The sequence below is a fragment of the Puma concolor genome, chromosome E3 (genome assembly GCF_028749965.1).
Source record: "Puma concolor isolate L17-30 chromosome E3, mPumCon1.1.hap2, whole genome shotgun sequence".
NCBI classification, from domain to species: domain Eukaryota; kingdom Metazoa; phylum Chordata; class Mammalia; order Carnivora; family Felidae; genus Puma; species Puma concolor.
In genome coordinates this window covers 10,577,182-10,647,058 of record NC_141682.1, presented here as the reverse complement: position 1 = coordinate 10,647,058, position 69,877 = coordinate 10,577,182, and the positions used below count along the sequence as shown (strand labels likewise).

The 69,877-nt window shown below is 55.0% G+C and overlaps 3 protein-coding genes across 3 annotated transcripts; 1 reads left to right on the top strand and 2 right to left on the bottom strand.

Annotated features, from left to right (window-relative positions):
• Positions 1-23,545: 23,545 nt before the first annotated feature.
• Positions 23,546-25,555, bottom strand: TMEM270 (transmembrane protein 270). The gene is made up of 3 exons (XM_086691925.1): positions 25,317-25,555; positions 23,965-24,360; positions 23,546-23,862 (listed from the first exon to the last, which is right to left on the bottom strand). Exons 1-3 carry the CDS (start codon positions 25,386-25,388, stop codon positions 23,623-23,625), a joined length of 708 nt encoding a protein of 235 aa, XP_086548051.1. The 5' UTR covers positions 25,389-25,555; the 3' UTR covers positions 23,546-23,622.
• A 12,172-nt stretch (positions 25,556-37,727) lies between these two features.
• Positions 37,728-41,666, top strand: METTL27 (methyltransferase like 27). Its single transcript, XM_086692820.1, is given in 7 exon segments — positions 37,728-37,815; positions 38,071-38,197; positions 38,623-38,751; positions 38,965-39,100; positions 39,337-39,429; positions 41,271-41,391; positions 41,393-41,666. Coding segments are annotated over 6 exon segments (729 nt in total). The 5' UTR covers positions 37,728-37,815; positions 38,071-38,074; the 3' UTR covers positions 41,520-41,666.
• Positions 41,667-42,505: 839 nt separating this feature from the next.
• On the bottom strand, positions 42,506-44,187 carry CLDN4 (claudin 4). Its single transcript, XM_025923084.2, has one exon. The coding sequence runs from the start codon at positions 43,943-43,945 to the stop codon at positions 43,316-43,318; it is 630 nt and encodes a 209-aa protein (XP_025778869.2). The 5' UTR covers positions 43,946-44,187; the 3' UTR covers positions 42,506-43,315.
• Between the last annotated feature and the right edge of the window lie 25,690 nt (positions 44,188-69,877).

The window sequence follows — 69,877 nt, the reverse complement described above, 5'->3', positions numbered from 1 at the left end:
GGGGAACCGCGTATGGTCCCGCGGAGATGCTGGGGAGGAGGGCTGGAGGGGTGGGAGGGAGCACCTTGCTGCTCGGCCACTCTGAGAAACAAGGAGGCCACTGTCTTACCAGAACAGTGGGCAGCTGTTGGAGGAGGAGGAGGGGGAGGGGGAGGACAAGGAGAGGAAGTGAAGGTGAGCAGAACCCAGCCGGGGCGGGGGAGGGGTGACTGACCCAGGTGATCCCTAAGGGGAAGGGCCGGGATGGTTGGGGACACACGTGCAAAGCCTCTCACAGGGCCCAGGCCCAGCTAGAGCCACATCAGCCACCCATCCATACCCTCCCCACAGACCGGCCGGTGACTCCCCAGATCACCACAGCGCTCAAACATGACATGACTGTGGGGCACCAAACCCAGCTAGTGCCAAAGCATCTGGTGGTTCCGTTCCTCCCCAACTACTCCAACTACCCTCTCAGTGTTGAGCAAACATTTGCCAGTGGCCACTGTATCCCAGGCCTGTGCCAGGCTCTGCGGCACGGAGAAAAACCAAGCGTGGTCCTGGCCAAGGAAAGGAAACAGGTGGAGTGTCCTGGGTGCCATGGTTGTCATTTGGAAGGAGGGACCGTGCCACCTGGGAGGTGTGGATGGCATGGGAAAGATTAGCTCTGGAGGCAAATCTGGCAAAAGAAACAGGGGTTTGCCAGGTAGTTCCAATGAGGAGCTGTCATGGGCACAGAGATGGAGGGGGGCGGAGAGGGCAGGGGGACTCCTGGAGGGTGCCAGGCAGGCACCCAGGATCTGTCCCTGGAGGCCATGGGAGGTTATTAAAAATTTTAAGCTGGTGCATCTATGCTGTAGGAAATGGTTCTGGTGACCTGTGAGCAGGTCAGGATAAAGCCTGTTTAAAAGAGGGGACAGACACAAGAGGGGCTTAGTAGGTGACATTCATAGGACTTGGTAACAGGACGTAGGTGGTTGAGGGAGGGAGAAGGAGGTGTCCGGGAAGCAGGGAGGAAGGGGGTACTCCAGGTGGTGATGAGACAGTGGAGGGAGAGCTGATCTGGTGCCATCACTGAGCTTCCCTAGAATCTGATGGCTTTGCAGCATCTGGGACATCTCAGTGATGATGTCCACAAGGGCTGTCAGCACAGAACTGGCAATGGAAGTCTTTAGTGAGGATGAAGAGTCTTAAACAGAAGGCCAAAGAGCTTACAGTGTTCTCATGGATAAGATGGGGAGCCACAGGAGGCTATAAGCAGGGAAATGACACAATCAGATCTAAAAATATCATTTAAGCAGAAGGGAGGAGGCTGGGGCAGAGAGAGACTGGAGGCAGGGAGACCTAGGATGAGGATGAAATGTCCCCCTAGAGGCCATGCCTCCAGCAGTGAGAAAGGGTCATAGTTCAGACCCTGGAAAGCAACTGACCTAGGCTTGAGACACAGCGGATCTCACTTTTTCCATAGTAGGGTCCTGACTAGTTGGGTCATAAATGACGCTTACGCTGATGCTTTTTGTCAAACCCTATTTTAAATGACTCAACCCAAAAACAAAATTAAGGAAACAATTCCATTTGTACTATCATCAAAAAGAACAAAATACCTAGCAACAAATTTAACAAAAGAAACACAAGCCCTTGTACACCAAAAACTATACAACATGCTGGAAAAAAAATTAATGATCTAAGTAAATGGAAAGGCAGCCCATGTTCATGGATTGTCTAATCCATGAATGTTGTTTAATATTGTTCAGATGATGATACTACCAGAAACAGATGCAGTACAATCTCTATCAAAATCCCAAAGGTGTTTTTCTCTCTCTTTTTCTCTTTCTTTCTTTCTTTCTTTCTTTCTTTCTTTCTTTCTTTCTTTCTCTTTCTTTTTTCTTTCTTTCTTTCTTTCTTTCTTTCTTTCTTTCTTTCTTTCTTTTTCTCTTTCTTTCTCTCTTTTTCCCTTTCTTTCTTTCTTTCTTTCTCTTTATTTCTTTTTCTCTTTCTTTCTTTCTTTCTTTCTTTCATTGTTTCTTTCTTGGCAAAATGGAAAAGCTCATCCTAAATTCATATAAAATCACAAGGGGCCCCAAATAGCCAAAATAATCTTGAAAAGGAAGAAAAAAATTGGATGATTCACACTTCCTGATACTAAAACTTACTACAAAGCTACAGTAATCAAGGCAGTGTGACACTGGCTTAGAGATAGATATATAACTCAGTGGAATAAAATTGAGCAATAAACCATTACCTTTATGGTCCACTGATTTTGGACAAGGGTGCCAAGAACATTCAATAGGGAAAGATTAGTCTTTTCAACAAATGCTGCTGGCACAACCAGATATCCACGTGCCACAGAATGAAGTTGGACCCCCTACCTCACACCATATACAAAAATTTACTCAAAATAGATCAAAGACCTAAACCCAAGAGCCACAACCATAAAACTCTTAGAAGTAAATCTTCACAACCTTGAATTTGGCAGCGATTTCTCAGATGTGACACCAAAACCACAAGGGACAAAAGAAAAAATAGGTACATTGGAAATCATCAAAATAAAAAGCTTCTGTGCATCAAGAAAGTGAAAACACAACCCACAAGATACTTGCAAACATATTTCAAATGACCGGAGAGAACGTGTTGTACACAAGTCTCCCCTCGGAAACTTCTCCACGGTGGGGTTGGAAGGACAAGACTCCTCCCCAACGTACAGAGTGCAGGCTATCCCGTCCTGCCCTTCACAGAGTGAGTTTGCCCACAGGGGATCTGCCCGTATAGGAAGTTAGGGAAATAAAAATCGGAGGAGGGTGGGAAGAAGCAGGGACGCTTGCCCCCAGGGCAGCCGCGGTTCTCTGGGAACTCGTTCACAAATTCCCCGAATTCCCCCATATTAATTTTAGAACGAGTCCTCGAAACCCGAGGAGGCCGGGGACGTCCCGGCGCCAGCTCGGGGCAGCTCTCGGAAAGGGGACAGCGTGAGGGAGAGGCTGTCTGGCCTGGCCTCCTCCCCCAGCCAGACCTCGTCCATGGGAAGGTCACGAGAGGCACGAGCCGGGGCCAAGCCCCGTGCAGGGCGCGGGCTCAGGCAACAGGCCAGAAGATCCCGGGGCCTGAGGCCTCAGTTCCCACTGACATCAGTGCAAGGTGTCAGGGGGCCTGAATCATCGGGGCTGGGGCCAGCCCCCCTCCCGGTAGGGGGGGGGGGGAGAGCATAGCAGAGGTATGAGGCAGCCCCAGCCAGGCAGGCGGCCCCAGCTTGGGCTGGACACCGTGACTGTTTTACAGAATTAGCGAGTGGGACCCACCGCAGGGGGGCGGTGGGGATGTCATTGTCCTGGATTCCAACAGGCTGCTTCCCCCCACCCCTTTCTGATTCACAAAATTAATTCCGACGGCTAGAGAGAGGAGCCTGTCAGCAGGGCCAAAGGGTCATAAACACGGGGAATATTAATAGCTCCAGCCGGGCTGCCTGGGGGGCTGGGGGGCCTGCCAGAGCGACTGACTTATTTAGTCTCCTCATGAACGATGTGGAAAGAGGAGAGTTTACCCAAGCCTGGGGCAGGTGCTGACCTACATCAGGGCAGGGATTACCCAAGCTGAGGACAGACCACAGGGGTCTGTTCGGGGCTACGTTTCCCCCAGAGAGGATTCCTCTTTGCTCTATCAGCGTGCTCCTGGCCCCCCAACCCAGCCGGGCGTGAGCTAGATACACCAGGAGTATATCCTGGCTAGGTAAGGATGAATCTCTTTCCTCAGGCTAGGGAGTGACTCACTGGTGTTTGTGAGCACACACACACACACACGTACACACATGCACATGCACACATACACCTTTGCACATTTCTGAGAGCAGGTCTAACCCTACCTCCCTGCTCTCCAGGCAGGTGGGCCTGACCTGGGCATATGGGACCAAGTCAGGGTATGGCATCCAGCCACCCCAGAAGTGCATGCTGGCCAGGGGAGAATGGGCTCCTTCCTGAACTAGACCCCAAATTCTCCCCGCAATTCATCAAGTTTAGGGGTACTTACAACTGGGAGCCAAAGGAAACCCCATGCATGCACACACACATCTTTCTCGGTCTCTGACACCCACTCCCCCACACTTAGCAGGGCCCACTCTGTGCACCGTCTGTCCCACTGAGGGGAACAGAAATCAGGATGGTTGGCACGTTCTGCCCCCGCCCCAGTCCCTTAGGTCCTGAGAACATCATTCCAAGCAGACTTCGGGACCTCAGTATCAGGGGGTCACCGGCAAAGAAAGGAGTTTGTGAAGAGAAGCAGCTGGAAAAGTGCTTGCGGAGAGTGGGAGGCATGCTCAGGGCCCCGCCGCAGATGGGCTAGGAGAAGCCCGCCCCCCAGGAAGCCCCCCGGCTCCCAGCTGCACGGCTCCTGGCTGCCAGCGCTGGGACAGACACAGACGGACGGGGACTGGCAGCGGCTGGGGCTGGGAGCCTGCCGAGTCCCAGGCTGGAATGAACAAGAACCTGTCCAGAGATGAGATCAAGGGGATGGCACCAGTGTCTCCCCAGGGAGCCGAGCTCCGCGTCCCAGGACATTCCAAACTGCGAACAAAACATGGGTGGGAGACTAGCCAGGCTGGGCCAGTGCCAGGTGCCCCCCCCCGCCCCCCAGCCCCTCCAACAGCAGGGAGGCTGGCCCAGCAGTGGGACCGGCTGGGAACGTAGCATGAGCTGCTGGGAATGCTGCCCGTACAAGTCGCCTGGGGACGCGGCGTCCAGACACCTGCCACGTTCCCTCGGCAGGGCGCCATGTGCGGTCATCCGCCCGGTCTCCTCTGAGCTGAGCCCCGCGCGGGGCGCTGTGGGCCATCGAGCCCCCACATCCACCTGCACGGTGCTGTTCAACTTAGCAAACACCTCCAAAGCCACGATCGCATTTAATAACCCCCGAAGGAAGCCAGGCCTGGCAGCTTTCCCTGTTTTGTAGGAAACTGGGGCCCAGAGAGGGATGTGCTTGAGGCCACACAGTCGTGGAGAGGCCGGTATAGATTCTCGCCCAGGACCTGCTGCCTCCTACTCGTGATCTTTCAACGACACTTGGGGCACACAGCAAGAGGCCACCAAAACCCTGGCCTCGGCCTCCCAGAACAAACCCCAACTCCACCGCAGAGCCTCAGAATTCAAGTGCAACACATTTGTTCCATAAATAGGTCAAGTGGAGCTTAACAACAACAACAGCAACAACGACAACGACAAGGTCCCACCAAGGTCAGAGGGCACCAGTGGTAAAGGTGAGACTCTGGTGACGGTGTTCACAGGTACCGTGCCTGGCAGCTGATGTCAAGACAGCTGGACAGCACCCAGTGACAGCACCCAGCATCCATGGCTCAGAAGGCTGGCAGGGTAGAGGGGAAATCACGAAGGCTTCCAGGAGGAGGTGTTCTCCCCGACAGTCCAGTCCTCTGTGAAGCCCACTCAGGTGACCCTAGGTAGAGACAGCAATAGGTCAACAAAAGGAAAATTGCAAAGAAGAATCAGAGGCCTTTGGGGTGAGCTGTCTCTTCCTCTCTGCAGGCCTCAGTGTTCTCATCAGTACAATGGGGGCAAAGGATGCAGGCTCCTGCCCTATCACACGGTGACTCTCACGGTACAGGTCTCAGGGCTAGCCCAGGGCTGCCCAGATACCGACCCTCACTTAGGAGACCTCAAGTTCTAGCAAGGTGCCCGGGAGGGCAGGAGGCAGGTTGCTTAGCTTAGGCCCGGGGAGGGGCCGGATAAAGCCTCAGAGAGATGGCCAACTGCTGGCAGGGGATGATGGGCATGAGCATGGGTAGCCGGTGTCAGCAGCTTGGACCATATTCCGTAAATGACAGGAAGCTGAGGGCATTAAGTAAGGCAGGGTCATGGTCACATTCACCACAGCCCAGCAGCAGCCATGAGGCTACAGCAGATGGGGAGGGCTCAGGGCGAGAATCAGAGATGGGGTCTTTCTCTCCCCGTTCCTGGACTGTGAGAACAAGGGACTCTGGTCCCCAGGGCAGACATCGAGAAGCAGGACAGGCCTGATGACCATATGCTGACCCTCAGGGAGCCTGGCCATCACAGTCGTCTGCACAGAGGGCCACCCCTGGGCTGCACTAGGTCAGGCTGACCGAAGGCGCCACGGACATCTGGCTCCCCAGGCTCCTCCCAGTGGCCACTGCTTGTGATGCAGAATGGTTCCCAGAAACCGGTGGTCCAAATGTCCACGTCCAAGCAGGGCAGAGCATGAGTGGAGATGGAGATTCAAGGAGGAATTCATCCCTCCCGATGCAGCAAAGGCTCATGGAGCCCCTACTGTGTGCCAGGCGTGGGGCTGGTGCTAGGGTCACAGAGATTTAGAGACAGGGTGTAATTGGGAAGGGGGTGCCCTGAGACCCATGAGCCATGAAGCCCCGGGGGGACTGGGCAGTGAGCACCAGCATGGAGAAGGACCTGGAAGATGAGGGCAGAGATGGGAGGAAGGAGAAGGGGCCAGAGAGACAGTGGGGGGTGGGGGGAGCTGCCAGGGACAACGGAAAAGCACAGGATTCTGGGGTCTGCAAGTGAGTGGGAGGGAGGAGGGAAGGGAGGGGGCCCGATGAGGGGACCCCATCGAGGGGAGGGGGCTCAGCAGTCCAGTCCAGCTCCGGACTAGGACCAGGACACAGAGCTCACCTTCCCCCAAAACCACCCGTCTTGCCAGGTTTTGGTGGAGACACAGAAGCGGGGCTATGGGCCATTTTCACCTTTTAAAAACCACAGATATCCTACACTGGGCACCAGAGCCAAACTTCTGGGAGGGACAGAGGCCCTGTGGCCGCTTCGCCTGACGTCAATCGGGGCTTCTCTTTTGTGTCTGCGGCTTTGACAGGAGGAGGCCAGATTAGGGGGCTAAGCTGGGAGAGGGAGAGAAGAGCCAGAAGCGAAGCATGGCCCCTGGTTCTCCCGACCTGCCCTTCCTCCCCGCACCTGCCCAGGCCACAGCTCCTGCAGGGGCCTCCCACTGCCCTCCCCGTGCCCAGCTCTCGATACAGCTGCCCAAGCTGCCAGGTCCGGGCTTCTGCAGCACAAGCCATCTCCCCAACGTGGAGCTTCGCAGACAGGGAGACTGAGGCCTGGAGAGAACCAAGGGGCTAGCTGGTCCACCCTGCGCCCCCAGTTCCAACACAGGCGTCAGGACACATTTGCTGCAGTGCCCTCCCCACCCCCACAGCCCAGCCCTCATTCTGCCTCTGGGCCCCTTAGAGGCTCCAGGGATCAGGGAGCAGCTGGTTGTGAGGGTAAGGGATGGGGACAGGGATCATCTTTAACATATACCCGCCTTGGGGCACCTGGGTGGCTCAGTCGGTTAAGCATCTGACTCTTGATTTCAGCTCAGGTCATGATCTCACAGTTCATGAATTTGAGCCGGGCATTGGGCTCTGTGCTGACAGTGAAGCCTGCTTGAGATTCTCTCTCTCTCTCTCTCTCTCTCTCTCTCTCTCTCTCTCTCTCTCCCTCTCTCTCTCTCAAAATAAATAAATAAACTTAAAAAAAATTTTTTTTAATTTAACATATACCCACCTTAACCAGCTCCACACAATACAGAGTACCTAGTCTGAGACTTAACCCCCAAACCCAGAGTGACCCCAAAACCCACCCTAGGCTAAGCCCAACCACAACCCCAGAACAAGACTGAATCCAAACTGAACCCTAACTCCACCCCTAGACTGAACTCCAACCTGAAATAGAGGCTGACCCCAGAGCCCTCTCTGACCCTAATCCCAATCCCAGATTAAACCCTGATTCTGACCGCAACCCCAGACTGAACCTTGAACCTGACCCCAAGGCAGAGCCCTGTCCCAGCATAAACAGACTGGGAAAGACTCCAGGGACACCAGGGCATAAGCCCGAGCCCCCCTGCTGCCAGACCGGGCGGTGGACTCCCCTGAATGTTGGGGCCACGCAGGTATGAGGAAAGGAGAGACAGGACAGGCCACTGCAATATTGTGTCACACTGGCCAGCACCATACTCCTTGGCCTCAGGCTTATCAAATCAGGGGGAAGGGGAGCGTCACAGCCTGCCTGCCTCTGTGCAAGGTGACCCTGGCAGGATAAAAGAAAGGCTGGGCAGGGCCATCCTGGATGGAACACTGGACACATACGTCCCCCTGCACACAGGTCTTTCAGGAACAGTGGCCTGAGCCAGGGGGAGGTCCTGTTCCAGAAAGGAACATTCCACTATGGCATTGAGCCCTCCTCCACAAGGAGCAGAGCATACACAGGGCCATGCTTCACAGAGGGTACAGCTGATATGACCGTGCATAAGGCTAGGGCCCAGGGGCCCAGGGCTTAGCAGTGCAGGAACCCCCAGTCTCTGGGCCCTGCCTAACAGCAGGAGATACAGAGTCGGGGGGGAAAGCAGTCTAAGTTCTCAGGGATGGCTGGGTACTGGGGAACCCCCAGCCTGAGGGCGTGCCCCTTCCTCCCTCCAGGTGCCTTCTGGTCTCAGTGCAGAGCCAGGGCCCCAGGGAGGCCTGCCTGAGCCCCCTTCTGCATCACCCCGGTCCCTGGCCTCACTTCCCTCCTCACTGTGAGAACGTGCGCTTGTAGCCGCAAAGAAGAAATCAGCACGAAGGAATGTGCTGTCGAGGGGCCAACGGACAGGATGGGCTTGCCGGAGAGGGAGCGAGCAAAGAGAGCTCCGGGAGATCGGAGCCGGGAAGGAAAACAGAGATGTGCTGGGGCAGCTGGCCAGGCAGCACCGGCCCAGCCATTGTTCCCAGCCCCACGGGTCAGGTGCACTGGGCCCACGGCCGAAACCCAGCCTCTGCTCGGTGTGGCCCCAGCCTTCTCTGGGCCTGCCGCCTCCCTTCTGTCCCAGGCCCTGACCTCTGGGGCCTGGCCCAGCCTGGGAAAAATACAAATTTGTCCTCTGTGCTCCCAAACAGCTCTCTGTCCTCCGTCTGTCTCTTGGCACATCTCACCTACCCCGCCCTGGGGTCCACGTCCTTCCGTAAGCCTTCCTCTGTCCGGACCTCCCCGTGGGAGGACGCTTCTGGTTTCAATGGCCTGATAAGCTGGTCCATATGTGGACTTTAATAACTGACAATAGCTTGGACCTGTCCCGTCAAAGTGTGGCTCCCCCCCAGACTAGTAGCATCAATATCACCTGGAAATTTGGTAGAGATGCAAGTTATCAGGCCTTATTCCGGACCTACTAAATCAGCCCCTGCAGGGGCTAGGGATGCACGCTCAGGTCTGAGAACCACTGAGTTAGAGTGTGACCAAGGTCAACTCCACAAATGTTGATAGAATAAGCAATTGAATGAGCAAATGACCGAATGACTTTCAAGAGGCTTGACGTAGAATGGTTCCTAGTTGCCTGTCTGGTGTCCAAGCCCCAGAGACAGTTGAGAGCTGCAGACTGAGACAGGGAAGGACCGACCAGCTGGACTCCCTCGGAGATGGAACAGACTCTCAGACAATGTCACCTACAGGGAGCCCGTCCAGCGGGTCAGGCCTGGGGCCCAGGCAGACGCAAAGAGGACGAGCCAGAGTGGACAGGAAGAAGGGGCCCAGCAGGTCAATGGGATATAGCAACAGGCATCTGGGACTTGGGACCCAGGCAGAGACGGGGACGTCCAGCAGCAGACAGACAAGAGGGAACCTAGGAGAAAAGCTGAGCCTCCGTGATCAGAACTGGGACACAAGATCAAATGACGATCACCTGAACATTGAGCTTGGCTCCTTCAAAAAGCCCCTAACTGAAGTCAGGCTGGGCCCCAGAACCTGGGACAGAGCTGAGCTTGCTGGTGGGGCCCGGGGACTCTTGCTGTGAGGAGGGGAGAGGGATCTGAGCAGTGGTACCAGTCTTAGAAACTCATCCCCAAATCTGGTCTTCGAGGGGCACCTGGGTGGCTCGGTCAGTAGAGCGTCCAACTTCAGCTCAGGTCATGATCTCGCAGTTTGTGGGTTCGAGCCCCATGTTGGGCTCTGTGCTGACAGCTCGGAGCCTGGAGCCTGCTTCGGATCCTGTGTCTCCCTCCCTCTCTGCCCCTCCCCGGGCTCACACTCTGTCTCTCTCTACCTCAGAAATAAATAAACATTAAAAAAAAAAAGTCAGAATCTGGTCCTGGCCTCAGATCTCCCCTGACACCGGGATGGCTCTTTCCAGAACATCACACTAGCTTGATGAGTGAAGTCCTCCCAGCTCTCCCTGTGGCCTGGGTCTCGCCCAACCTCAACCACAACCGACCTAATCATAGCTTGTACTTTCAGAATAAGTTAGAGAGATGGACAGGTCTGTCCCTAGCCCCTTTGTCCTGTCCACCTGCCAGCTCGTCTCCCCTCCGTGCCAAGGAAGAGAGGACAAATCATGTAGCCAGATCTCCACGCTAGCTTGGCCAACCTCCCGGGGCCAACTTCATCCGATGCCATAAGGGTGATTTCAAACTTGACATAAAAAGAGAAACATCTTCAGCCACAGCCACCATCTCTGCTGGGTGATTTGCCATTTCCAATCCATTAGATGCCCTCTAAACATGCACGGCCCAGAGTATGTCCCACTCAGCCTGGGAAAGATTCCATGAGGAAAAATGGCACCAGTATCGAATAAGGCTGGGAAACACTGCATGCCAGTGCCCCTTCTTGGGAGATCAAAGCCCCTGTTAACAATCAAAGGCTCTGAGAAGTCCTGCCTGACTTTGTCTAGTCCAGTGTTTCCCCAGTTTATTGGAGCCAGGCACTTTTCTTCTCCCCATCCCCCACCCCCCACCAAAAAACGTTCCATGGAGCATCCCTTGGGATACACACCATTGCCCCCTGTCACCTAGACACAGACAAGCTTCTGTCCGGAGCCCCAGGGAAGGTAAGCAGAAGTCAGAGGAGTGTCTTATTCCGAGGCCCTGTGGCAGAAAGAGCGGGAGATTCTGGAGACCCACAGGGATCAGCATGGATGTCCTTTCCTCAACTTCCAGGATACCCCGTCTCCAGAGCCGCTGTCCCCAGAAAAGGTGTCATTGGGCAGAAGCCTCAAAGGCGGGGCAAGCTTCACTGAAAGGGGGCGGGGAGTGGCAGTCTGTTGTTCATGGAAGAGAGGCTGGAGCACCTGCATGAGAATGACAGGCACCTCCCAGCAGCCCCTGGGGCCGATATAATCTCATCCTTCGGCTGGACTTGGACCAGAGACCAGTTTGTGTCTCCACCTAAATCCCCTGCTACCCAGCAGAGATCTCCGTCCTGTCTGCCGAAAGTTCCTCTGCATCCCCCCAAGGCCTGGGACAACCTCCCAGCCCCCACCTGTGAGCTCTGAGGTGTCCTCTTTGGGGTGGAAGGGAGAACAGCTCCCCGCCTCCTGCCCAGACCCTTGGCTGCCTCCTGAAGCCGGACAATGCAGGGAAATGTTTGCACCCAAACAACTGTGCTGCTTCAGGAACTGCCTGACCCTGCCCAGGAAAGCACACTCCTGCAGCTCCACCCGGCTGCCCCCTCAGTCTGGGGACCACAGACCAAAGCTGGCGGGGTGGCCCAGCAGAGGGGGCGGCAGAGCAGGAGGGGTCCTAGGGGTCCCTGATGTGGGCGGGAGGGGAGCTCCGGGTCACCTCTCTCTAAGGACTGGGGCTTTCCTTCCTGCCGAAATCAGAACGAGAGCTCTGTCCCTGCCTGCGGAAGACGCAAGGGCCAGATTGTCAATATTTATCTGGAGAGCCGAGGCCCTGGATGCATCTGGCCTGGAGATAATGAAAATAGCACTTTGATGCGATTTGAGAAATGCATTAATTCATTCAACAAGCATGTGTAGCGCTCGGGTCCCCCGCCAAGCCCCGTGCCGGGCACTGGGGACCCAGGAGTGGATTAGCCCCGCCGTGCCCTGGAGCACTCTGGGTGCCTTAGGCACCCAGAATAGAATAGGGGCAGGTGGGCCCGTCATCCAATGCACACGCGGCCGTGGCCACCCAGCTCGGGAAGCCACGGGTCGGGGCAGTTTATAAAGGCAGAGGTCACCGTCCCCCCGTTTGATAAAGACGAAAATGCCCTCTGGTGGCTCCCCTCCCAGCGGCCCTTCCCATCCGCTGGGATTCGGGCTTCGCCAACCCCAACGAGCCCTGAGGTGAAGAACACCAGGTGCCAGCCAACAAACGTTGCAAAAAAGCCTCAAGAAGGAAAGGCAGACTGGCCTCTCCTTGCTCATTGGCACAGACGTGTGCCCACGCGACCCCTCCGTGGGGTGACCTCCGGGCACAGCACTGGGGGCACAGCAGCTTCCTGCTTCCAGCAGTAGGGGGGGCATGGTGGAGGGGAGACGGTCAGCGACCCCAAGTCCCCGTGGGGCTTGCACAGCGGCCTGCCTCTTCTTACCTTGGAGGAAACCGAGGCCCGGATGGAAGGAGCCAGGGGCAGCTAAGGTCAAGGCAGGCAGCCCGCTTGTCACAACCCCTCACGCCCACCTCGCCCGCGTGCCAGAGACTGTGTTTTTGTCTTTCTGGGGGGGGGGGGGGAGGGGGGTGCGGCTCAGAGCCTTGAGTGATGAGTTAAGTGACAATGAATTTGAACCACATGGAGCTCGGGCTTAAGGGGAAAGTGTTTTGGTGAAATGCAGCTGGGATTTCATCAGCCCCCACCCCCCAGACAGTACAAAAATAGTCCGGGCCAGGCAGGCTCTGACCCACAGGCCTGGCCCAATTTCGCCGCCCCCTGTCCCAGAGAGAGGCTTGGAGTGGCCTCTTTCCCTGAATCTGAGTTTCGTAATCTTTCCTTGTTGTCCTGGTCGCCTGTTTGTTGACTGGCCTCGTTTGCCTGGGAGGATTTGCTCCCTGACGGGCTCCCCGCTGCTTAGCTTTGAAGAGAGAGCAAGGCAAGAAGACGCTCTCTCGCTCTCACTCTCTCTCGCTGTTGGTAACAAGGCCCACAGGGCGCGAGACTGGAAAGAGGGTCACGGGCACAGCCTGGGGACTGGTCGGGCAGTCGCAGGACCTTGGGAATGGGGGTGGGTGGATGATGGGCTTTGGACAGTTGGGTGAGGGGTGGGCTTCACCTCAGCAAGAGCCAGAAGGTTCTGTTGAACATCTCAAATCCAACCCTGTTCCTCAGAAAGGGAAACTGAGGCCAGAGGCAGGAGGTAGGTGATCCGAGGCCCTAGAACCTCTAACAGCACGACCAGGACTCACCCAGGGCAAGGATTTCTGCTGCCCAGCCCGGGGCTTGTCACCAAGGAGGCTGCCAGAGTGTTTGTGAACCGAGAGAATGGCCAGAGCCCTTTGCCCAAATCTTCGTTGGGAGGAAGGAAGCAGAGGGGGAGCTGGGCACCCTGGGCAGACCTCGAAGGTGGACAGGCCTCTACCACTGTGAGCACCTGCTAATAATCATCCCCTCCCCCCGGGCTGTGAATGGCGGGACGGGGCTCCTGAGGGCCCGTCCCAAGGTGGGGAAGGAGAGGGCATGCTAATGACGCCCTTGCAGACCCAGCACCAGGGCCCACGGGTCAGCAGCCCCCCAGGAGGGAATGACAAGCACCCGCAGTGAGGCCAGAGGCAGCGTCTCTTGGGCCAGCTGACAAAGCCACTGACCTGATAGTCCAGAGGCATGTGTAGAAACTTCGTCCCAGCCCAGGAGCCTAGACCAGGGCCGGACCCCCCATCCTGGGGGACGGGGTAATGAGTGGTGGCCAAAGTGATCCACAGGCCTTCAAAGGCCACCGTGGAAACCAGTCTCTTATCCTAGGCACCCAGGTTCCCATCCAGAGCATTGAGGCCCAGGGAGACTTGGTCCTGGGGACCAGGATGGACCCCGAATAAGTGGTCCAGGCACTGGGACCTTGGCAAGTGGCAGCAGAGGGCTCTGGGCTCTCCCCCAAGCTACTAGCTTCCCCATCTGACTCGGGCGTTCCGTGAGGCCTGGGTGACACGCTGGGCGTCGAAGGACAGCACCCCGGGTTGGGGAGGCCTGCTGGGGGTCTGCAGCCCGAGGCGGGGGCACAGAGTCCACCGCCCCTTCCGGCACCCGCAGCCTGCCCAGGGTGGAGGAGGGAGGTGCCTTCTGGGCTGAACCAGCAGCTTCCTCCTCTTGCCAAGTTCAACCGTGTAGAGTCCAGTTAATCTAGGTCTTAGCAAGAGCCTCCTCCACTTCCTTTCTCCTCAGGCCAGAGTCCCCCCCACCCCCACCCCCCCGGAGAGAGCCAAGTCCCCTAGGACGAAGGACAAGACCAACATCCGTCCTTCCTGCCTCGGTCTCCCCACACAGGCCTGGACCACAGAGTCTCAAATGCATGCAGAAAGCATGGCCTGGGTGACCTCTCCCCACCACCGCTGCCCACCCCATCCCATGGAACCTGAGACCCAGTCCATCTAGAAAGCCCTGCCTGCCTGGCCTGGGCTGCCCTCCCCCCACTTCCGAGAGGGGTTCCACTCCTGTTACTCGTATTGTCCTCCCCCTTGGCACTCAGCCGGGCCCCCAAGTCCCGGCTGAGCCCCCTTGAAACCAGCCAGCTAGGGAATAGGGGTGTCAGGCAGGGAATCTGGGAAGCATGGGTCAGCCCCTGGAGTCTGGGAAATGGTTTCTCCCCAGCCCTCTGGGCCCGGATGGGACTTAGGGGCTCAGTGAGAGCAGTCAGACAGGCCTGGGTTTGAATTTCTTGTCAGCCATGTGGACAAGTGATTTACTGGCTCTGAGCCTCAGTTTCTGCATCTGTAAAATGGGGATAAGCATGATCCCTTCCTGCCACGGTTGTGGGGACTGAGATATTACATCAGGACAAAGTCCTCCCCACGGTACTTGGCACAAGCCTCACCCAGTGAGTTTGTCGGAAGGTAGCTGTGGGACAAGGGGTGTCAGTCAGAGGAGGCCAGAGATGACACCAATGGTCCCAGAATGCCCCCTCCTCCCTCTGTCTGCTTAATTCCCCAGGCAGGTCAGATGGTGGCAGAAGCAGAGAGAGGGAGCCCCTCCCCCGACACACGCACATTCATAGAGACCCCCAGCCACAGCCCCAGAAGCTCTAAGTGACCCCGCAGACAGTGCCCCCACCTCAGAACCAGGTGTCCCCCCAAAAGACCTAGCACAGCAGGTGGGCCTAAGGCTGACCATCACAGCCCCAGACACCTGCCTTCTAGAACGGCCAGACGAAGCAGCTCTCTCCCTGGCCGGCAGGACTCAGATAATAATACAAAATCTCTCTCTGTTGGACTTTGGAGGCCTTGACGAGGCAGGAACTTTTCCTCGTGCCTGGACACCTCACGCAAGGGCCTGGGGAGACGGGACAAGATGGTCCCTGTGGATGAGCTGGTGGTGCTTCTCCTCCTGGGCTGGGGACAGCAGCATCACTTGCCAGGACCTAAAACCCACCCCTGTCTCTGCCTCACTCTGTCCCTTCTCCATCTCTGTCTCCATATCCCACCCCCAACCCGTGCCTGCCCACATGCAGAGAGGCAATGAGGAGCAGTGGTCAAGGACCGGGCTTTGGAGCCAGACTGCCTGATTTGAACCCAGCTCTGCCACCCAAAGGCTAAGCGGACCTGAAGCCTCAGGCTCCCCGTCTGGAAAATGGGTCGGTGATAACAACGGTACCTCCCTCACAAGGGAGGCTGGAATGAGTTAACACAAGCAAAGCCCTCAGAACGGTATCTGGCCCGCAGTAAAGACTCAATAAATGCTACCCCTTGTGATTTTTTTAATTTGTGTCTCCGTCTTGAATGTTTGTTGAGTCAAATTTTCCGTGGGTAAAGGAGGCAGAGAAGGAGGCATGAAGCTCTGCGGTTTCAACTGCCTGATGCCCCGGGTCCTCCGGGCTGGAGGCTACGGCATTGAAGGATTCCTTTCAACTGGGGCCAGTGATGCTCTGATAAAGCTTGACCACAGGATGCAAAATCGGCGGGCTCTGTGCTCACACCCCCAGGCCTCGGAGGCTGGGCCAGTGGCGGAGCAGAGAGCATTCCGGGCAGGGAGACAGCAAGGCCTTCGGCCCAGGCCACAGGCTAGAGACACTTGCCTGCATTCTCAGGGCGCTCTCCCCCCCCCTGCTTCCTCCCTCCGTCCTATGTACCTGGTAGCTGTTTGTACCTCCGGTCACAGGAAGCTCAGAGTCTGAGAAGGCAGCATTTCAGAAGCCTAGAATCTTGGAATAATGGGGCTTGGGCCTGGCGCTAGGAGCTCACTAGCCCAATGACAGTGACAAGGCTCCTACGCCTTACTCATTAGGGCCCCATGTCCCCATTGAGGTCAGAAGGGCAGTCTGAGGAGGAACCAGTCCAGGCCTCCACTGGGCAATTCCCATGACCCACAAGTTTCCTCCAACCCAGGCCTGCGTCCCTCCCCCCTGGCTGCCCCCACGAAGTCTGTGCTGCATGGCAGCCTGCTTCCCTCGGGCAACCTCCTTTTCTAAGCTCTCCTCTCTGAGTCTGGGGCCTCTGGGGAGACGTCTGCCCCCATCCTGCTGAGCACCCCCATTGGCTGGGAATTGAGGAAGAGAAGGGAAGTGACAGCCAGACACAGCGTGTGAGGTGGGCTTCGTGACAGGGACCCAGGATGGTCCCCCAGAGCTAGTGACACGCCCCGCGGCACCCTGGGCGCCGTGGGGAGGGGCAGGCGGGCAGATGACGCTGGGGGCCCCAGAGGCTCTTTCAAGCGATGCCAAGGGCTGCAGGGTGAGTTGCTGCAGAGTGGCAGCTGTCACCACTTCTGGCAAGGGACATGTGTCCACGTTATGTCAAAACTGGGCTACTCCCGAGGCAGCTCCCAGGGGAAGTCCTAGGAGCCGTGTCATCCAGAAAGGAAGAATGAGCCCTCTGTGCGTAAGACCCCGGCCTCGGGGAGGGAACCCCAGGCAGCAAGGGAAGGCGGAGCGACCACAGGGCTCCAGCCCTCCAGATGTGCGCCAGCATCCGCTGTGGAGACAGGGCGGAGCAGCAACCAGGGGCCCAGATGGGCCGCATTAACCTGGGAGCAGGCTCTTCGGGGCCCAGATGCTCCATGTTTAGCCGGCTAGCCGGCTTTGGGCTCCAGATGTGGGTCTGGGGTGGGGGCGGACACAGCTCCAGATGGATGCGGTCTATCCCCAAGGTCTATCTATTCCCTGCAGCGCTCAGCTGCAGCAGCCGGACGTGGGGGCCTGGGGCTTCGGGGGCTGGAACAAGGGGCCTCCACACTTACCCTCTCCAGCACCCCAAACCCCAGGGTCAAGAGGGGTTCTGACTCTGACTCAGGAGCCACAGAGCCTGAAGGCTTACGCCTCATTGCATGAGCAGGGACGGCCCAATGACCTGTCCAGGGTCACACAAGCCAGGGACAGGCAGGACCCCAACTTGAAGCAGAGGGTCTGAGGGAGAGGACACTTCAGGGACAGATGCTTGCCTCTCCCTCCCACACAGATGCTCCCAGGCTCCCACAGTTAGGTGACCTGGACCTCCTAGTTCAAGCATCGGGAGGAGACACTGCCCTGACCTTTGAGATGGGGTCTGTGGGGTGGGCGACATAGTCCAGCCCCAGGGGAATCTCCGAGGAGCTGGCCGCCCCTCAGCCTCCCCCCTCGTCCATTTGGGACGTGGAGGGACGGGAACACGGCCGAGCAGAGGACCCGAGCTGACCGCTGAGCCCCAGGCCCCAGGCACTTAGCCGCCACGTGGAGGTGACAGAAGAGATATTCCTATTTGCTGAGCACCCACCATGTGCCGGATCCTGTGTGAGCCCCTCACCTGCCTCATCGGGGCCTCACAGCTCCCGTGCAGGGTGTGGGGTCCTCATCTTCCAAACGGGCAGCTCCCAGAGGAGCCACCTGTCGGAGACCACCTGGCCAGGCCAGGCAGAGCCAGGCAGGGCCGGAGGAGCACCAGGCACCTGTCGCTGGCCAGGGCTCGGGCTCGGACGTGGGGCTGTGCGTCTGGGGAGAAGGAACCCGGGCGTGGCGCTCTACCTGGGGCCTGGCTCTCCTGTCCCCATATAGCACATCTGCCCTTTATGGTGGGACGGCCACAAACCCAGAGACCCCTGCCTGAGCCCCAGGCATGCAGCAGCCGCTCCCACCACCCGGGGGGGCTCCGGCCTAGAGCACTGGAGGTTCTCAGTGTCCCCTCCTCAAGGTCAGGAGCCGCCCCCCTCCCACCCCCTTGCCCCAGGCCCTAGATGTACTGCTGACGGCGCGGGGTGAGGGCAAAGGGCAGGCCCTCAGGAAAGGCCCTCGCCTCTAAGCTTTAGTCACCATATCTGCACACTGGCCCCGCTCTGGCCTCTGAGCCGGGAGGGCACTGAGGCTGCAGGGGGCAGAAGTCGGAGGCCAGGCCCAGCTGAGCACAGGGGAGCCACCAGGAGACCCGGCCTAGGAAAAGGCTCTGAGTGGATACAGCTCGTGGGCCCCAGCTGCGGGCAGGGTAACAGGCACAGCTACCGCCCCCCCCCCCCTCCCAGGGCAGGTGGGCATCCCGCAGGCTCCTTCTTTTTTTTTTTTTTTTTCTTTTCTCTTTTTTTTTTTTTTAATTTTTTTTTTTTAATTTTTTTTTTCAACGTTTATCTATTTTTGGGACAGAGAGAGACAGAGCATGAACGGGCGAGGGGCAGAGAGAGAGGGAGACACAGAATCAGAAACAGGCTCCAGGCTCTGAGCCATCAGCCCAGAGCCTGATGCGGGGCTCGAACTCACGGACCGCGAGATCGTGACCTGGCTGAAGTCGGACGCTTAACCGACTGTGCCACCCAGGCGCCCCCCGCAGGCTCCTTCTAACCCCACCCCAGCAAAGCCACCCAGGGGAGGGACAGCAGGACAGCACGGCCCGGCCTGGGGGGGTGGGGGGAGACCGGCTGGGGGAGCGGGCCGAGGCACAGAAACGAATTGGTCATGTCAGGAGAGCGTTCTGGGGAGGGGGCCGCGCCTCTCAGCCCCGGCAGCCCCACCTGGGGCCCAGGCCCAACAGACTCTGGCTTGCTTCCGAGTGCAGCCGTGGAGGCCAGGGAGGGGGCTGCTGGGCCGCCGGCAGGGAAGCCTCGGTTGGCCACGGTGGCCAGGAGGACGGGACGAGGACAAGCCCCCAGCCCCTGTCGGGCCCCTGTCGGATGCACGGGGGTCCTATGACCTGCAGGGTGCATCCTGGTGGACGTGTAGCCTGGCTTTGCTGGGGAGCAGAGCCCCGGGGACCTCGGGAGGGCTCTCGCCACCCCGTCACTTTCTCTTCTGCCCGCACCCCACCCCAGGGCTCCAGGACCCCATGCCCAAATCAGGGGACCCTGATTTCTCACTCGAAGCTCTGCCTTCCGTCTGCCCAGTGCTCCCCCATTCTGTAAGCTGGACCTGGACGGCACCTCACACTTCTGTCTCCCCTGAGGTCGGGAGGGGGCCAGGAGCTGGGGGACAGGGAACAGCCAGAAAATGAACCCGCTTTTCCCAGGGCTGTATGCTGGGCGGGGGTGGGGGGAGCACGGAGTAGGAACTCAAGGAAGCGAAGGGGGGTCGATGCAAAGCGAGGTCAGTGAAAGGCCAGGGACTCAGGCCGGGGACTGAGGAGGGGGCCCCTCGCAGTCGTGGCCGGGCAGCCAGCGCCCTGTGTGCCTTGGCGGAGCGGGACCCCTGGGCGGCCAGGTATGTAACAATTCCAGCCATTTCCTGCCCTATTAATGAGAAAGGGGCTGATATAAATATACGCTCAGCATAAATAAATACAGGCCAGGCCCGGGACTGCATAGCAGACAGATTGCGTGGAGCTGCTGGCCGGCCCTTCAGCCAATTCCCCCCACCCTGCCCACAGTCCCCCCCCTCCTCACTGCCCCCCACTTGTTTTCCTCCGGCGGGCCAGGGCCCCTCCACACACACACACACAGAAGCCTGAGGCAGATGGACTGACCGCCCTTGCCCTAGGCCTCAGAACGGGGATCCGCAGCCCCTGGGAAGGCAGCAGAGGGAGCTGGGGTACCCAGTCCCTCCTGCCTCACGCACAGACCCGATGACGGTCCTGCGAGGCCGGACGTGCTGTGATCATGCCTGTTCATAGGTGGGGAAACTGAGGCTCACAGGGTTCAGGGACTTGCCTAAGGTTATGCAGCCAGGAAGCTGTGGATCCAGGATTCAAACCCCTGAGGCCTTCTGACTCCAAGGCCTCTGATCTGCCCACTGCGTGCGAGGGGCAACCAGGGGCAGGGTCTTGCCTTCCCTCTTTTCTCCCAAACCCCAGTCCCCGGATGCCAGGGCCTCAGAAAGCCCCGGAGGACTTACAGCCAAGGCTTAGACGTGTAGTTCCACGGAGCCAGGCCCCAGCTCGAGTAGGGTGCACACGTAGACCCAGCTCCCCCTGCTCAAGACCACCTCCCCGCTGAAGCGTCTGGGTCCGTGGGGCCCCGTCGAGTGCTGGCTAGTTCATGGGGGATCATCTGGTCACAGACACGGAAACCGAGGCCCAGAGAGGGCAGAACTTCATCTAAGTCACAGGAAGAAGCAGGCCAGCCCTACGGAACCTTCTCCTCGGGCCCTGGCCTCAGGGCGGGAAGGCCGTCACCTCTCACAAGCCTCCCCTTGCTCAGAGCTGCCCCAGCTCCCCAGCCTGGACGCTGCCCGGGGCAGACTCGGCGTCAGCCCGTGTCCTAAAACCCAGTGGGGGGCCCTTCCCTGGGCACATATCAGCAACAGCAGGGAGAAACCCAGGTCCAGAGAGGTTAAGAGCCTGACAGTGCTGATCTGGGGCCAGAGCGCAGGGCCTGTGGTACATGCCTCTCTTGTAAACCCAGTTCCAATGCCCCCTCCTTCAGGAAGCCTTCCCAGCCACAGCAGCCCAAAGGATGGGTTCCCAATCTGCCTTCGGACCTACTCTACCTTCCCGGCCTTGAGGTACTTAGTGGGCACTTAGCCCAGGCAGCCACACTGCAGGCCCCCCTGCAGAGCCCCTATGTGGAAAGTACACGTCGGGCCTTTGCCAGCTGGGGCCTCCTTCCTGCCAGCAGCCAAGGATGTGGGGGCCGGCTGTTTGTGGGGGGCAAGCTGAGCAGATGGGCACGCTCAGGGCAGCAGCGTCCTGAGTCCCGGCTGGTCTGTCGGCCCCACCCTGCACCCCGGGTCCAAGGCCAGGTGAGGCCCTCGCCCTCTGCCAGCCTTGGCCAACGGCCCCGGCGCCGGTCCCTTAAGCCCCAGAGACGTCAACCCCAAGACCGGAGCATGTGGCAGGTGGAGAGTCAGAGAGGAGCTCTCCGGGACCGGGGCCACCTCCCACCTGCACCCCTCGCTGCCCCCAGGCCGTTCCTCTGGGGCTCATCCCCTCCAGAACCCCAGGGTGGGAAGGGCCGAACTGGAAGCTGCCCTGAGAGCTCAGTGCAGCCATTCGAAAGGACAAGACGTCCACGCGGACCGCCTCGGGAAAGGGTGCGTGGCAGGTCGTCAAAGGCAGAAAAGTCTGTCGCCTACTGACGTGCATGGTTCGGTGGGGTCCCTGCCAGAGACCCCTCTACAGATGTGTCGTGTGAGCACGCGTGCAGGTTTGCATGGATGCAACGACTCACGGCCAGAAAGGAGCCTTTTTTCTCTCAAGTTTTGAACCAAGGAGGAAGGACGCATTTTTACCTTAACACGTCCGAATTGTGGGTGATTTTGTAAAAGTTTAGAAGGAGGGGCGCCTGGGTGGCTCAGTTGTTTAAGCATCTGACTTTGGCTCGGGTCACGATCTCACAGTTTGTGGGTTCAAGCCCCGCGTTGGGCTCTGTGCTGACAGCTCGGAGCCTGGAGCCAAAGTCAGATTCTGTGCCTCCCTCTCTCTCTGACCCCTCTCCCGCTTGCAGTCTGTCTCTCTCTCTCTCTCTCTCAAAAATAAATAAACATAAAATACTTTTTTTTTAATTTAGTAAAAGGAAAAATACTAGTATTACATATGCAGTCTGGCCAGTAGCCGCTGGCCAGGGCTATGCAAGCCTGCCTGCTGGTCCCGGCCTCCAGCCCATCGCCCAGCCCCCTCCTGGCTTCTGTCCCTTCCCCCCCTCCCTGCCCCCACCATGTGCAAGCCCACCACCCTTCTTGTCCCCTTTCGCCCTTGAGACCCCGCTCCGCCTGCCCCCCTCCCTTGCTGCCAGTACCCCAAGCCCCACAGGCCACAGTCCTGTCAAGCACCACCTTGGTCCCTGGCAGCTCAAGACCCATGCAGCTCCAGATGACTGCCCTGGGGCCTCCTTCCCATTCCCTGAGTCCCCAGCCTCAGCGGTGAGCCAACTTCACACACTTCAGCGCCCAGCTTTCCCTGCACATCGTGTGTTCTGGAATCCCAGTCACATTTACTCCAGCACCAAGGCCTCGAGGGCCCTCCTTCCCAGCAGATGTTCTGCCTCGCTGGCCAGATGGGAGCCCTTCAGATGTCTCCCCCCACGGGCAGGCCAAGCCTGCTCCTCAGACTCAGGGAAAGGTCCCAGAAGTTCCCCCTCCCCCCCCACCTACCCTGGGCCATCTGCAGGTTCATATGGGAGACAGGGCAGGAATCTGGCCTTAATTTCCCTGGGAACCAGAACGCAGAAGGCGAACATAGGACAGAATTGTCTGGAATGTCTGCCCACCCTCACACCACCCTCGGGCTTGGGAGTGAGTGGAGGGTGATTGCTAACTCCCATGAAACCATCCTTTCCCCTCCTCTCACAGAATCCCTGGCTTAAGGACAGGGTGGGTGTCTGACCCACTATAGCCTGAGCTTGCCCAGCTCAGATTGGCTGAGATTTGGGATGTTTCCCTCTCCCTGGAGGAGATGGATAGATGGATGGATCTGTGGATGGATTTGTGGATGAGTGGTAGATGGATGGTAAGTAGGTGGTTGGGTAAGCAGGCAAGGAATGAATGGATGAGGGGGTGGGCAGATGGACGGATGGATGGATGGATGGATGGGCAGATGGGCACATGGATGGATGGATGGATGGATGGATGGATGTGATGGACAGATGGTTGGATGGACAGATGGTTGGATGGGTGGATGGATGGATGGATGGATGTGATGGACAGATGGTTGGATGGACAGATGGTTGGATGGGTGGATGGATGGGCAGATGGGCACATGGATGGATGGATGGACAGATGGTTGGATGGGTGGATGGATGGATGGATAGATGGATGGATAGGTGGATGGATGGATGGATGGATGGATGAGTGGGAAACTGAGTGGCTAAGAGTGTAAATGAATGGATGGGCTAGCTGCAGACCGGCTCAGGAGGAACTGCGTCTCAAAAGGAACTTTCTAAATCTCTGAAATGTGAGGCCTTGGCACCCCCCAGAGGCCAGAGTCTCTAACAACTCATGTCCCTTAAAGCCCTGAGAATCAGGGGCACAGACCTAGAGAAGGTTAGAGGTTCTGAAAAACAAAAAAAAATCTAGTTCCACTGCTGGAACTTTCCCTGACTTACTCTGGGATCTTGGGAATGTTCAACCCTTCTGAGGCTCAATTTTCTCATCTGGAAAATTGAGCTAATCAAACCTGATGCCTGTGATGTTAGGAGATTTAAACAAAATCATGTATGTAAAGTGTCTGAGAGGGTCATCTGGCATATATCAGGTGCCCACAGAGTGCGATTTCCTTCCGAGAGGCAGCCCTAGGGCACGCGTGCACGTGTGCGCACACACACACACACACACCAGTAAAGAAGAAGGGCACGGAGCGAGAAGGCCAGACCAGATCCAGAAAGGCAGATGGGGACACACTTTAATTCTCCAGGGGTCCCATGCTCTGACAGGGCTGGCCCAGCCTCGGGGCCCGGGCGCTCAGGGAGTGGGGGACTCGGACACGGGCCCTGAGCCCTCCTGGGGCTCAATTTCCTGAGCCTGGGCCAGCTGGGCCGTGTGCTCAAAGGCAGCCTGCAGCAGGCGGGAGGCAAGGCAAGTGGTCCAGGCGACGAGATAGGCCAGGTGCCAGGAGGTGAGCGCGGCTGCGTTCTCCACCCACCAGTACAGACGCTTCAGCAGAGCCAGGAGCTCGGGCACCGCACACTTGTCCAGCAGAGCCTGGAGGGGATAAGCGGATGGGCGGCTGGCCACCAGGAGCTCGCAGGGTGGCATCGCCCCAGTGCCTTGCCCAGTGCCCCAGGCCTGCCCTCAGCAGCCCACCTTGCTGAGCAACCAGACCACGCTGCGGCCATGGGCCCTCTGGCACAGCCTCCTGGTCAGCAGCAACAGCAGCAACACTACCGGCGTCAGGCTGTGTAGACACGACAGAAGCAGCTCCCTGCAGGTGGCCGCGGACAGGCCTAGCTGCTTCCAGGCCAGGCCCGAGGCCCGCACACAGCCCAGCACGCCGGCCCACGCCAGCCACACGGGGACTGCCATCGGTGCCAGCCCGGCCTGTAGCACCCGGCCCACGGGGCTGGCTGCAAGCCCAGGGGGTGGGCGGGCCTCGGGGAGGCAGGACCCCCAGGCCTCCTGGGCCAGCCCCGACAGCCAGCGGTTGAAGAAGACAATCTTCAGAAGCAGGAAATTGTAGAGGTGGATGCGGTTCTGGACCAGCTGCGGGAGCAGGGAGAGCCAGCCCATCGTCACCCACCCGGGGCAGGGACCCTGCCTGCCCCGGGTTTTGCCATAGGGGGTGGGGCTACCGGGCCTCCTTCCCTCGAGGCCTCAGTTTCCCCAACAAGAATGATCCTCATCTGCCCGCCGCTAAGGACTCCACTCTCAGGTGGGGACTGTAGAAGGTGTTTCGTATTACCTTTCATTTTTTTTTCCCTTGGACTTAAGTGATTATTTACAATACTCTAGACTGAAGGAAGCTGATTTATTATTATTATTATTATTAATTATTACATAAGGAGTGACCATCCCCCCAGCCCTCTGATCCTGCAGGATTTGAACCCTGGGCAGTTTTTTCTCCCAAGCGCCTGGGCTTTCCTGCCCACCAGTTGTCTGTTGAGGGCAGCTGGGGGGCAGAGGGCAGCCAGGGGGTAGAGAGATGTGAGGCATGAGGGCATCACTGTCACGCTATGGAGAGGGGTGAAGGAGAGGGAGGGCCCCAAGAAGATCTCCAGGCTTCTGTCCTGGGTGACAGGGTGGATATGATGTCTCCCATCCACTGGGAGAAAAGAGTGAGCTTGGGTAGGGAAAGAGTCTGTAAACGGGAAAGCTCCACCTGAGTCCTGGGGCTGAACAGCCAGTCCCTCACCAGAGCCCTAAAGCCCCCAGCCCTGAGTAACGCCAATCCCCTCTGTCTGGACCTCATGTGCCACTGTCCAGAGGACCACCTGGAGCCCTAGGGGACGATGCAGGAGACAGCCATCTGGGGGTGGCCATGTGCCCCACCGTGGGCACTGTGGCTTAGGGATGGGGCTCCTGAGAGCTGTCAGATTACTCCAGGCAGGCGGGCAGTCACCCAGTTCTACAGGTTGGGCCAGGCCCATGGGCTCCAACAGCCCTGAGGTGGCTGTGGATGGCTGGGTGGACCCCCCCAGTGACCCCCGTTCCCCACTCACCAGCACCGAGAGCTTCACCACCAGCAGCAGAATCCCCAAGAGGCTGCATCTGACAGGAGGAACGGCCTCCATGTCTGGCCCTTCTCCCCTTCGTCCAGCTGGGAGAGGGAGGGTGACCTCACAGATACCGCAGGGTGGGGGCCAAGTTACCGTGGGGACCCAGTTGCCACAAGAGACCCCCTTTTACCTGCCTCCCGCCTCTCCAGGGCACAAAAAGCAGGGTACTTTTCTTCTATGCTCTGTCCCCTTCCTGACTGGAGACGGCCCTGGGGACATCGACTCCATATCTGGCCCGCCCACATCCCTGGAAATCCCAAAGTATTCAAGGCCTGGGAAATAGAAATCTTGATTCCCCAAGGCCACAGGTGACACAGTATTTGGAGGCAGATGGAAAAGCTCCTTCCCCATTCCCCCACCCCCGCCCTCGTCACAAAGAGGAAAAATGAGGTTGTGACTTTTCCTCTCAGACCCTCGTGATACCTGAGACTCTGCTAGAGGGGGACAGGGGAGGAAAGTTGTACTGACCTAAAGGCCCCGGGATCCAGGAGAGAGGCAGAGACTGCAGGAAAGGGGACAGTTTGCTGAGCTAGCCCGCTCAGGGCAACCAGGAGGCCACAGGCTGCCTGGAGCATCCCTGAAAGTTTGCAGGAGGCTGGGATTAGGATCAAAGGCTTAGAATTCTGGGAGAACCAGAACCTCGATCCCAGCATTTCTCACATTGCTTTTCTGTCTGGGTCCCGGCAGGTGGCCCCAGGAGGCTGCAGGAGGAGGCTCTCACGCCGTTTAGAAATGTTTTTAAAGAGGGGTGCCTGGGTGGCGCAGTCGGTTAAGCGTCCGACTTCAGCCAGGTCATGATCTTGCGGTCTGTGAGTTCGAGCCCCGCGTCAGGCTCTGGGCTGATGGCTCAGAGCCTGGAGCCTGTTTCCGATTCTGTGTCTCCCTCTCTCTCTGCCCCTCCCCCGTTCATGCTCTGTCTCTCTCTATCCCAAAAATAAATAAACGTTGAAAAAAAATTAAAAAAAAAAAAAAAAAATGTTTTTAAAGCTCTCCCTCTGCTGGACAGGCTACCATAGTGTGGGGCTCAGTGACTCAGCCCCTCTGTGCCCATCAGAAGGGTGGGCGCCGCCTCAGCCCTTGCACACAGCGTGATTTCAGTCCTCGCCTGCCACCTCAGCCAGGCACCTTGTGCAGGATACAACCTGCCCAACTGGACATGGAAGCCTGCCATTATGAATCCCTGGAACAGAAAGAATGACCTCTGCCCAGGGCAGTCCTGTTTGCCCCTTTGTTCCCTCTCCTGGGGCAACAGCTGAGGGCTGGAGGGTGCAGCGTGCAAAGTCCCTCCACTCTGTCCTCTGCCTTGCCTCTCCCCCTCCCACCCTCTGTGGCTGCAACATTATGGCAATGGGGGGTCACTGGGGCTTCAGAAAGGCCTCCTTCCTGTGGGGTGCCTGGGTGGCTCAGTCAGTTGAGCGTCTGACTTTGGCTCAGGTCATGATCTCACGGCTCGTGAGTTTGAGCCCCACATCGGGCTCTGTGCTGACAGCTCAGAGCCTGGAGCCTGTTTCAGATTCTGTGTCTCCCTCTCTCTCTGACCCTCCCCCATTCGTGCTCTGTCTCTCTCTGTCTCAAAAATGAATAAACGTTAAAAAAATTTTTTTTTAATTTTTTTTTAAAAAAAGAAAAGCCTCCTTGAGCTAAGTTTTGAAGGATGGGTAGGAAGTTCCCAGAGGAAGTGGGAAGGATGGTCCAGACAGAGGGAACAGCATGATTCAAACAATTTTGTCTTACTAGAGCATAAAGCGGTAGGCAGGGAAGAGCACAAGGCAAGTGGTGAGATCGGCAAGGGCCACATAGGCCACAGAATATTCTACATGACACAGTGAGAGCCATCAAAAAGCCAAGGCAAGGAGGTTGCTGTGGGCTCCAAGACAGTCCCTTCAGCTCATGAGGAGGTGAGACTAGGGCAAAGGCGTCTGGGGTGGGGGGGGGGGGAGCTCAAACAGCTCCCAAGCTTGGTCCCCAAGTTAGATTTCAGCAAGGCCTCTCTGTGGCTCGGTGCTTGCCCAGACCACAGGAGGGGAGGGACCCAGAGGGGTCTGCAAGGCTGGAAATACAGTGACAGAGGTCAGGGCCTCCCCTGACCTAGTCCCGGCCACGCGGTTACCATTGGCCAGAAAACCCAGAGTCACCTGGTCGCCTTCCTTCTTCATCTTCCTGCCCAGCCACCTCCAGAGACCAGGACCATGAATTTCGCTCACTACGATGTCCCATCCCTGGACCAGTGCCAGGTGCACAGTAGGAATTCCACAAATATTTGTTGAATTAATGAGCAAATGAAGGAGTACCTGCCTGGAGATCCCTACCTGCTAGGCTGCGTGTAAGGGCAGCAAGAACTGCTCCATATCAACTCGGATCCTTAGGTGGGGAGCCCTCCACCACTTCCTCTTTCATTCTCAACACCTAGGTTCAAGGCCATCTTGCACTACTGTGCTGTGTAACCTTGGGCAATAACTACCTCCCCGCCTGGCCCTGTCTGCACCTTGCAGGGTAACGGGGACGACCAGGTGGGATAGCCCAGTTATCAGTGGCCGCCGCCTTGCCCGACGCCAGGGGGCGCCATTCCTCTCCCCATGCCTCCCTGCGCAGACTCCCTTCCCCAGCTCAGAACCCAGGGCTAGAGAAGGGCCGGGAGCCCACTTTGGACTTGCTTCGTTCCTGGCGTTCGAGGTCGCTCAGGTGCTCCCCTGCGGATGCAGGACGGCAATACGACCGCGCGGGGGCAGCAGACACCGGGGGCGCGGGCCCGGCGCACCTGCGCGCGCTGCTGAACTTGGTGGAAAGTTTTGGGTTGCTGTGTTGTCCCCTGTTAGTCTGCGAGGCCGGTTTCCCTGTGACAACAACCTTGGGGCATCCTGAGGAGCTCGCCCGGGGCACAGGTGCTGTCATGGCTGGGTTGTTGGAGGCGAAACCACGAGAAATAATCGTGTTTTTTCTTTCTTTCATGTTCCAATATGATTTCATGTTCCAATAGATATTTATTTCATATCTACTTCTTTTTTTCCCCCCAGAAAGACACAACAATGATAAATATGCCTTCATACTTATTGGAATTTGTATTTTTTGTTTTCTAAAAATGGCTTTATCGAAGCTACTTAATTGCAAATAATAATAATAATAATAATAATAATAATGAATTCAGGAGGAACCTAATCCTGGTTAAGGGACAAGATTTTGGAGTCCGTTTGAAAAGACCTCTGACGCTTAATCACAGGTCTGTGTTTCCGGCCCAAATTCCTTTATCTGTAAAACTGGGATATACTTTGTAGAATCTAGCAGGTGAGGTTGTGTGGGAAGCAGTCAATGAAACAGGGTCTGGGAAGTGCTTTTAGCAGTACCTGCCCCCCACCCCCACCCCCACCCCCACCCCCACCAGTGCCTGGAGGCTTTGGGGTAAATGAAGTCAGCATCTGTGCATTGAAAAGTTGAAAAGTGGGGCACCTGGGTGGCTCAGTCGCTTAAGCGTCCCACTTCAGCTCAGGTCATGATCTCATTGTTCGTGAGTTCGAGCCCCACATCGAGCTCTGTGCTGAGAGCTCAGAGCCTGGATCCTGCTTCGGATTCTGTGTCTCCCCCTCTCTCTACCCCTCCCCAGCTCACGCTCTGTGTCTGTCTCTCAATAATAAATAAACATTAAAAAAAATTTTTTTAAAAAAGGAAAAGTTGACTCAACAATTTTTTGAAACAAAATAAACTACAAGTTAGACAAAACTGCTTTCAAACACATGCAAATTTGTGAAAAGAAATTATCTCCAGGGGGCATACACTGTATTGATTCATAAGCCAATAAGTGGACATATTCATTTCAACCAAACCACTTTTAGGTGACTCACTTGGAGGCCAAGGCTAAATTTTGAAATTCTAGAAAAACATGGGCAAATATACCTTAAAATTGATTCAAATTGACACCTTAAAAAAACTTTTAACATAAAAAGTAATAAAAATGCCTTAAAAGTGGTTTTTTTATTTTATTTTTTTTGAGAGAGAGAGAGGAGTGGGGCTCACCTGATGGGCTCCAGCTCACAAACGGTGAGATCATGAACTGAGCCAAAGTCAGATGCTTAAAGACCAAACCAGCCAGACACCCAAAAGTTTTTTTTAAGGACATAAAGTTGCCAAACCATCCCAGTGCTCAAAAACAGTCATCCCCCCATAAAAGTTCTGATAAATGGACAAAATGCATAAATGTCAATAACAGATTGCAAAGCCACCCCTGTGAGGTACAAAAATCAACATATGAACAGACATCAATGGGAAATATAGTTTTCACCAATTTGTTTCTTGATCAGTTTGTTTGGAACCTATATGTTTATTTTTTTATTTATTTGAGAGAGAGAGAGAGAGAGAGAGAGAGAGAGAACACAAGCAGGGGAGGGGCAGAGAGAGAGAGAGAGGGAGAGAGAGTATCCCAAGCAGGGTCCACATTGTCAGTACAGAGTCCAATGCGAGGCTCGAATTCACAAACCAGGGGATCATGACCTGAGCTGAAGTTGGACGCTTAACTGACTGAGCCACCCAGGCGTCCCAAGAACCAATGTGTTTAGTGTATTTGTTTTCTGCTGGCTCACTTAGACCTCTCTCGGATATTCTCCCACCCACCCATCTTCAACCACTGCCCCTCTCCCTGCTTGCCCTTTTCTCTACTAGACCTCTTGTGTCCTAAATAAAATGTCCCTCCATCCACTGAAGGACGTTTAGGTTGTTTCCATATCTTGCCTATTGTGAGGAATGGTGTAATGAACAAGGGGGTACAGTTATCTTTTCACGATCCTGATTTCAATTCCTCCGGCTCTATATCCAGAAGTGGGATGGCTGGATAATAAAGCAGTCCTATTTTTAATTTTCTGAGGACCTCCATACGTTTTTCATAGTGGCTGTATTCATATGCATTCCAACATGTGAGAGAGATAGATACAATGGGATATTATTTGGCCTTTAAGAAGGAAAATTCCCAACAACACGGAGTGGAGCTGCGGGACATTATGCTAAGTGAGGTAAGACACAGAAAGGGAAATACTGCATGATCTCACTTATACGTGGAATCTAATGAAGCCAAACTCAGAAACCGACAAAAGAATGGCGGTTGCCAGCCAGAGCCAGAGGCTGGGGTGGGGAGAAGGGGGCCGGTCAAAGGGTACAAAGTTTCCATTATAAAGATGAATAAATTCTAGAGATCTAATGTACAACACAGTGAGCACAGCTAACAATAATACCTTATTGTTTACTTGAAATTTCCTAAGCGGATAGATCTTAAATCTTCTCAACACACATACACCACACACAAATGGTAACTAAGGAGAGGTGATAGATATGCTAATTTTAGCCGGACTGTGGTGACCACTTCACAATGTATATGGATATTCTTTTTTAACGTTTATTTATTTTTGAGACAGAGAGAGACAGAGCATGAACGGGGGAGGGTCAGAGAGAGGGAGACACAGAATCCGAAACAGGCTCCAGGCTCTGAGCTGTCAGCACAGAGCCCGACGCGGGGCTCGAACTCACGGACCGCGAGATCATGACCTGAGCCGAAGTGGGCCGCCTAACCGACTGAGCCACCCAGGCGCCCCTGTATACGGATATTCAAAACAGCAGGTTGTGCACCTTCAACATACGCGACTTTTATTAAAAGGAACAAAGGAAAATGTTCCTCGGTGCTCACTCACTCACCTCGCCGTTCAAATCACGTTGTTGCAAAAAAATTCTGTAACCATCTTACCGCCGCCTCCAGCCACTGGCCATTTGCTCCTGCCCCCCCACTCCCACTGTCACCACCCTGGCCCAAGTGACCGATAAACTCTTTGTTGCTGAATCTGGTGCAGAGACACTGTGAGCAAAGCCAAAAGGTAGCTTTGGCCTGGGAGAAATGTCTGCGACTCACACAGCAGTCCCAGAATCAGTATCCAGAATGGACAGAACATCTAAGGAACTCCTACCAACATAAAGATAGATAAGATGAAATCAAGTGACTGTAGAACACATAGGCAAAGGCAATTCACAGCAGAGGAAACCCAAAGAGCCAATAAACGTGTGCGAGGCTGCCACCCTCCTTAGTAATCGAGGGAAACGCAAATGAAAACCACAATGAGATAACTCTCTCATGCTCGTTTGCAAAGACAAAAAAAGTCTGACAAAAATGTGTCGGTGAGTCCGCGGGGGCAACCAGAGCATCAGACGTGACACGCGTCCTGACCTGGCAGATCCGTTTGTTTCTCAGACTCAGGGGGCCATGCCCGTTGCACACGCATGTGAAACCGAAATGAGTTCACGAGACAGTAATTGCCCTTACTGCATGCAGCGTGTGTTCTCTATTCGATCCATTTCACAAGGAACTGAATTGTTTTCCTTACCCCCTACTGGGCTGCAAGCCCCATTTTGTAAAGCACTCCTTCCAGAAGTATTCATTTGTGAACAAAGGAACATGTGCAAGACTATTTGTGGCAGCATCTTTTCCCATCAATAGGGAAATGGAAATGAATTGGACGGATCTGTTTGAGGGATGACTACGCGGTGGTGACAATGAATGAGATACACCAATGTATACACCAATGTGGAAGGGTCTCAAAAACGTAGTGTTAAGTGATGAAAAGGGGGAAGTCACAGAGTAAGCACTATAAAATGATGGCATTCATATGAATTTTCTCAACCCCATTAGCAACATTATCTTGTTCCGGACATGTGTAGCAAAAATACAAAAACAAGACCCAGAAGGTCCCGCCCATTCAGGGTGGTAGCTGGGTCCCTGGGGCAGCAGAGCGGGGAGAGAGGAATTCAGAGGAAATGTCACCTTCATCTATAATGCTCTCTTTTTCTACATTCACATATTCTGAAGCAATGACAAAATGCTAATATTTGTTCATTCCGGGTAGCAGATACCTGAAAGTTGAGAACCAGCCAGTCACACAGAGATCTGAAAGAAGGATGATCCAGACCCCAAAACAGCAGTGCAAATGTCCTGAGGTAACCACGGCATGTTCCAGGAGCAGCAGAGGCTAGGACAGTGGAGTGAGGAGAAAGGTTAGGGAGGAAGATGGTAAAGAATTTGGAATTTAGGTCTTAAGCAGGGGAGTGAGCTCATCAAGTGACTGTGAAAACATCATTCTGGTTGGGCATATTTTGTTAGCTATCAAAACTGAGGGACGAACAAAATACATGGGGATCATTGTGCCAATCTCTTCTTTTGTGTGTTTGGAATTTTCCATAAAAATTTTACAAACGATAATCGATACCACCTGGCTGGCTACTATGAGGAAAATGGACTGTGGGTGGGGGGCAGAGGGGAGGCAGGGAGCCCAGTGAGGAGGCTGCACAAGGGGTCTGGCTGAGAGGGCAGGAGTAAACGGGACCAGAGTGGCAGAGGCGGAAGGAGGTAATAGCATTTGCCGAAGACAGAATGTGGGATGGGGGAATAATGGCTTGGGCTTCGCCCCTGGGTGCATAGTGGTTCTGGAAGACGAGAAGGAGGAGGACAAGGAGGGGCAGGTTTGGGAGTGGGGACAAGGAAAGCCGGGTTTGGGCACGATGCCAGACAGAGGCCCGTGGCCTCCAAGGGGAGATATCAGGTACTCAGAGTCCAGAGTTCAGGGGAGAGTCAGGGCTTGGAGTCACCTCTTTGGGACTCGCTGGCGTATAAATAGTATTTAAAACCACGGGACAAAATGAGATCATCTGGAAAGTGGGTGCAGATAGAGACCAAAAAAAAAAAAAAAAAAGGCCCAGGACTGAGGGGTGGGGCGCTCTCCTACTTGAGAAGGAAGAGGGGAGAGAAGTGAAGAGGCAGGAAAGGAGACAGGAAACCAAAAGGAAGAGAGGTTGCTCTTTTGTCCCCACCCCCCTCCCAACCCCGCCCCCCCCCCCCCCCCCCCGACCTGCAGACCCCATAGTTGTTCAGGCCTCCAGCTCTTGCCCCTGGGCACCTGAGTCCGCCCAGTCCACTCCCCACACTGCCTTCTGGGCGTCTTTGTGAAAATGAAGGTCTGACACTGTAACTCCTCACGGCCCATCCAGGGTTAGAGAGCCAGTCCCAGCCTGGTGGCCGGGCCCCTTGTGGCCTGGGCCCCTGCACACATCAGCCACACCCCTGCGGATGCTACCGCCCATCAGACGCAGGTGCACATGTAAGCACACCCACCTTGTATCAGCAGCCCGTCCCCCTCTCCCTCCTTTCCCCGAGTTGCGTTTCTGACACTTGTGTCCAGAAGCATCCCGACTGACCCCCACGGCCTCATGCATGCGCACCTCCCATCCTCCCACGCCTGGCCCCCGAAAGCCGTGCCTTCCCCCAGAGCTCTTGCCCATTGGCATCGACCACCATGTCTTGTGTGTGGGCCATCTTGGCCTAACGTGGCCTCACCCTTGTCCGCTTGACCCTTTCCCGCTGCCCACTCTGGCCACAGGATGACCCCCCCCCCCGCCCCGTCCTCAGCCACCTGCAGCCCTTGGCCTCCGGCTTGTACATCTGTGAGGTTAGACAATAGTTTTGAAACATGAACTCCTGCTTTTCACCCCAGACTAGTTTTGGGGGGCGGTCTGGATGGTGTCCACTGCTCCAGGGGAGGGTCATTATCAGCAAAAGGCACAGGAAAGGCTTTGGAGTTCCAAAGCGTTGGACTTAAGGGGGCTTATGACAGGGAGCAAGAACAGTTGATGCGTCAGAGAAGGGCCTCCTGCCCTGAGGCTGGGACAATTTCCCAGGCTCTGGAAGGGGAGGAATGGAGTGGGCTCTGGGGAGAGAAGCCGGTCAGGCCTGGGGTCCAAGCCTGGGTCATGGAGCCACCCAGGCCACCCTCTGATGGTCCAACAGGACCACCTTTGGGGCTATCCACCTTACCTAAGGGGACATTCCTCGTGACGACATCCTTCAACCCCATAGTGCCCACCTACATTAACCCCAGACAAAGGAGTGGCCCTGGACACCCAGTGGTGGGGGGTGGGAGGGGTGCTTAGAAGGAAAAGCCTGAACACAGATACTGAGGAGACAGTGCCCAGAGCCCGAACAGGAGAAGACACCCATCTCCCCCACCCTGCTGGACCGGGGTAGAGTGGGGGCTGTTTCTGACTCACCCCTGTGACTCCGGTGCCCTGCCCAGGGCCTGATAAACATTAGGTGCACAATAAATATTTATTGGCCTAAATGAAACATGAGGCTATAGAGATGAGGCCCACGCTGTCCGATGACTGAGCCAGTCCCCACCCCCAAACTCCCCCTCCCAACTCACCTGCTAGTGACCACTCTGGGGTGACGATGTGACCCAGACTGGCCAATGGGATGAAGAACTCCTGGCCCTGGGCTCCCAATAAGGTTTTTGTGATGATGAATAGTCTGAGCTGGCCTAGCGTTTTGCCCTTTCCCCTTCATCCTGTCCTGTTGGGAGGTGCAGCAGCCATGAAGAGGTGACAGTCAGGAGCGCAAAGGCCTCCGTGCAAAAGGTGGCAGAGAAGGAAGATGACAAGAGCCTGGGTCGCTGATGGCATAAGTGAGCCTCTGACCCGACTGCCCAGTCTCAGCTTTCTGTACGAGTCTCGTAAATCTCTCTGTGTTTTAGCTGCAGCTTCGCACGTATTCTGTTCTGTCAGCTGAGCACAACGGACTCACGACACATTCACCGGACACCATTGGACTAAAACAGATTTGGGTTTGGATCTTGGCAGGTGACAGCTGACATCTGGATTTCCTCCCCTACCTCCACTCCCCCAAAACTGCTCTTGCCGAGGTCACCGTGTCAACGAAGGGAAATGACGTTATTGTAACGGACAATCCTGAAATCGCGGCTCAACACAATGAAGTGGGTTTCTTGTTCATGTTACAGTCCCATGCAGGTGGGGGCGGGGGAGGTGGATTGCACTACACACAATCATTTAGGGTCCCCGACTTCGTCGTCTGGCAGCCCCACTCTCCTCTGGGCGCCTGGACCCTGTTCCATGGAGGATCAGATAGGAAGTGTTTATGGTCCAGGTCTGGAAATAAAGCACTTTACCGAGATCTGCCTTCTATCGGCCGGAATTCAACCACACGGACACGCCAACATACAAGGGAGGCTGGGGCACGTTGTCTAACTCAGGGAGAGGTGGTAAATTTGGCCACCAGTGTATGCTGTCAGGGTCTCCCTCGGCCCCCAAAGACCTCCACATCCTTATATCCAGGGCTCACTTCTGAAGCCTCATTTTACGCCACCTCTCGACACGCCTCAGTGTTGGCCATTCCTCATCTCTTTGAGACTCTTCTGTTCTTGGCATCCTTCCCAACTTCTCTGGGTTTTCTCCAGCTCTCCTAGACACTCCTCTTCCACCCTGAAGGGTTAGGGGTCCTCAGGTTCCATCCTTCTCTTCTCATCCTTTCTTATCTCTCCCTGCACATCCCACCATTATTGGCTGCCTCAATCACTGGCTATACTCGTGACCCTGAATCTGTCTCCCGCCTGTCCTGTCTCCTGAGCTCAAGACTCTGGCATTAAACATCCTCCTGGACATCTTCACGTAGACCCCTCAAACTCAACAACCCCAAGCGGTTAATATCCTCTTTGCCCCCAAACCTGCTCCTCCTCCCGGGCTTCCCTGGCTGTGAATGGCACCATCATCCACCCAAAGTCTCAACTCCCAACGACTCGCTTCCCCAGGCCACGCGCTCTCAATCACCAAAGCCCTGCTGCCTCGACCGCCTAAATGTCTCTGACCTTCATCCACTCCTCTCCACAGCCATGACCGCTACCCAAGTTCATGCTACCATCACCTCCCTCCTGGACACCTGTAACAAACTCCCAAACTCCACCTGTCCAAACTCTGATCCCCAAGGGTCCTCTAGGCTAGTGCTTCTGAAACTTCAGCTGCATAGAAATCAGCTGGAGAGTTTGTTTAAAGTAGATTTCTGAGGGCGCCTTGGTGGTTCAGTCCATTAAGTGTCTGACCTGATTTCAGCTCAGGTCATGATCTCACTGCTCATGAGTTTGAGCCCCACGTCAGGCTCTGTGCTGAGAGTGTGGAGCCTGCTTGAGATTCTCTCTCCCTCCCTGTCTCTGTCTCCCTCTGCCCTTCCCCCACTTTCTCTTTCTCTCTCTCAAGATCTCTTTTCTTCTTTTGTCGTTTAAATTTTTTAACGCTTATTTCTTTTTGAGAGAGGCAGAATACGAGAGGAGGAGGGGCAGAGAGAGACAGAGACACAGAATCCAAAACAGGTTCCAGGCTCCAAGCTGTCAGTACAGAGCTTGAACCTATGAGCTGTGAGATCATGACCTGAGCCAAAGTCAAGACACTCAACCCACTGAGCCACCCAAGTGCCCTCTCTCTAAAAATAAATAAACTTAAAAAAAAAAAAAAAAAGTAGATTTCTGGGCCCCTCCCAGCCCCCCCTCCCCCCCACCCTGCAATCTGATTCTCATTCTATTGGTCTGGAATGGGGCTCAAAAATTTGCATTTCTAAAAACCTCCCGTAAGGGGGTCCCCTGGAGCAACCAGAGCTAAAGATGCTGGAGCAGAGGATGCAAGTTTTGGGACCATACTTTGAGCAGCAAGGATCTCCGCGCTGTCCAAAACGGAGGCCACTAGCCACAGATGGCTATTTAAATTACTAAGGCAAAATAAAACTCAAAATTCAGTTCCTCAGTAGCACTAGCCACATTTCAAATGCTCAATGCCACATGTAGCTACTGTATTGAAAAGCGTACAGTATAGAATATTTCCATTACCACAGAAAGTTATACAGGATAGCGTTGCCCAGGCCGTGGGGACCGTTCTAAAAATGAAGGCTGGGGCGCCTGGGTGGCGCAGTCGGTTAAGCGTCCGACTTCAGCCAGGTCACGATCTCGCGGTCCGTGAGTTCGAGCCCCGCGTCGGGCTCTGGGCTGATGGCTCAGAGCCTGGAGCCTGTTTCCGATTCTGTGTCTCCCTCTCTCTCTGCCCCTCCCCCGTTCATGCTCTGTCTCTCTCTGTCCCAAAAATAAATAAACGTTGAAAAAAAAATTTAAAAAAATAATAATAATAATAATGAAGGCTGATCCTGGGCACCCCCCCTTTTTTTTTAATTTTTTAAGGTTTATTTATTTTTGAGAGGGGGGAGGGGCAGAGAGAGGGAGACACAGAAGCTGAAGAAGGCTCCAGGCTCTGAGCTGTCAGCACAGACCTAGGCCCCCCCTTCCCCCTAAGATTTCAGAGGCTCTCACTTCCTAATGAAGGATATCGAGAGCCCGGAGGGCACAGAGATGCTCCTAAACGCGGATACCCTGAAAACGCTTCGGAAAGTCTGTATCTCCCCGGGCTAGAAGGAGGCCAAGAACTTTGAGCTCGTTGGTTGGTAGCGGGGGCGGCTGCCAGCGCTTTCCTTTGATTGGGTACTTTCTCATAGCGGAAAGCCAATCATCCAGGGAGGTGGGGGCGGGGCCCGGCTCGCCGTACAGGCCCCGCCCCGAGTTCCGGCTCTAAGCACCGCGGGAGAGTCCGATTGGCGGTGAGTTCTGACCCTTTACCTGCTTAAAGACCATTAGGTCCAGGACGCCAGCTCACCGCTTAAAGAGTGGGGAGGTAGGGTCATGTCCTCCCTCCGGCCACAGGGAGCACCCCTCCCCCAAGCCCTGAACTCCAGGTGTTACAGTCTCGCCCTCTGTGTGTTCAGTGTCACCGCCTGTGAAATGGGATTGGGTGGGAGGGGTGGGAATGGGAGAAATTGCAGTGTCCCTCGGACACCAAGGCTGTGTCCCCACAGGAGGATGGCGCAGGAGGAGGGCGGGAGCCTGTCCGAAGTGCGGGCCCGGGTGGGGGCATCACATGGCATCACCGACCTGGGCCACAAGCTGCACTTCTATGACCGCTGGGCTCCAGACTATGACCAGGTAAACTGGCCAGGCTCCTTTCCCTCTCTCCTCTTGCTTGCCCAGCCTCAACTTTCCTATCTCTAAAGAGGGAATAATTTGCTTTGCATCATCGCAGGTTGGCTTGTGAGAATGAGGTGAGAGCCGGCAGTCCTGCCTCCTCAAGGACTGGCCCCCTCTTTGGCTCATCCACAGTAGCTCTGCCCTCTGACCAGCCCCATGTTTCCATATTGGCAGCCCCTTGAAAAATCAGGAAACAAGACCTCTCTACCCTGGGACTGCACCTGGAGGAGGTGCCAATAAGCATGCGCGCGCGCGCACACACACACACACACACACACACACACACACACAGCTTGGCCTGTTTAATTCCTAGACCACCCTACACAGAGGTCACCCAAACACTGGGGCACGGGGTGCCGGTCAGCTCAGTACTCTGTCCCCAGGATGTGGCCGCCCTGCAGTACCGCGCCCCCCGCCTCGCAGTAGACTGCCTTACCCAAGCCCTTCCGGGCCCACCCCATGCTGCCCTGATCCTGGATGTGGCCTGTGGCACCGGCCTGGTGGCTGCTGAGGTGAGGCCTCCCCACATCCCCTGTCCTCTCTTCAACTCCCCACTCACTCAAATTTCCTCCCACCCCTGGCCCCAGAACTCTGCCTCCCTGCTCAGACTCACCGGTCCCAAACACGTGGACTACATTTACTGCGGAGCCTGCTGCCCTCCCCAGGTGCAGGGACCCAGCTGGGAGATGGCAGGTGTGAACTGTGACTGAGTCCCCCCACCTTAGCTGCAGGCTCGGGGCTTCCTCCAGCTGCATGGGGTGGATGGGAGCCCAGGGATGCTGGAACGGGCCCGAGCCCGTGGCCTCTACCAGAATCTCAGCCTCTGCGTCCTGGGCCAGGAGCCTCTGCCCAGTTCTGAAGGTACTTCCCTTCCCACCCAGGCACCTTGACAGTGAGTGCCCTTCTCTTGTCCAGCCTCCATCCTCCTTGCTGAGCCCTTCACAAGCCCCCGCCCACACTGAGCCCTATGAACCCCCACCGGGACCCTCTCTGAGCCCCTGTGAGCCCCTCTCTCTGAGCCCTCTACCCCGTGATCTGATGTCATCCCTGTGGGTATCATGAGGCCACACCAAAGACAGACCCCACACTCCACACAGGGACCTTCGATGCGGTACTGATGGTGGGTGCCCTCAGCGATGGCCAGGTGCCCTGCAGTGCGATACCTGAGCTTCTGCGAGTTACCAAGCCAGGTGAGGAGCAGATCCATCCAACCCCACGTGAATGCCTTCCCCCCCGCCCCCCCCCCCCCCGCACACCCACAGACCCACTAACCTCCGAATGTCTCAGGCTAAGCGAGGGGCAGGGTCCTGCCCAGGGTCACACAGCCTAGCCTAGCTTCCCAGCCACCAGCTGCCACCAACAACAGACCCAGGCAAGCAGGCAGGGCAGACCGGTAGCCAGCTTGCCCTCTTATCCACTGGGCAGCTCCACTCCCCCTGGCTCTGTTTCCTCGCCTCTGAGCGGTGACAGAGCCCCTTCCCCAATGGATCGCAGTGAGCGCTGAGCGAAAAGACGTGTCTGAGGCCTTTGCTCCAGTCCTGGCACTCAGTGGGGGCTCAGTTCAGTTCCCTCGTCTTCCGGCTCCCTCACGAACTCACTGACAACTGTCAGGTGAGTCTCTTGCTCTTTCCTGGTCTCAGTTTCCTCATCTGTGAAATGGGCTGCTCGGGTGAGATGATAGACGTGAGCACTTTTTGTAACCTCCACCCATGGGTTGATGTGCAGCTAAGGGTTGTGTTTACTGTGCTCCTCCTGTGTGCCTTGTCCCACGCTGGCCTCTGCTCTGGAGGGGGGGTATGCACCCTGCCCTCTGGGCTTCGATCACCAACCCACTGCACCCCACTGCACCCCAGGAAGGGGCGTGGGGAAAAGGACCAGGGCACGCACTCTGAGAATTCAGGGAAGAGAGGCATTTCCGGGGGACAGGCGGGGGGGGGGGGGTGCTGACGGCAGTGGGCACAGGAACACAGCCACAGGCCGAAACAGGTCAGGAAGACAGCCACGGGGAGTCAGAGGCAGAAAGGACCATGGGGGACTGAGCAGGCAGGTGCTGAGGCCCTGACTTGGCTGCAGGATGGGCTCAGGAAGCCCCAAAGTGGGCCTGTGGCAGCAAGGCCGCATCCTCTCCCTGTCCCCCTCGCCTCCACTGCCAGGAGCCGGGCCTGTGGCTAAGCCTGGGCAGGTGTGGGCAGGCTTCAGCCTCAGGGAGCAGGGTCTTCGATGGGGTCAGAGAGAGAGGTAGTGGTGGGGCCCAAGAGAACAGGAAACCCCCATTGGCATAACCAGCCCCACCCGCGCTTGTCAGGCCCCTGAGCTGGCTAGAGCCCCGTCTGCTGCGCCCCTGTCACAGGCTCCCCTGCTTCGGAGCCTTTCCTCTCACGGAGCCCCAGCCCACCCTGCAGGGCCCAGCTTCTCCTCCCCGCTTCCTCCAGGAAGACTTCCAGACACTGGCCTCTTCTACATGTATCTGGGCCCACACTGGGCATGCTATAGGTGTCTAGGGAACACCAGAAAGGATATGTCACTCATTCATTCAGCCGGCGCTTAATGTGGTCCTTCCTGTGAGACCCGGAAACGAGCCCCACTCTGTAAGCTGGGAAACTGCAGCTCAGAGAGGCGATGGGACTTACCCAAGGTCCCAAGTGCTTCCTTCCTGTGCATCCGGACACACCACATCCTCCGGCAGAGGGGCTGGGTGAGCACTGAGGAGGGAGTCCCCTCTGTCCAGGGGATTAAGCCAAGAGTTCCCAGCGTAAAGGACGCGTGAGCCTGGAAGTTGGTATAGGAGGCTGAAAACGCAGAAGGGTATTCCTTGAGGCAGGAACAGTGAGCAGCAAAGGCATGGAGATAGGAAAAGGCTGGCAGTGGGGGGGGGGGGGGGGGCGGGGTGGTGGGGAGAATGTACGCCCTTGAGGGAAGAGCAGGAAAGATAACCTTTCCCGGAAGGGGTGGGCCTAGAGCCTGGAACCAGGGCTCCTGCCCCTCCCCCACTCACCTCTTCCCCCCCACCCCCACCCCCGTCTCTCCCTAGGGGGGCTGGTGTGTCTGACCACCCGGACCAACCCATCCAACCTTCACTACAAGGAGGCCCTGGAGGCTACCCTGGACAGGCTGGAGCAGGCCGGGGCGTGGGAACGCCTAGTGGCCTGGCCTGTGGACCAGTGGGAACTGGCCACATCCGAGCTTGAGGTGGTGCCCAGAACTTCTGACAGCGATGGCTTCATCTCTGGCATCGTCTACCTGTACCGAAAGCAGGAGGGGGCCCAGGTGGAGGGAGTGAGGCCCAGTCCTCAGCCCCCAGCTGGCCTCTGACCCTCTCATCCAGGTCTCCTCCAGGCCCGTCCTTGGGCCTCCTCTGCTTCATCTGTAAAATGGGGCCCCTGAGCCAACCTTGCCCATTAAATGAGTCCCAGGAGGGGTAGCAGGACTCTGGCTCTGTGAGTCTCTTCCCCAGGAAACTGACATCCGTCCCTGAGAAGGACAGAAGTGAGAAGAGATGGAACAGAGAGGGCCCCCACCCCAGGCCGCCCCTGAGCCAGCCCCACAGATGTAACTTCCTGACACCTCCCGTGGTGGGCCCTCTCACGCTTACTCAAGGACAGGAAACTCATGCCCGTGCCTCTGGCCTTGGCCAAATACCTTCACATGGCCAGGATTCAGTTTCCTCCTCTCTAAAGGAGCCGGAAAGCTGAGCTCAGGGCGTGTCTGCCCGGTGAAAGGGTTCAGTGACCCCCGGGCCTTGGGGGTATGATCAGGACTAATGATAATTCCTCCACACAGGGACTGTGGGAAGGCTCGTTAGGGAGGAAGACTGAAGCCTGGCCTTCAGGACAAGCAGGATTCCGAGGGGTGGAGAAAGGCAAAAAGGACATTCTAGACCCACAGCAGGAAACAGCCTGGGCCAAGGCCAGGACGTGGGACCCGGAGGGTGAGCACGCCAACCTGGATGCCCAGGTTCGGACAGAGCTGGGACAAAGATGGATAGAGGGCAGGTGGCCCACCCCCCAGGGCTGAGTGTTCTCACGTGGCCTCCCCCATGGGGTCCCCAGCACTTCCGCAGTGCGTTTCCTATGATCGCCTTGACCTTCCAGCAAACGAAGGGCTTGAGCGAGGTGATTCCCAAGGTGAGGGCGAGCTCTGATTTGTCACAGTTCCTCGAAACCAGGTTGTTGTTGTGGTTTTTTTAAGTACTCCTCCCTCACCCCTGCCCAGGCTTCTAGCCCTCCCCTGCCCACCTTCACGGCTGAAATCAGAAACGATATGGTCTTCCTGTGCACAGGTCCCATTTATTGTAGAAAATTATAGTAATTACCATGACAAACAGATATTAAGTTACAAAACAGAAACCAGAGAGGAGGCAGGGAAAAAAAGGTCCAGGACTTCCTGGGAATGAAGGCCAGAGAAAGACCGTCCCCCCTGCTCTTCCCAGGATGCCCAACGACCTTGGCACGAGTGGCGAATCCAGGCGTGACCGGTCACAAGAGGCTGGGGTCCTCCTACCCAGGCCGCTGAGGCAGAGCCCTGAGGCTGCAGGGCGGGGGGAGGGAGGGGTGCAGGCAGCATGGGCAGCCTCCGCGGTCTCCTCCCCCACCACCACCCAAACCAGTTTGTAGCGCCTTCACCCCTCCCCTCTAAACCCGTCTGTCAACTCTGTGTCAACTCTGCTCCACGGGCAGGTGGGGGAGCGAGGCGCCAGCCATCCTCACGGCCAACACAAGAGTGGGCCGGGCACCCGCGGGGGCAGAGCCCAAGCAAATTCAGGGCCGTGCTCTCCTGACCGGCAGGAGCCAGCTCCCCCCTCCGCCGCCGCACCCTGTTACTTCCGCCCCCTCTCCTGTGTCCCCGGGGCCAGAGGAGGGCAGCACAGGAGTCTCTTTCTGTCCATCCATCCTTGCTGGCGGAGAGGAGGCTCTGGGTAGGTGTCCGAGGGGGCCGGAAGGGGCTGCCGGCCGGTGGCCTGGCTCAGTCCCTGCTTGTGCAGCCTGCGGCCCGTGGCAGGAACATCCCCGGGGGCACGGGCTGCGCCTTCAGTCCAGGGAGAAGCAAAGCCCGGAGACAGAGCTGAGTGGCGGCACCTTACACGTAGTTGCTGGCCGGGGCGGAGCGGGCGGCAGAGTACTTGGCCGAGTAGGGCTTGTCGGTGCGCGGTGGGCAGTTGCAGCACAGCAGGGCCCCCCCGAGGAGCAGCAGGCCCGAGGCGGCCCAGCCGACGTACAGAGAGGCACCCATCTCCCGCTTCTGGCCGGAGGCCACCAGCGGGTTGTAGAAGTCCCGGATGATGTTGTTGGCCGTCCAGGACACCGGCACCATTACCAGCAGGCCGGCCAGAATGAACACCACGCCCGCCACGATCATGGTCTTGGCCTTGGCGCTCTCGTCCTCCACGCAGTTGGTGCACTTGCCGCCCACCACGGACAGCAGCACGCCCAGCACGGCCAGGATGATGCAGACGACCATGAGGGCGCGGGCCGCCTGCAGGTCCTGGGGCAGCGCCAGCAGTGAGTCGTATACCTTGCACTGCATCTGGCCGGTGCTCTGCACCACGCAGTTCATCCACAGGCCCTCCCAGATGGTCTGCGACGTGACGATGTTGCTGCCGATGAAGGCCGTCACGCGCCACATGGGCAGCGCGCAGCTCAGTATGGCGCCCAGCCAGCCCAGCACGGCCAGTGCGATGCCCATCACCTGTAGTCCCATGGAGGCCATGGTTCGGCGTCTGCCGGGGTCTAAGACCTGGAAGGCTGTGGGGATCCGGCCCCGGGGGGCTGTAGGAATCCAAGCGATGAGGACAGACCCTCGGCGTCTAGAGGGAAGACTTTCACTGCGAGTCCAGAGGCAGAGACAGTCGGCTCAGCTCCTTATCTCTCCAGAGTCAGAAGCACCAGCACAGCAAGTGTGACCGGACCAGTTCCTGTCTCCAGTCTGACAGGAGACTGGAGACTGGAGCAGTTATATGGCTCTTGGGGGGGGGGGGGGGGGAGCAGAGGGAGGGGTTTCCGTCCCTGGGGACTTCCCCTGACCAGTTTCTCTGGATTCCAGAGTCAGGGCCAACAAAGGCCCTTCAAGGCCTCAACCCTGGGCCCCTGAGTCAGGATCCTGGAGAGCCAGTCTCAGGGGAAACTGCCCTCTCCCCACCCCCCCCCCCACCCCCGCCCCCAGGCCCTTGCTGAGGTCAATCTGGAGGTAGACACTGAGTCACAGTCCACACGCACCTGGACCCATGGGGCAGCCACGCCCAGCCAGGTTCAGGTCCCGAAGACAGGATCTCCACACCTCAGGGCTCCCTCCTTCCAGGCTTGGGTGGGCAGATGGGGTGGAGACCCTCAGGAAGGGGGTCTGAGGATGAAATCCCCACCCCAATTACTGTAGTCCTGTCCATATCTCTTCCCCACTGGCCTGATCACTACTGTTCCCATTCTCACCGTCCACCCACTTGCCTCACCCGCGTTTTTGGTGTTGGCTCGACGAGGGCAGTTTGGGGAACGAGGGGCTGGGGAGCCAGGACTCCTGGGTCTGTTACTTGCTGTCCCCGCTCTTACCACCACCAGGCTTCCCAGCCCTGCCAGAGGAGAAGAGAGAGGGAAACCTGCCCCCCCAACTCCTGCCCCCTACCAGGAGAGTTTCGGTCACCTCCTCCTGGGGCTGCAGCCTGTTTGGCCAGACCTGAGTGGGGGAGATCACCAAGAACACGCTACGGGCCAGACCCTGGGAGCAAAGCCCAGCAAAAGCCTGTTTACTCTGTGAAGACACACAGAGAGGTGGTCAGATAAAGCCAGGATGGGGGCAAAGTCCCAGGAGGCTTCAAAAGGGAGGAAGAACACAGACAGAATGGAGGTGGGGCTCTGGGAAGGGGGCTTGGAAGGCAAGGGGAGCTGCGTGGTACAACTCTGGGGGTGCAGAGGGCACTGAGGACAGGAATCGCCACAAACGGGAGTGTGCAAGGCAGCGGGACTAGGTGAAGGAGGACATTTGGGGAGAAGAAACATGGAGGTCAAAGGTGCTGATGGGGGTGGGGGGGCGGAATGCACTTAATTCTAGGAACCCGGAGGAATCCAGTCTGACCAGACCCTGGGGTCGTGGGGGAGGGGCTGGAGAGAAAGGGCCAGAAATCTCTGCCCCAAGTGTCACTGAGCCCATCAGGATCAGCAAGGGCATTGGATGCCAGGCAGAGAGGTGCCCGCACACCCTAGGGAGATGTCTCTGGAAACTAAATAGAGGTGAAAGAAAGCAGGGGAGGGGTTGAGGGGGTCTTTGTCAAGGAGAGTGGCTGGATCAAGGGAGCCCCTCACCCTCCACGTGGTCGCCACCACGTGGGGATCTTCAGGTCCCAGAGCCCCCAGCACTGTCCAGCACCACGCTCAGTGCCCTGGGGTGGCTGTGTGTCCTCCGGCTTCCCATGGAAGCATCAGCAAGCATGCGTGATTTAGGTTGGAGTCCTCTGTGAGCCCTGGGCACACCGGAGGCCTTTGGACCCCGTGTTGACAACCTGATACACCGCAGGGCTGGCTGGGACAATCTAGCGTGATGGGGAAGTCGCGGTCTTGCGCTGTGGTTGGCGGTAACGCATCCGGCCCCTCTGTGAGGCCGGGGGGCTCCCAAAGACCGAAGCAATGCCTGTCTCAGCACAGGGGTGCTCGGTGAATGCTCGGGGCGCTCAGTAAGGCAGGAGGCATTCTCCTGGTTCCCAAACGCCCTCCCCCACTCTCCCCTACACACACACACACACACACACACACACACACACTGCCAGGGACACACACCAACACAAACAGGGATGGTTTCTGCCTGGACCACACCTCCCAGGGTTTTCCTTACAAGGCTCTGAGGAACAGCACACCCCAAGGCCTGTGGGCTGAGCAACAGAGATAACTACCCTTCGAGATTAAGTGCTTTCCTGTGATGACTTCATCACAGCCTCCCCATCAGTAAGGAGGCAGGGTCTCTTCGAGCCTTCGCACAAATGGGTAAGCTGAGGCCGGAGAAGGCCGAGGGCTTGCCCAGGATGGGATGGGCACTCCTCCATCAGAGCCTCCTTAGCCATGGTCCCAGCACCTCAGCAAGCTTTCTGAGTACAGAAGTGAGTTGGCCAGATGGCCGGACCCCCACCTTGCCCCGCCCCTGCCAACTTCCTGCCCTTGTTTTCCTGGGACACAGCCAACTGGCACTTGGAGAAGTAAGAGTGGGGGAGGGGGAGCACACAGGCCCTAGAACTTTCCACCTGTGGCCCAAAGAAGTGACTAAGAAGCTGTCCTTCCCTGCCCAGTTCAGCCAAGCACATCAGAGGCAGGGGAAGGGAAGGGCAGGTGCAGGAGAGGCCCAGGCAGAGGGCAGGCCCAGAGCAGGGGAGGTCTGTGGGGAGTCCAGATGGGGCTGTGGGCCCAGGTGTGCAAAAGGAACAGAAGGGGATCCCCAGGGGACCGTGAGCAGCTCTGCACATGAGTGGAGCTGGAGAGAGATTTGTAGATGCTTGACTTACGCCAGGAGACACTGGCTGGGTCCCACCCACCTGTTGAAGGAAAAACACTAGCAAAAGCCAGACACTTTTCCTGCGTGCGCTCGGGCTCCCTGAGCCTGCCACTCCCAACAGCCTGGACAACCTTTTACTGTGACATCTCTCAATATATATATATATATATATATATATATATATATATATATATATTGCCACCCATCATCTTTGCTTCTGGGCCAAGGAGGGCAAGGTTGGCATTGATTTCTTTTTCTTTCTCCCAATATTTGCTGTATAATTTCGTGCCAATAGAATAAAACCACACATGCTGGTTTTTATCAAGGACAGTCCTCTCCCCAGATCAGTTCACCCATCCCTGCCCATGCCAGGAGCATCTTGCCTGCCGTGTGACCATGGGGAGGTCGGTTTCATCCTCAGCCTCAACTTTCCTTGTTGTCAAAGGAGGATATCCGAGCCCTTCCCTCTCGAAGTGTCAGACGATATGAGGATGTGAAAATGCCTTGTCAGCAGGAAGTTCAGCACCATGAGGACAGATAAGTCACCCCCTCAGCCCTGGTCCCACTAACACCAGGTAGGAGCTGGGACTTCTTGGACTTCTGGTCCCCAGAGGCCCAGAAGCTCAGCCAAGCCCATGATCACAACACACAGACACACACACACACACACACACACACACCCCAAACATAACATTTTGATCCTTATAACATCAAGGTGTTTTGAAGAAAAAAAGAAAACAGCCTCACTCTCAGCTCAAAAATCAGTCCAGCGGAAAGCTGGTCCGAAACCATTTATCTCTGCAATAGCTCACAAACTTCTCAGCCCACAGACACAAGTTAAGATCGTGTTCTTTTTTAACCAGAGACAATGCCATTAAGTTCCACAATGTTTAAATGTCAGTAAGTAGTCTGCAATGGAATGTCACGGTCCCCAGTGAGCATACAGATTGTGTCACCAGGGCACTTCAGAGCCATCTCCCAAGCTCGTTCCAAAGCCGGATCTCCCCGAGGCTTGCGGCAACAGGCCGTCACTTCCAGCCCCCGGCCGGTGCAGACTGGCCGCCTCCTGCGTGGCTCTGGCAGCGACAGAGATTTCCCGCACCTTCCCAGTGGAAAGGCTGGGCCCCCGGCTGGGACTTTCAGAATCTGAGGGAGGATGTGGTGGCCCCTGTGTGGCTCTCATCCGGAATAACCCTGGCCCTCCCTGGCTCGAGTCCCAGCTCTGCCACTACCAGTTCTGTGACATTGGGCAACAGAAGCAAACTCTCTCAAACCGATTTCCTCATCTGGGTAAGGAGGGTGACAGTGCCTCCTGCCCAGGGACTGGGAAGCTCAAGCAAAGACACAGAGTCGGGGCCCAGGAGCACTTGGCCCACTGAGATTCTTCGGGCCACGCTCACAGGGGTCCGGTGAGCCCAGGACAGGCCACCAGTTCCTAGGCTGGGAAGTGGAGTCCTGGCCCTCTGCCTGGCAGCCCGCACCAGCGGCCATCCTCCCCACCGGCTGGGGACGGGGTAATGACAGGCCTGGCTGCACAGGAGGCCTGACTGCCCGGCCTGGCCAGACCGGCTGAGCCTGTGCTACCCCCTGGCTGGGCCCCACGTGGGCTGAGGGAGAGGGTGGGGGTGGAGGGTGGCCCCTCCAGGGAAGGGAAGCCAGGCCACACTGCTGCCTGCTGGCCACCCAGGTAGAGAGATGGGGACATGGATTCCGAGAGAGAGGGACTTCAAGTCCCCTTCATGTGCTTGGTTAGAGAGAGGGTCAGATGGGGGCAAGCGTTCCTTGAAGGGACGTAAACGAATGAGTTTGTTTTTTTTTTTAAGTTTGTTTATTTTGAAAGAAAGACAGGGAGGGGCAGAGAGAAAGATGGGGGAGAGAGGGAATCCGACTCTGGCTCTGCGCTGACAGCTCAGTCCCTCATTCCGATGCGGGACTCGATCTCACAAACCGTGAGGTCATGACCAGAGCTGAGATCAAGAGTTGTAACTGACGGAGCCACCCAGGCGCCCCTCGTAACTGAGCGAGTTTTTAATTACTTCCCATCAAATTCGTGCCTCGGATCCCAGCTTCCCTCTGGAAGGAACCCCGTATTTATGTGCGACCTTGATCATCCTTACCATCCCACCCAGCTGTGCAGCCGATCATGGGCCACTCCCCTGCTTCTCAGAAAGATCCATCCCAGGCCCCAGAGGTGTGATGTCCTTCCCAGCCACCCCTGTCCCTCCCCCTGCCCCCCCCCCTCATTTCAAGGCAGCCCTGTCTCTGCTGGATGTGTCTTCTTTTTTCCAGAAGCAGTGGAAGGACAGAACCTAAAGGCCAGGGGGGTCCCTGAGGACTCAGCTGACGCCCAGCCCTGCCCCTCCGGAGCCAAGGAACCCATTTCCACCAGACCCCTCCAGTCAGCTGGTCAGCAAATAGTTTTCGAGTACCTGCTACAAGCCAGGCACTAGGCTGAGGGCCTTAGCATGACGAGAAACCATTGTCTCTTCCTACAAAACCACGCAAGGGTATCATCATTCCCATTTTAGAGATGAGAAAACGGAGGGTCTGAGAACTGATGTGACATTCCAGGGCCACCAGGATTCACACCCGGCCCTGCCTGATTCTGGGGCTTGTCCTCTGCACCCACCCTCTCACTTAATATTTTTCCTTTGTTTCTCCTTTTAGTCTTCCGAAGAGGCTACAGGGAGCTTGGCAGGCCCAGGGCTGGACATGGAACTCAATGGGGAACGTGGCTGGCACCTGCCCTCAAGGCCCACCCCCACTCTGAATAGACAATTTCCAGTATCAGACGGTCTGTGTGAACTCTGCAAAGGAAAAGGCCCGCCCCACCCAGGGCCCACAGCAGGCTTCCTGGAGGAGGTGGCAGGTGGAGAGGAGACCTGAAGGGTGAGTAAAAGATTAGAAGTCTATGAAGAAAGAGCTCTGCAAAAGGCGGTGGGGGGGAGGGAGGGTGTTGGGATGGATCTTTCTACACCCGGGGGGAGGGGGATAGGTAAGAGAGGAGGGCCTCCGGTGGGGGTGCTTGTGGATTCTGGGGCTGGCAGTTGATGGGGCTGGGCTGGAAATCAAGTTGGGCACATCAGGGGAGGCCTTGAGTGCCAAGTTCAGGAGCCTGGAGGCACAGGGGAACCACGGACAGGCTTTGAGCAAGGGCAGGCCTGGCCAGCTGTGACTCGTGGGGAGGTACCTGGGCCAGTGTGGGGGAGGAGAGAGAGGGCTGTCCTGCTTTAAGGGGGACCCTCAGGGCACGGGAGGCAGGGTTTCACGGGGGTGGGGGGAAGGGGGGGTGTTTTGACCCGAACCAGCCAGGACCCCCAGAGCAACCCGCTAGCCCTGGGTGAGGCCTGGCCCTGTCTCCAGTGGGCAGGGGCTGGAGCCGTCCCACCCGGCTTCCTCTCCACCCCCCTGGTGGGAGCTTCAGAGGACTCTGGAACCTGGCACCCTTGCTCTTCAAGCAGCCTGGGCAGGGCACGCACCTGCTGACGACAAGCAGAGAAGCTGTCTCTGCTTCTATGACGCACCGAGGGGGAGAAAGAAACCAGCAGGCCGACCTGGGGACTCCCAGGCAGCCTGTGAGTCAGGAGTGACAGGCCAAGGACAAAACCAGAAGTCTAAGGATCCTAAATGGCATCAAGCCCCAACCCCAGGTGATTCAGAGATCACATTACCCCTCCCTCCCGGTGTGGAGGCCCCCAGGCCTGGCCTTCCGGGCCTCTCTCAGACTTTCTCCTGCCTCCCTGCCTCTGGCATGGATGGGGTGGACCCCACCCGCAGACCCCTGGCCTCCTCGGGCCCCTCAAGTCCAGCTGCCAGATCTTGGTCCTACCGCCGGATGCACCCACTGACTCAGCCCGGCCAGCGGCCCTCACCCCCCGCCGGCTCCCAGCTGCAGATGGGTCTAGCCCCAAGGAAGGGCACGCGCCCCGACCTGCCCCATCAGCTGGGTGGCAGGAGGTGGGGAGCCAGGAGCAGCCACGCTTGTGGTTAGGTTTGAACTTTTTTGTTTTTCAATGTTCTTTTTATGGCCCGGCTTAACCTACATGGTTTGAACTTTTGGCGTGAGCCCAAGTATCCACCTGCAGCACCAGTGAATGCCCTCCCTCCCCCATCCTTCCTCCCTCCCTCCCCATCCCTCCTCCCTCCCTCCCCATCCCTCCTCCCTCCCTCCCCCATCCCTCCTCCCTCCCTCCTCCATCCCTCCTCCCTCCCTCCCCATCCCTCCCTCCCCATCCCTCCTCCTTCCCTCCCCATCCCTCCTCCCCCCTCCCCATCCCTCCTCCCTCCCTCCCCATCCTTCCCTCGCCATCCCTCCTCCCTCCCTCCCCATCCCTCCTCCCTCCCTCCCCCATCCCTCCTCCCTCCCTCCTCCACACACACACACACACACACACACACACACACACACGCCTGCTTCTCCCCAGCAGGGCTGGGGGAGCCGCAGATGCCAGCTTGGTGTCACTACCCTCACCCCGCGGCTCTCCACCCCCGCAACCTCCCCAGGCCAGGCCTCCCCACCCAGGAAGTATGAAGCTCCCCACACACACCTAGACACCCACAGGTCCCTCCTGGTCCCATCAGCCATTGCCAGGCCCCGGCTGCCATGGAACCCTCCAGCCTCCAGGCCCAGTGGCCCCTCCAGGGCCTGGGGCTCAGGGGCCTCCCAGCTACACGTGGTGGGGGGGGAGGGGGGATCAGAAATCATTGACCAGGAACCAGGCAGCCATCACCCAGGAGTTTATCGCCTTCTGTTCCTGGGAACAGTGCTTGGCGGACCACACCGTAGGGCCTTTCCCCTGTCACATGCCCCCTAAGTCATTGCCTCCAAAGGAAGGCACCTCTCCCCCATCCTCCCTGTCTGTCTCCGCTCCAGAACACCAAATCCTGGTTCTTCTTGACCTCAGCTTCTGCCTTGGGGTCAAGCTCAAGGAGAGCTTCTGTCTCAGCCCGCCTCTCTTCCCACCCTCCCCGTCCAAAGCCGGGCCAATGGCAGCTGGCAACAGGGACAGGAGAGAGAAAAAACACCCACTGATGTGGCAAGAACGCCCCTACCCCAGCCATTGTCTCCTCAGCCTCCTCACCGGCCTCTCTCCAGCCTCCCCCTCCACACCAAGGTCACAGTGACCTTGAGACACACACTGGCCCTGCCCAGAAGCCTTCCCGGGTGTCCTGAGTGAGCGAGATGGAGTCCCGACCCCAGGGACCCCTAAAGTCTACCCTAGTCTGGCCCAGCCTTCCTCTCCTGCCACATATCCTGATGTCCTAACGTCCCGGCTGGCCACCGTGTCCGCCAGCCTCTCGTCCCTTATCACCACACCCTGAGCACACTCATCATTTTGCTGCACAGCAAAGCCTGTCCCTTCCTTCAAAGCCCAGCTCTAAGGCCATAGCCTGTTGGCTCACCCACACGCTTGTGATCACCCCATCAGAGCACCTGCCACACTGCGTGTGGATGTGGTCTCTGCCTCCCGCCCCCCAGCCCTCCCACGCTAGGCTAGGTTCCTCGACGGTGAGACGACCACCTACTCTTCTCTGACTCTCCAAGAAGAGCCCGTGTGTGTCTGAACAAGCATCAACATCTAGCTACTGAATTACTAGTATTTTTTTTAATGTTTATTTATTTTTGAGAGAGAGAGAGAGAGAGACAAAGCACGAGCGGGGCAGGGGCAGAGAGAGATGGAAACAGAATCTGAAGCAGGGTCCAGGCTCCAAGCTGTCAGCACAGGGCCCGTTGTGGGGCCTTGAACTCATGACCGGTGAGATCATGACCTGAGCCAAAGTTGCGTACTTCACGGAGCCACCCAGATGCCCCCGGAATTACTAGTTTTACTGGATAAGAGTGAATAAAAGAAGGCAGATATTAATAGAAATAAGTGATTGAGGGGCGCCTGGGTGGCTCACTCAGTAGGGCCTCTGACTCTTTGATTTCAACTCAGGTTATGATCTCACAGTTCATGAGTTTGAGCCCTGCATCGGAGTTTGCTTGGGATTCTCTCTGGCCCCTGCTCACACTAGCGCCCTCTCTCTGTCTCTCAAAAATAAAATAAACCAAAAAAGAAAAAAGAAGAAGAAGAAGAAGAAGAAGAAGAAGAAGAAGAAAGAAAGAAAAAAGAAAAAAAAATGCTAGCACTCTCTCTCTCGCTCTCTCAAAAATAAAATGAACCAAAAAAAAAAGAAAGAAAGAAATGACTGAATAAATAAATAGAGGGAAAGAGAAATTTCCCATGCAGAAAATTTTCAAAACATATATATATATGCTACTCCCTCATCAAGGGGAAGCATGACCCCCTCCCCTCAAGTGTGGGCTGCAGAGTTACTTTCTTCCAAAGAGGACAGTATGGGAAGGAGGAGAAAAGACTACGTTTATCGTAGAGGAATCTAACATACACTCGCTCAGCCAGGTGATCAAGGTCAACATCAATAGCCATAAACCATGTTGGGAATATACACGCTTGGTAGTATGTGAAAACAATAGCACTTTGCCTCTGGGGTCTTGCTCCCCCCCAAAACAATCCCAATATAACCATGAGAAAAACACCAGACAAATCCCAATAGAGGGGCACCTTACAAAATATCTGATCGGGACCCCTCAAAACTGTCAAGGTCACCAAAAACAAGAAAAGCCTGGGAAACCGTCGCAGCCAAGAGAAGCCTTGAAAGAAACAACGACTGGGTGTAATGGGGTGTCCTGGATGGATCCTGGGGGCAGGGGTCAGGCCCTTAGGTAAAAACTGGAAAGCAAAATAAAGTACGGGCCTTAGTTGATAGTGGTCTAGCAATATTGGCTCATTAATTGGAACAAATATGCCACATTCACGCAAGATGTTAATAATAAGAAAACTGGTTGGTATTAAAATAAAAACTGAATTTAAAAAATAACAGGGGGGCGCCTGGGGGACTCAGTCGGTTAAGCATCCCACTTCTACTCAGGTCATGATCTCACAGCTCATGAGTTCGAGCCCAGTGTCGAGCTCTGTGCTGACAGCTCAGAGCCTGGAGCCTGCTTCGGATTCGGTGTCTCCCTCTCCCTCTGCCCCTCCTCTGCTCACTCTCTGTCTCTCTCAAAAGTAAATAAATAAACATTAAAAAAATAATAATAAAAATAATAGGAAAACTGGGTGTGGGGGTTATACAGGAACTCTCTGTACTATGTTTCTCAATTTCTCTCTAAATTTAAAACAGTTCTAAAAAATAAAGCCTATTTTATATTTTTTAAGTTTATGTATGTATTTTGAGACAGAGAGAGAGCACGAACAGGGGAGGGGCAGAGAGAGAGAGGGAGAGAGAGACAATTCCAAGCAGGCTCCACACTGCTAGCACAGAGCCTGACGCAGGGCTCGACCTGAGTTCATGGCCTGAGCCAAAACCAAGTGTCCATGCTTAACTGACTGAGCCACCCAGGCACCCCAATAAAGTCTATTTGAGAAACAAAAGAAGAAAGAAGGCAAGCTAGCTAGCTGAGCCCAAGCCCCACCTCCTCCAGGGAGCCTTCCTGGCTCATGCTTGGGCAGTGAAGGGGCATTGGGGTTGCCAGCAGGCGGGACTCAGTACTCGGTTCTGCTCATGTTCCAGAACCTCTCCGGTGGGGCACGTCCCGTTTTAGGAGATGCCTATGCTGAAGTACTGGGCGGTCAACGGTCATGCTGTATTCGTGTAACTCTCATGAACCGCCCAGAAAAAAAAAGTGTGTGTGTAGGGAGGGGAGAGGGAGTGCAGAAATGGAGCAAAGTGCTAGCAAGTGGTGAACCTGTGTGGAGGGTGAGTGAGCGTTCACTGAGCTGTTCTTGCAACTTTTCTGTAGGTTTTAATTTTCCAAGATACAAAGTTGGGAGAAAAATTAAGGGACGCGTCAGGAGGGTGGGCAGGAGGGACCCACCGGGAACCACATGCGCAGGGAGGGAGCAGAGGCCCGGAGGGCAGGAGGGGCAGAGAGGTGGGGGGAAGGTAGGCAGGTGTGGTGAGGGTCTGTGAAGCCCAGACGCTCAGGGCCTGGCAGGCAGGGGTGAGACGCTGAGATACAGTCAGCAGGCGGGACAGGAGCTGCTCAGGCCTGGCGTCTTCATCTAGCCCATCCCGCCACCTGGCAAGCCAGAGCCCCAGAGCTGCCCAAGGGTTGGGTCACATGGATACTGTCCACCCCCTCCCGAAAACACACGTACAAGGGCTCTCCTGGCTCCCGCGTCCCCAGCCCTGTGGCCTTGGGGAATGCCTTCATTCCCCGGCCTCTCCTGACCCCCATGCGTGTGGAATACCCTGGGCTCCCCTGCTGATGGGGAAGTGGCCCCCCCTGTCCTACCTAACTAAACAGCCCCCCGGGGCCTCTGGGACCAAAGCAAGCCTCCCAAGCTCTTCTCTCCCCCATGCTCTGGACAGGCCGGGGAGCTCAGGCCTTGCTGCCTTACAGGCAAGAGTAACTCCCCCAAATGCTCATAGCAGCTCTATTCCGACAGCCAAAAGGTGGAAGCGACCCCAGTGGCCAGTAGTGGATGAATGCATCAACAAAGCGGACTAGGTCCCTACACTGGGATTACTTTCAGCCACAAAAAGGAAGGGAGTGCTGATCTACACCGCAACAGACGAACCCTGAAAACACTGTGCTAAGTGCAAGATGCCAGATAGAAAGGCCCCATGTTGTACGAGTCTGTTTACAAGAAACGTCTAGAAGAGGCAAATCTATAGAGACGGGACACGGGTCAGTGCTTAGGGCTGGAGGGGTGGGGGCAGGGGTAAAGGGTACGGGGTGTCTCTTTGGGGTGATGAAATGTTCTACAACCGTGGTGATGGTTGCCTAACTGTAAATATACTCAAAACCCACTGAATTATACACTTTACATGGGCGGATTACATGGTATGTGAATTGTATCTCAATAAGGCAGCTTGAAAAACAGTAATTAGCACTTCCCAACTGCCTGTCGGGTGCCAGGCAGGCCGCACGCAGCTGCTGTTAACCCCCAGGAAACTACGATTTGGTGCTGGCGACGCGTTCTACCCATGAAGAAACGGAAGCTTGGAGCAGTTCGGAGATCTCCCCAGGGACGCACGGCTTGTGCAGGCAGGACGTGAACCCAGAACTGACGGGGACCAAAGAGTGTGTAACCACCACCACAAGCATCAGGTCTGCTCCAGCTTGTTTCCAAGATGTCACTGAACCCCCAGCTCGCTGGAGCTGGGGAGAAACTCAGAACCCCACAGGCCCTGCTTTTGAGAACTGTAGGCAGGCTGTGGACACGCGGGAGGGGATCAGGCCTGGCTGGGATGGTGTGGGGCTGGGGTGAAGGGTGCGGGGAACACAGCAGGGTAGTGGAAATTCCGGCTGTCCATCTGTCCCCCAGCGGGTTGGGCCCCGCCGCACTGGCCTGCGGCAGCGCTCCCGCGAGTCGCCCCCGTGTGTTTGCTGGTAGGAACTGCAGCCTCCGAGGGGCCGCGCGCCCTAGGAGCAGTTTTGAAAATCTCTCCTGCGCTCTGGTGGGTGCAGAGGAAGGGACAGCCGTGACCCGAGGAGGTGCGATGGGGCTTTCAAAAGTGCCCCCAGTGGGGTTCAGTGAAGGGAGGGCGTGCAGTGCCAATGGGGAGCCCATAGATGGCTCCCCAGATTTTTCATCATGATGCTAAATAAAAGATGACCAGTGCGGGGGCGGGGGGCGGGGGGGGGGGGTGGCCTCAGCTGGGCAGCCCTGAAGTGGGCGCCCTTGGGTGTCTCAGAGGGCACAGCATGTGTGGCCGAAGCTCTGAAGCAAAGGGCGAGGAGGTGACCATCCAGGGCAGGACAGTGAGGTCCACAGGAAGGGGGCAGCCCACACCTGATGGGGTGGCCCCAGGAGCAGGGGAGGGACTGGGTCTGAGAGGGGTGAACCTAAAAAATGAGCTTGGGGATGGGGGGGGTCTGCTGTCCGTCCAGAGGGGCAGGGAGGAGGGTAGGTAGAGGATTGTGTGCCAGCCTGAGAACAGGAGGGGAGTGGGCAGGGGCCCCTGGGTGACGTGGACTCCAGAGTCGCAGCCCCTGCCTTCCCCTCCCCCAAGCTGTCACCCCCGCAGCCACAGTCCTGCCACCTGGACCTGGAAGGTTGATGAAACGCTGGTTCACTTGTTGGTGGACTGGAGAGGCAGCCCGGCCAAGGACAAGCTGGCCATCTCCCGGACCCTGCCTCCAGCCCCTCACCAAGCCCCTGCCTCTGATCCCCACCTGCAGCCTCCCCTGGCCCCTGGGGAGAAAGAGAGTTTGGGGAACAGACAAGGCCCAGAGTGGAAGGCTCAGTGCAGAGAGAGGAAAACCCTGAGGGGCGGGTTCAGGCCACCTAGTGCCAGTAAGGCTGGGTCTCATCCGGGCACCGCCCTTTGGCAAAGCTTCCGGGCAGCCCCCAGGCTGGGTTTCAGTAGACTAAAAACGGAAGAAGCCCCGGCAGGGCACGGCCTCTTTATGGCTTTTGGTGAAACCTGGCCCTGGGGACAGGGAAGAAGTTTCCCAGGCAGGTGGGAGGGAGGAGTGATTCATTCCTCACTCCCAGGCTCCGTGACACCACAGAGCATTGGAATTAGCCAGAAGCAGCCAACCGGGCCGGGCCAGTTGGAGAGAAAACAGCCCCAGCCCCACCCTGGCCACTCTCACCTCCCACCTCCCACTGCCACCCACAGGAAGGGACAGAGCACGCCCGGAACACAGTGGATTCCCTGGATGAGAAACACACACCCTCTCACACAAGCACGAACGCACAGACACCCAGAAGTAAACAGCCACCATCCACAGACACGGGCACGCACGTCCAGGGGGTCCCAGGTTCCCACCAAGAGGCCCACCACCACTAACGCACAGCAAAGCACGGCACCCAATGGGGGTAGAGACCTGCTCAGAGACACAGCCAGCCCCGGCTGGCCCAGAGCCAGTTCCCAGGTAGCCAGTTGAAGAGGCTCCGTAGGGAAAGAGAAGGAAGGAGATAAGGCAGCGAAGGTGGAGGGGATCCCGAATCAGGGCGGTCACTGCTGAGGACTTGGGTTTTAGACGCCCGGGGCTAGGTCCTGTTGGACCCCACTGTCCAAGAATCCCGGGAATGGATGGCACCTGACCACATTGGCTGTTTCTGCCAGCGCAGCCCAGCCCTGGTGTCCAGGGCCAGGACCCCCAGGTTGTCATGTTTTTCCACCTCAGACGGGCTTCCCAGGGCAGGGCCTGTGACCCCTCAGAAAATTCTCCCCAGAGGCATGGCCATGAGCAGAGAGCAGGCGTGCTAGATGTGATCATTTTTATTGAAAGCAACAAACACTGGCAATGCGTAACTTAAGTCAAAAAGGTAAGTATGAGTCTGGGTGCCTGGGTGGCTCAGTCAGTTGAGCATCTGCCTTTGGCCCAGGTCGTGATCTCATGGTTCGTGGGTTCGAGCCCCCACGTCGGGCTCTGTGTTGACAGCTCCGAGCCCAGAGCCTGCTTCGGATTCTGTGTCCCCCCTCTCTCTGCCCCTCCCCCGCTCATGCTTTGTCTCTCTCTCTCTCTCTCTCTCTCTCTCTCTCTGTCAAAAATAAATAAAACATTTTTTAAAATTTAAACAAAATCAATAAGAAAAAGACAACCTAATAAAAGACAGACAGAGGCTATGAATTGGCATCTTATAAGATGAAGAAGTTGGAATGACAAATGAATCTATAAAAGGTGTTCAATGCATTTTTAAAAAAGGAGAGGGGAGTGCCTGGACGGCTCGGTCAATTGGGCATCCAACCTTGGCTCAGGTCATGATCTCAGGGTTTGTGACTTCGGGCCCCACACCACATTGGGCTGGCTGCTGTCAGCATGGAGCCCACTTGGATCTTCTGTCCCCCTCTCTCTCCCCCTCCCCAACTTGTGCTCTCTCTCAAAAATAACATTAAAAAAAAGGGTGTTCAACCTCACTAGCCATCAGGCAGATGCAAATTGTAACAAGTTAGCATTTCACATCCACAGAAGAACAAACGTTTAAAAGTCTGACACTAGCAAGTATTTACAGGGATGTGTAGCAACAGAACGTGCCCACAGGCTGGAGAGAGTGTTGGTTGGCACAACGATTTTAGAAAATCATTTGGCAAGACCTCTTAAGGTGGATGGTGTGTAAACCTTAGGACCCAGCATTTCCACTGCTAGAGAAATTCTCAAGGCGTGTGTGCCTGCAAAACAAGGAACAGCTACGTGTAACAGAAAAGCAATTGGAAACAAACCACCTGCTCATCATCAAAAGAAGAATGGACATGAGTTGTGACATACTCACACAACGGAATCCTATACAGCAATGAAAAGTGAATGAAATACTGACACACCCAACACCATGCAGGGACCTCACTTTGAGTTAAAGGGGTCAGAAATGGATGAATACACACAGATTCTATTTATACAAAATATCAAAACAAGCAACAGTCATCAATGGTGAAAGAGGTGACCATCTCTGGGGAGACAGAAAAAGAAGGGACACCAGGGGTTATGGAAATGTCCTCTCTCTTGATTTGGGTGGTGGTTTCCTGGTACGTGCAAACATAAATATTTCATCAAGCTGTCCTTTTAAGATTTGTGCATTTTAGGGCCCGGTTGGTAGAGCATGCAACTCTCGATCTTGGGGTTGTGAGTTCAAGCCCCATGTTGGGTGTAGAGATTACTTAAAAATAAAACCCTCAGGGGCGCCTTGGTCGTTCAGTCGGGTAAGCATCTAACTCACGATTTCTGCTCAGGTCACGATCTCACGGTTTGTGAGATCGAGCCCCACGTCATGTTCTATGCTGACCGCACAGAGCCTGCTTGGGATTCTCTCTCTCCCTCTGCCTCTGCCCTCCTCCCCTCGCGTGTGCATGTACGTGCACACGCTGTCTCCCTCCCTCTCTCTCTCCCTCTCTCTCTCAAAATAAACTTTAAGAAAAAAAATTAAATCTTTGGACAAAAAACAATGTGCCTTTTAAGGACCTCACTGATTGTATTTTAGGACGAGAAAAAAAGAAACCGCATGGTGAAAGTCTCCATAAAAATGGTAAAAGATAAGCCATGGTCTGGGAGAAGATATTTGCAACAAATGATTAGCATTCAGAATACACAAACTCTATGAATCAATAAGAAAAGGACAAGCATTCCAACAGAAAACCAGGCAAACTCCGTCAATAAAGTAGCCCACAGAGACAGCACTGAAATGAGTGATAAACAAGTGGGAAGATGCGTGACGTCACCAATAACCAGCGGAAGGCACACGAAAGAATGACATGTCACCTGCCACCCACAGAATGGCAAAAACAAAAGCAAACACAAACACAAACAATAAAGGGTCTGACTCTAGCCAGTATGGCAGGGGTGTGCAATAGGAAGCCTCCAACATGCTGGACGGAGTGCCAATTAGCACAACAATTTTCAAGACTCATTTGGCAATATCCGGTAAGGCGCAAGGTGCATTTACCCTACGACCCAGCAATTCGCTTCCAAAGAAACTCTCGGGCATATGTACCTGTAGGCATTTATAAGGACATGCCTCGCATCGTATTTGTAATAGCAAAACAGTTGGAAGCGATCCAAATGCTCGTGGAGAGAAGAGAGGTAAACCGTGGTACACTCGCAGGACGGAATGCTACACAGCAGTTACAATGAATGAACTGGAGCTTCTTGTAGAAACGTGGGTCAGTTTTGAAGACATACGGTCGATGAAAAAAGCAAACTGGAGAACGGTATGCGCAATCGAAGACCATTTACGTAAAAATGTTTAAAACGCCGAATAGATCTACGTATTGTGAGTGGACGTACACCTAAGTAGCAAAAATAGAAAACCTGAACAGGAAGATGATGTATCCACTTTAGGACAATGTTCCCTGGAAGAAGAGAAGGGAATGGGATAGTGAAGGGGCACAAAAGATTTGCTAAATCTGAGTGATGGAGTCCCATGGGGGTTTCTTACAGTACTCTTTCCACGTTCCTGAGTGTGTGAAATAACTTTAAATCTATGTTTGAGGGGCACCTGGGTGGCTCGATCGGTTAAGCGTCTGTCTCTTGATTCCGGCTCAGGTCGTGATTTCATGATTCGTGACTTCAAGTCCCACATCAGGCTCTGTGCTGACACAGTGCAGAGCCTGCTTGGGATTCTCGCTCTCCCTCTCTCTTTGCCCTTCCCCCGCTCGCGCGCTCTCTCTCAAAATAAATCAGTAAACTTTTAAAAACTAAAAAATAAAAATATATGTTTGAAGGGGAAGAGGGAGCGCCTGGGTGGCTCAGTCGGTTAAGCGCCCGACTTCAGCTCAGGTCATGATCTCACAGTCTGTGAGTTGGAGCCCCATGTCGGGCTCTGTGCTGACAGGTCAGAGCCTGGAGCCTGCTTCGGATTCTGTGTCTCCCTCTCTCTCTCTCTTACCCTCCCCTGTTTATACTCTGTCTCTCTCTCTGTCTCAAAAATAAACATTAAAAAAAAAAAATTGAAGGGAAAGAGGGTAACTTTAGAGTTTAGCAACGAGATGATGGATTTCTTGCAGCAGATCTCAGGCTGTGCCTTCCCTCCTTCCCTCCAGAGCTCAGCTTTGGAGGCTGGGCCAGCACTCTTCCCCCATAGAGATGGCTTCACCTTCCTCCCTGGGCCTCCCGGCCTTTGGCCCTGGAGGTGGGCTTTTTGAACATTTATCGGTGGTGACGGCAGAATGTAGACGCTCAGGAGGGTCCCTGAGCTACACTGGCACCGCCCGTGCTTCCCTCTGGTAAGCATAGTCCTCCATGGAGGACCTCCATGGTCAGAGTCAATCCCCTCATCCACTGTAGTGATTCGCTTTTGCCTGTTCTCGTAGGGCCACAAGGAACCTTAATGGCCAGGAGGCCCCCTCCCTTCCAGTGTAGTGGGTCTGTTATCATGAAGTCCCCCACGAGAGCATTCCTCCTTTGGGTTAAGAAAAGACTATTAAGAGTGGACCATAGGGTGTTCCTCGGGTGATTTCGCCCCTCCGCTCTCAGATCCACATACACCAAAATCCTGGAGACTTAATTGAGGCCAGGCTTGATGTCCCATTCACAAAGCATGACCCAGAAGTACATAGGAACTCCCTACCCCACCCTTGCCTTTTGAAAGATGTCCCAAGTATGGAGATCTGTGGTCCACTGCAACAGATGAGAACCTCCTTTCCTCTCCTGTCTTCCCCTCTCACACCCCACAGCTGATCCTAAGCAGATCCAGAAGCTTCTCCCCAAACCTCTTCGCCACCCCCAGAGCTCTAAAGAGCTCTGTTCCTCTCCTGCCCATCTCGACACTTAACTTCGTATCTCCCCGTCATCTTTCCCCTAGTAAGCACTTTGTCCTTCTGACCCATGAGATGGGGGACAGGTCCTATCTCAATGATTGAATCCTCCTTGGCAGACCAGAGGAGGGAAGAAGTCCGCGAACGCACACGCGTTCTGCCTACAAGAGAAACGGCACCTGCCAGGCAGCAGTCCAGCCTCCCAGGCTGTCGTCTCCTGGGTGGAGCCACCACTGTCTTCAAATGGCCATTTCATCATCCTGCAAGGCCAGATGCTTCTAGGTGATGGGGTTTGTGATAAGAGCGGGACTTCCCAGGACGTTACCCCCATGCGTCTTTTGCTGTAAGGCAACTTCCAGATCAGAAGCAACACGGCAAGGATTCACCAGCATAGCGTATGAGGCATTAGTAAGTTCATGAAGGGCGCGACGGGCAACAGCACAAGTAAAGCAAATACAAATCCCAAATGAGCACCTGTCGGGGAAGAGACAAACTATTGAGATCCTCCCCACAGGGGTCTGGGGTGATGGGTTTGCATCAGGCTCGGTGGTCCCTGGGGAAGGAGAGGACCGTACTGGTGCTATTTTTGCTTCCAGTGGGCACTGGGGACAGCCTTCATGAGAGAAAGCCACGCGTGGCCTCCCTGCCTGCCGTAGTGGCCTCTGTGGTCACAAGCCCATCAGGCAGGCACTGGGCTGGCCGGGGGAGGAGGCTACCTGGCACCCACTGGGCTGCTGATTAGCCCACGGCGACAGGACTCTCCTTTGGGCTGGAGCTCAGAGTCAGGGCACCAGTGCCCCAGGACTGTGCTGATAGGGGAGGGTGGCCTCTGTCGGAGATAAGGCAGAAAACACTAAGGGTTGAGTAACCTCTGATAGAGCCCTATCTTAAATCAACTTCTCTCTCCTTGGGCCTCAAAAGCTGCTTTGTTTAACTTTACGCTGTTTGGATGAAGATATGATAAGGTCCCCAAGGCTTACATAAACTTAGAATGCACCAGAGTCTTCTACTCTCCGTTCCCTAAGAGGGAGGCTTCACGAGGGGAGGACACAAGACCCTCCAGGAGCCGAGGACCAAGGTCTCACATCCCTCTCTCTGCCGCAGTGCCCTCAGCCTCAGCCCATCCCCACTGAGCTTCCCTTGGGTTTCTTTCTTTTCCTTTCCCTTTCTCTCATTTTGGTTGCCAGGAAGGGATCCAGGGCCCAAACCGAGAGCTACAAAAGCTAAGCCAGGTATCTCAAACTCAAGTGGTTACAGGGGGTGGAAAGATAAAATGCACGGTCAGAGCTGAGTGAAAGACAATAGTGGGGGCTTCGACTCGTAAGAAGATGAAGTAGATTACATTTCCTTATTCCTTCTGCCACGTACAGCTAAAACTCCTGGACTTTATTTTATTTTTTTTTTAATGTTTATTTATTTTAGAGAGAGGGAGGGCGAGGGAGGGAGTCCAAGCGGGGGAGGGGCAGAGAGAGAGGGAGACACAGAATCCGAAGCAGGCTCCAGGCTCTGAGCTGTCAGCACAGAGCCCGATGCGGGGCTGGAACCCACCAACCGCGAGATCATGACGTGAGCCGAAGTCAGATGCTTAACCAACTGAGCCACCCAAGGCGCCCCCAAGCCCCTGGACTCTACAGATAAAACATAACTGAGAAGATTGAAAGGTGGAGAGAAAGCAGACCAGCTAGGAACCTCTAGACCCAAGGACGTGCTATGCCTTATTCGTCACCATCCTGCTAGCCACCTTTGGGCTCCTTATAGAGCATGGTGAGTGCCCTAGGCTTTCTTTTTCCTTCATGAATCCGAGACAGAACCGAAGAAGCAGACAACTGGAAGACACCAACGGGCACAGACAAAGAAAAACCCCAAAGAAAGCTCTAGTCAAAGGACCAGAAAAGGGGCAGCCTAGAAAGACAAAGAAATTTTCGACAATAACCACCCTACACCAGCCAAACGCCAGGGAAAGACTGATGCCAACCAGCTACACATTATTTGTGTAGCCAGGTAGAGACGGCCTAGACTTCTACCCTCAAGAATGCTGTACCGAAGCAAGCAACACCGCCACTAAGGTGATGTCACAATCTGCCCCTTCAGTATCAGTGGAGGCCACACAGGGAGTTTAGCCGTCCACGCTCACCGAGGAGTAAAAGACACTACACAGCCTCCCCCAAAGGGTTGTATCAGAAGAGGTCACCACCCACCATGCTGTCAGTGGAAACTACCTAAAGAACCGGAACTCCTATCCTTGTCCAGAAGTAAAGAGGGGCCCCCATCTTACCCTCCGCCCTGCCCCAAGGGCTAACCAAGGCCAAATGGGGAACGAAGGACTTCTGCTTCTGCCTGGCAATATGAGGAAGCCCTTTGCCCTTCCATGGTAAAAATCATCACACGAGCAATTACGTATGCGCTTAAAACGAATGCAAAATATGGGGCGCCTGGGTGGCTCCGTCGGGTAAGCGTCCGACTCTTGATTTCGGCTCAGGTCATGATCCCAGGGTCATGGCATTGAGTTCCAAGGTGGACTCTGCACTGAGTGTGCAGCCTGCTTAAGATTCTCTCTCTCTCTCTCTCTCTCTCTCTCTCCTTCTGTTCCGCCCCTGCTCACAATCCCTCTTTTAAAAAAAGGGGGGGGGTGCAAATCTAGATGCTTGGGTGGTTCAGTCAGTTGAGCATCCAACTTTGGCTCAGGTCATAATCTCACTGTTCATGAGTTCAAGCCCCACATCGGGCTCTGTGTTGTCAGTGAAGAGCCTGTTTCAGATCATCCAACGCCCCCCCCCCCACACCTCCTTCACATGCTTCCCCCACCTCTCAAAAATAAACTTTAAAAAAAAAAAGCAAATCTAAATATAAAGTATTTAAAAAAGAGAGAGAGAACGGAAGAGGAGCAAAATAAACCCAAAGCAAATGAAGGAAGGAAATAACAAAGATTAAAACAGAAATCAATGAACCTGAAAATAGGGATCAGTGAAAGACAGAGTTGGTTCTTTGAAAGAAAATGATAAAAATGACAGACCTTTACGGGGAGCCTGGGTGGCTCAGTTGGTTAAGCATCTGACTTCAGCCCAGATCGTGATCTTGCGGTTTGTGGGTTCGAGCCCCACGTCAGGCTCTGTGCTGACAGCTCAGAGCCCAGAACCTGCTTTGGATTCTGTGTCTCCCTCCCTCTCTGTCCCTCCCCTGCTCACGCTCTGTCTCTCCCCTGCTCACGCTCTGTCTCTCAATAATAAATAAATAAATGTTAAGAAAAAAAGTTTTTTTAATAAAAAAAAAATGACAGACCTTTAGTAAGGCTGGGAAAGAGAGAAAGAGAGAGAAGACAAACTTACCAACAGGAATACAACAGTAGCAATCATCCAGACCCTACAGACCATCCAAAGGCTAATAAGCAAACATTATGAACAGCTCTACAACATAAATTCAACACTTTAGACTAAATGGTCCATTTTCAAACACACACACACACACACACACACACACACACACACACACACACTACAACTCACCCAATATGAAATAAATAATTTAGATAATTTGAATAGCCCTGTAAGTATTAAGGAAATTAAATTTGCAACTTGAAACTCCTCAAAAAGAATTTCTAGGCCCAGTTTTCACTGGAAAATTCTACTGTGTTCATCAGGGTCATCCAGAAGAAGGACAGACAAGGAGAGAGGGAGAGAAGTTAAAGGAAATGGCTCGCCCGGTCACGGACACTGAAGAGTCCCTTGGTCTGCCATCCGCAAGCTGGGGAAGCAGGAAACCAAGTGGTATAATCCAGTCCAATTCCAAAAACCTGAGAACGGAGAGGTCTGTTGTGTGAAAGGGAGGTAGGTGCAAAACAACGTCCAAAGGCCAAAGGAGCTGTACGGCTGAAGAAAAAGGCCAAGTACAGCTTGACCAAAAATGGCTTAAGGCGACTAACGGACAGAAGCATGTCTTGGAGTGTTACAAGATGAGTGGATCTCCACAACCCCACCTCCCTTAAGACCTGCTTTTGTAGCCCTAGAGGCTGTATACAAGCTGGAGGACCACCCAAGAAGAGAATGTTTAAGAATCATGTGTGTCATGGTCCTATCTCCAGGGCAGATCAAGCACCTGATGGCTCAAGGGTGTCCTTAAGGATAGGGTTAAACAAAAGGAAAGAATGGGGGTGGGGGAGAAGCCTGTGCTCAAGAAGGTGTCAGTAGAGCATGTGACTCGATCTCCTGGTTGTGAGTTCAAGCCCCACGTTGGGCGCGTAGCCTACTTAAAATAAATTTCTTTTTTAATGTTTCAGGTGACAGAATGATCATCATGGTGATTTCAACATTTTGTTTAATATTTCCCTGATACCAAAACCAGACAAATACAGTACAAAAATTGAAAACTTCAGACCACTATTGCTCATGAATATAGACTCAGAAATCTTCAACAAAATATTAGCTAATAGAATTCTGTGCATATAAAAAGAATTATACACCATGACAAGTGGAGTTTATTCCAGGTATGCATGACCAGCTCGTTATTCAAAAATCAATAATGTAATCCAGCCCATGAGCAAGCTAAAGAAGAAAACTCACATAATCATTTCAATTGATGCAGAAAAAGCATCTGACAAAATTCAACATCCATTCATGGTTGAAAACAAAAAACAGGGGCACCTGGAGGGCTCAGTCAGTTAAGCATCCGACTTCGGCTCAGGTCATGATCTCACGGCTCGTGGCTTGGAGCCCTGCGTCCGGCTCTGTGCTGACAGCTCAGAGCCTGGAGCCTGCTAAGGATTCTGTGTCTCCCTCTCTCTCTGCCCCTCCCTGCTCACGATCTCCCCCCCCCTCAAAAATAAATAAACATTTAAAAATTTTTAAATAAACAAAAAACTCTCTGAAAAATAGGACTAGAGGGAACATCCTCAACTTGATTAAGAGCATCTTCAAAAAAACCTACAGCTAACGTTCTACTCAATGGTCAAAGACTAGATGCTTGCACCCCAAGATCAAGAATGCTGGTTCTTCCCACCCTTATTCAGCTAGTGCCAGAAGGTGTAGCCAGAGCAGTAAGGCCAATCAATCAATCAATCAATGGAAGGTGTACAGATGAGAAAGGAAAGGATAAATCTATCCCTATTTGCAGATGACATGATTGCCTCTGTAGAAAATCCCAAGAAATCTGCAAAACCCCTCCTGGAATAAGTGAGTTTAAGAAGGTCTCAGGATACAAGATAAACACATAAAATTAAACACAAAAGAAAGGTTTTGCCGTTTGGAAGACCCTGTCAAGAGGACAAAAAGACAAGCTAGCGTGGGATCAACAACTGTGTTAAAATTAATAGAGAATTTGCTAAAATGGAGTTGGAAGGGCAGCAGGGGGACTTCTCTCATGTCCTACCACTTATTACCAATTGCAAATCCAACAGGAAGAGACTTACAAGCTGATGCTACTTTCACTACCCCAGCCCAGGAGGAAAGGCTTTCTTCCTCCCTCAGCAACAGCCCAGCCAATGAGAGACTGTCCCCACTCAGCCAATGAGAAGCCACGATACTCAGAGCTCCCAGTTTCCTCCAATGGACTTATTTAAAACAGTCTTCTCAACTGACCCCTCTTTTTCTATAAAAGAGCGTTTGTTCTTCATTGTTTGGGGGGTTTTGCCTTAGCTTGCTAGTCACGGATTGTAATTCTCTGTTATTCCCAAATAAAACCATTTCTGCTGGTAAAATAACCGGAAGTTTGGGGGCACCTGGCTGGTTCAGGCAATAGAGCATCTGACGCTTCATCTCCAGGTTGTGAGTTTAAGTCCCACCGTGGGCATGGAGCCTACTTAAAAATATAATAATAAATAACTGTCAGTTTTATTTTTTAAGATTAACAGTTGCAAATCACACATTCAACAAAGGATTACTATATAGGATATATAAAGAACTCTGGAGGCACCTGGGTGGCTTGGTCAGTTAAGCATCCAGCTCTTGATCTGGGCTTAGGTCTTCATCTTGGGGTTATAGGTTTTAAAAAAAAAACTGAAAATTGCAGCGTTAAAAAAAAAAAAAAAGCAAGCAATCCAATTATAACATGAGCAAAAGCTATGAACAGACATTTCAATAAGGAAGATACACAGATGGCAAATAAACACATGCAAAGATGTCTAACATCATTAAGTCATTAAGGAAATGCAAATTAAAACTATAGCAAAATATCGTTATACACCTATCAGAATGACTTCAGTAAAATATAGTGACAATACCAAATGTTGGTAAGGACGCAGAGAAACTGGATAGCTCACACATCGCTGGTGCAAATGAAAAATAGTACAGCAACTCAGGAAAACTGTCTGGCAGTTTCTTTAAAAGCTAAGCATGTACCTACCATACAACCCAGAAATTACATCCGTCGGCATTTATCCCATACAAATTAAGACATGCTCACACAAAAACCAGCACATGAATGTTTTTCAGCAGCGTTAGTTGTAATAGCCCCAAACTGGAAATAATCCAGCCATCCTTCAAGTGGTGGATGCTGACACAAAATGTTTACATCCATACCAGGGAATATCACTCATCAATAACAAGGAATAAACTATTGATACACACAACAGCCTGAATGAATCTCCAGAGAATCCTGCTGAGTGAACAAAGCCAATGCCAAAAGTTATAGTACATGCTGTGTGATGCCATTTACATAATAACATTTCTTTAAGTTTTATGTACTTGAGTAATCTCTGTGCCCAAAGTGGGGCTCAAACTCATGACCCTGAGATGGAGAGTCACAGGCTCCTCCAACTAAGCCTGCCAAGTGCCCTTATATAACCTTCTTGAAATGACAACAGATGAGTGATTGTTGGCAAAGAGGGGGTGGGGTTAGGAGAGAAGTGGGTGTGGTTATTAAAGAGCAAATGAGGGACCCTTGAGGTTTGGAATTGCTCTGTATCCTACCAATGTCAATATCCTGGTTGCGATACTGCATTATAATTCTGCAAGACGTCATCATTGGGGGAAACTTGGTAGAGGGTGTGGGGGTCTCTACATTGCTTTTTACAAATTGCTTTATCAGTTTTTACAACTGTATGTGAATCTTTTTTTTTTTAAGATTATTTATTTTGAGTGAGCCAGAGACAGCGTGAGTCTGAGAGGGGCAGAGAGAGAGGGAGACAGAGAATCCCAAGCAGGCTCTGCGCCGTCAGTGAGGAGCCCCACGTGGGGCTCGAACCCACGAAACCAGGAGACGGTGACCTGAGCCGAAACCAAGCGTCAGACGCTTAACTGACTGAGCCACCCAGGTGCCCCCCACTGTATGTGAATCTACCATGATCTCAAAATGAAAAGGTGAATTAAACAAACAAACAAAGATCATAGGTGGGGGGTTCTGGCAGCAAGTGAAGTACGCATGCCCCACTGAGAAGCATTCTAACTCAGTCTGTAGAAGAACTTTGTGCTGGTCAAACAAAACTCCACGGGCTGAATTCTGCCCCTGGCTGCCGTTTGCAACCCTTGGCCAAGCATTGGGAACACAGATTAGCACCGTGACCAAGTGAAATTGATAACAGAGTTTAAAACACACATTTAGCGATATGCAGAATCATTACTGCTTATTCCTCATTCTCACACATCCGGACACATCATACACAAATACTGCACGTCCACACACACGCACACACCCTCCACCACACCGACACCCAGATGCTGCCACCAGTTACAGGGTTACACTTCCTCCGAGGACTCAGCATCCACAGTAGGCACAGATGGGCTCCCTGTGTACCCTCGTCCCTGGGCTCCACATGGTTTGCCCCCAGCAAGGGACAGGTGGGCCCCCAAACTCCTCAGGCTTAGGCTCTTCCCCTGCCCCCACCTCTGCACACAACTCTCACACTTCCAATGCTGGGGATTGCAAGAATGTGGCCCTAGTGGTGACTGCCTACGGGGCGAGTAGAAAGCCGGCCAGAGCGCGCTGGGACAGGAGACCCAGGAGGATGGCTACTCTCTGGGTTGGACGCTGGGGAGGAGA

Excerpts from the sequence above, each read along its gene's own strand:
- TMEM270 (XM_086691925.1), bottom strand. The coding sequence starts at position 25,388 with ATGGAGGCCGTTCCTCCTGTCAGATGCAGCCTCTTGGGGATTCTGCTG. Across the intron at positions 24,361-25,316 it reads TGGTGAAGCTCTCGGTGCTG|CTGGTCCAGAACCGCATCCA; the intron begins GTGAGTGGGGAA and ends CTGCTCCCGCAG. Across the intron at positions 23,863-23,964 it reads TGGTCTGGTTGCTCAGCAAG|GCTCTGCTGGACAAGTGTGC; the intron begins GTGGGCTGCTGA and ends TATCCCCTCCAG.
- CLDN4 (XM_025923084.2), bottom strand. The coding sequence starts at position 43,945 with ATGGCCTCCATGGGACTACAGGTGATGGGCATCGCACTGGCCGTGCTG.